Raw genomic sequence first — 72,089 nt, forward strand, 5'->3', positions numbered from 1 at the left:
ATAAGCCTACCGGAGGGTCCTTACCCGCCAAACGGTAACATTCAGAAATTGTCAAGATAATCCATCTAGACAAAGTCTGTTTAGTAACAGCTTGTCCCAAACGCCTTCCAGCGTATCCTACAAAGAGCTGATCGCCCACTCTGACCCGCGACATGCGTAGAAACTTAAAGCTCTCCTAGGATCCAACCTACGGAGCCTCTCCTCTTCCTTACCAGAATGCGCAGGAGTATAGAACGCCGGAAGAATGACCTTCTGGCTTAAATGAAATTCCGACAACTTTCGGAAGAAAAGAAGGACGAACCCTAAGGACAACCCTGTCCTTATGGAACACAGTGAAGGGTGGCTTAACGGAAAGTGCCTGCAACTCACTCACTCTGCAAGCGGAAGTGACGGCAACTAAAAATACAGTTTTCAAGGTCAACAGTCTCAAAGGGCAAGAATGTAAAGGCTCAAACGGAGCTCCCATTAGGAATTTTAGAACCAGGTTCAAATCCCAACCGGGCACCTGGAAAGGTGACGGTGGGAACACATTAGTGAGCCCTTTCAGAAACTGAGAAATCAAAGTAATTTTAAAATAAGAACACTCCTCAGACGAGCGCTTAAATATAGACAGTGCCGCCACGTAACCCTTAATGGTACCCACCTGCAGGCCCTTGTGGGCTAACGAAAGCAAAAAAGACAGAACCACAGGAATGGCAAAAGGATCCACATTCTTAACCCTGCACCAGTCGCAGAACTTTCTTCAACGGCAACGGTACAGGGACTTTGTTGCAGGCCACCTGGCCAAAAGCAACATCTCCATCACGTCTTCAGGGAGAACCCAATCCTTATACCTCAACCTTTCAGAAGCCAAGCATAAAGGTTGAGGGACTTGACCTCTGGATGGAGAACCTGACCCCCCCCCTCCCATGAGAGCAGATTGTCTCGGTAGGGAAGACGGCATGGAGGGCAGATGGGCATTTCGAGAAGGCCCGGGTACCACGTTCCCCTGGCCAATTCCGCAGCAATTAGGATCATTCGGGAACCGAACCTCCGTAACCTCCGCAGCACTTGCAGAATGACGGGGACTGGAGGAAACGCGTACAGCAGTGGGAAGTTCCCGCAAGCAGAATCTTTCGCACTTCAGGTTGACACTGGTGGCGAAGCGATCCACTTGTGGGGTCCCCCAAAGGGCGAAGATCTCCAGGAGAATCTCCTGAGCCAGCTCCCACTCGTGAGAGAACATGCTCTGCTTGCTCAGAGCGTCCGCCGCCACGTTTTCATCTCTGGCCAGATGAAATGCCGAGATTGAAATTTCCTGCTGGATGGCCCAGAACCAGAGCTGTATCGCCTCTCTGCACATAGGGAGAGACCCTGCCCCCTCCCTTTTTGTTGAGGTAGTGCATGGCCACTGTATTGTCCGTCAGAATCAGTACATTCTTCCGCCCACACAGACGGCAGAAAAGCCTTCAGGGCTAGCCTGATGGCCCTCAGCTCCAACAGATTGATACGCAGTCTGTACTCCGACGGAGACCAACGACCGTTGACTGTCAACTCGTTGGCATGAGCTCCCCATTCCATGAGGGATGCGTCCGTCCTGATCGTTACCTCCGGCCAGGGTAGCCAAAATGGAGCCCCCTTCATCAGATTGCCTTTGACGGCCTACCACAGAAGATCCTGGGCGACCGAGGGCGGCACCTGAACGGGATCTGACATCCTGTTGGAGGACTATGACCACTGCATCTTGAGATCCCACTGCAGAGATCTCATCCACAGCCTGGCCTCTGGCACCAGGAGAATGTAGGATGCCATGAGGCCGAACAACCTCAAGAACTCAAACGCCGAAAGACTCTGGGCATGTTGAAATTTGTTCACTATCTGCAGAATGTGATGAGCCCTCACCTGGGGAGGAAAACACAGCCCCAGGGCTGTGTCGAGCACTGCTCCGATGTACTGGAGCCGCTGGGTAGGTGTCAAGTGGGACTTCTTTAAGTTGAGGGAGAAGCCCAGCCTGTGAAGGGAGTGGCAGGTGACTGACAGATGATCCAGGACTTGCTCGGGAGAGCGCGTCCTGATCAACCAATCGTCCAGGTAGGGGTAGACGTGTATCCCCCTTTTCCTGAGATATGCTGCCACCACTACCATGAGCTTGGTGAAGAACCTCGGGCGGAGGTCAATCCGAACGGCAGGACCCGAAACTGAAAGTGCGAGTCGTCAACCGCAAACCTCAGGTACTTCTTGTGCTTAGGATGAATCGGCACATGAATGTAAGCGTCCTTGAGGTCGAGACACCAACCAGTCCTGAAGTTGAAGGGCCTGGAGGTCTTGAGAGCGAGTAACCATCTTGAACTTGTCCTTCCTGAGGAGCTTGTTCAAACCACGTAAGTCCATGATGGGTCTCGGGATCAAAAAATATGGGGAATACCATCCCTTGTTCCTCTCCGCTACAGGCACCAGTTCTATGGTGCCTTTCTCCAGCAGGGATTTGATTTCCTGCGCAAGAAGCGGATCCGGACTCTTCAAAGAGATTCCCTGGTGGATTGTCATGAGGCCTCTGCCGGAAAGGAAGTCACCCACACATCTGAAGTAATGGCACACCATTATACAAGATGCTGCGCCAGCCTTCCCCCCCAACCGGCGAACCATGGGACATGGCCTCATGACTGAGCTGAAGCGACTGTGGCAGTGCCGGAGGGCAAAGAGACAACTGTTTGAGCGGCCGTGGCACCTCGAGTACCCCGTTTTCCACCTCTGGTACTCCTACGTTGACCCCTTTGAATGGCCGCTCCCCTCGATCTACCAAAAGACGAGTAGTATCGAAAGGAACCTCCCCTCCATTGCTGTCCCCTAGGATGAAAAGGCAGAGGTTGGCGGACTGCAGCGCTCAACGACTTCGCTGCAACCTTTGAGGTCTGCAACCTCTCAAGGCTCTCATCAGCCTTGCTGCTAGAAAGATGGACACCATCAAAGGACATGTTGAGAAGCCGGGCTTGTACGTCAGGAGCAAACCCTGACTTCCGCAACCACGCAAATCTGCGCATCACTGTGCTCGCCGCCATGGACCGGCTGACACAGTCTGCCATGTCCAGACCCGACTGAACGGATTCACACATGGCATCCTTGCCATCCTGAATGAGGGCAAGGAAACCATCCCGTTCCTGCCCTTCAGGACTATGTTCAGCCGCCAAGGACACACAATTCCATAGAGTGTGAGTGAAACGTGCTAAGGCACACACGGAGTTGGATGCCTGTAAAGACATACCCCCTGAAGAAAACACTTTCTTCGCCCAGCCATAAAAACGTTTGTCGTCCCTATCAGGAGGGATGGTAGGGTACGACGCCTGCTTTGCCGGGGCCGTAGCCGCCTGCACCACCAAACTCTCTGGAGGGGGGTGCATCGTCAAGTAGCAGGGGTCGCTACTGGCTGGACGGTATCTTTTCGGCAACGACTTGCTCACTGCCGAGAGACTCTCCGGAGCAGTCCAAGCCGCTGCCACCCTTCTCTGTAAAGCCATATGAAATGGCAGCACCGGGTCAGTGGGTGGACCTTGGTCAAGGATATCGGTCAGGTCATCCTGCAGAAAATCCACTGGTGGCGCAGACCACACCAAGTACTCCGTCACCCTCGACATGAGGCGCCTGTATGAAGATTCAGCATGCGTACCAGGCTCAGGCGTGCCAAACTCGACCTCCGGGGAGGTATCAAGACCACTGGCGTCATGCAAAAACTGACCCAGATCTTCTAACTGGCTATGACCAGATAACAGGTCGTCAGGAACATCATCAGGTACCAAACCTTTCCTCAGACCCTTCATCCACCTCAGAGATATAATCCAGAGGCTGGAATAAATCCCTGGATGAGGGCACAGAAAAAGTTTCAAATACAGGCCTCACTGACTTTTTCAGGGCCTTCCTCAGAGTTTCCACCGATGTATGGGGTACCTCCCGTAAAGCCTCCACAAAAGGCGTTGAGGGCTTCAACGGAATCTGCGTCGAGCGTAGCGCCGATGGCTTCGACACAGGCCTCAAGGGCGTTGCCCCGAGCGTGTCCTTCGACGGCCTCTGGCCCGATGGCGTCGAGGACTTCCTCGGAGGCGGAGCCTCGAGAGAGTCCTTCGACGGACATGGCGCTGATGGCGATATCTTCTTAGAAGACCTCATAGGTTCCGCCGGTCTCGAGGGCGTCGAGGACCGGGACCTGGAGCGGGCATGGCTAGAGCGATCCACCTTGTCCGATGGGGACCTCGAAGGCTCCCGATGATCGTGCCGACCGCCTGAGCCCAAAGGCGTATGAGCGGTGGCCCCAACACGTTCCCTGCCGGCTTCTTTCGAAGGCGCGGATGGAACAGAACCCTGCAATTGGAAAATCGCCATCATCTCTGTACAAAATGCATCCCATTCCGCAGGAGAGGAATGCTTGTTGGGACAAGCAACCTGCCATCTGGCGGAGTCCTCGGACGAGGAAGGCGACCGGTGACTGCGCTTCCGCAAGAGCCTCGAGGAGGCAGAGGAATGACGGGAACCACTCTGGGACCGAGACCCCCTGGACGTGCGCCGATGACGCGGAGAGGCCCCTCGAATCATTGGTCGAAAGCCTAGCAGATTTCTACTTTCGGGGTTTGGAAATCCTACCTACAGTAAGCTTCTTCTTCCGCAAGGCTTTCGACTTTAACGACTGGCAATCGTCACAGTCATCGGTGGCGTGGTCCTCAACGAGACACCAGAGGCAGACGTTTTGCGGGTCCATAAGTGACAACCGCAGTCCCGACACTTCTTGAATCCCGACCGCGGGGTAAAAGACGATGAAGACATGATATCTTCACAAACACCAAGTTCGAAGAACCGATAGAAGAAACAGAAGAACCGAGGCATGCCAAGATCTCCGAAGCGAACACGTTCGCGGAAAAAACAGAACTGAGGCTACGGGCGTCGTGCGTCCTACTTATAAAATCCGGTGACGTTGGCTCGACGGAGGGCCTCTAGGACAGGGTATCGACCTCATCGATGCAGAACATTTTCCAAAGCAGCACAGCTGTAGTGATTACCTGTCATAGATGTGGAATACGTCGGAGAAACTAATCCCTTCAAATGTTGGCTACCGACTTGGACAATCTTAGAATGTCTTTGAAAGTGCCAAACTACTAGGTCGATTGACCCTGCAGGAGCCATTGCAGGGACTGCAATTGCAGTCTGGCCTCTGGCACTAGAAAAATGCAGGAGCCCTTGAGACCTAAGAGTTGGAGGAAGGAAGCCGCTGGTAAGTGGCACTGTAATAGGCGAACCATCTGTCTGACACTGGAGACTCTCGCCACAGGGGGAATGGCCTTACCCACCAAGTGTTCAGGACTGTTCCGATTAACTGGAGCCTTTGCATTGATGTTGTGTGGTACTTAAGTGCAGGGAGAAGCCAGCTTGTGGAATACAGAGCAGGCGTCCTTTAGAAGGGACAAAACCTGCTCCGTCGGCTTCCCTTTGATCAGCCCTTCGTCCAGGTATGGGAGCACATGGACACCAGATCTCCTAAGGTGAGCTGCGACTCCCACCATGAGCTGATGTAGACCCTTGGGTTGGCGCTCAACCCAAGCGGGAGCACCTTGAACCGGTAGTGCTTGTCCAAGACAAATCTCAGGAATTTCCACCTTTTTGGTGGATACACCAGCCAGTCCTGAAGCCTGAGAGCATGGAGAATTTCTCTCGATGTCACCATCTTGTACTGGTCCTTTATCAGAAACTTGTTCATGGCCCCAAGGTCCAAGATATGATGGAGTCCTCCCCCCTTTCTTGGGTACCTGGAAATACAGAGAATACCAGCAGGATCCTTGCTGCTCGGGAGGTAACTCTCCCACGGCACCTTCAAAAGCAGGGCTTGCAGCTCTTCCTAGAGCACCCGTTCTGGAGGAGGGGGTGGTCTGTCCAGCTGCCTTCATAAGAAAGGCAGACAGCAACCGCACTGGATGAGCTGGAGCGCGAGGCGTCTGAGGTAATCTCCCGCCACTGGGGCCAATGCTCTCCTATCCGTCCTCCAACCATGGAATAATAGGGGGAGAAATCAATGCAACTTAAGGGCAGAGCCCCAGCTGCTGCGGTCTGGAGGCCCCTGGAGGGCCTCCTGACCCTTTCGGAGTGCAGGAAACACCTCTGTCCCCGCCTGGGTTGGGTGAGCTGAGCCTGCCTGCCAAAGGGGACGTAACGCCAGTAATCTCTTCCCCTGGAGGTGAAGCCAAAAGGCACGTTTTGCCGGCTGCTGGACAGCTAGGCCTAGCGGCCGGGTGGCCAGCTAGGAGTCTGTATATTTCTCTCGGGACTTGGCAGCTTTTGGGCCGAAGAGGCTCTTGCTGTCAAAGGCAATGTCCAGTAACTTGTTCTGGACATTTGACGAGCACCCAGATGTATGAAGGTAAGCCTGCCTCCTCAAGACAGTCGCTGGCCCTGTGGAACTCCTGACGCAGTCCGCAACGTCCAGGCCTGTCTGCAATGACTGCCGGGCCTCCTCTTTACTATCATCCACCAATATCTAGAAGCCCTCGCGCATCTCCCCTTTGGGAATGTACTGGGCGGCTTCCCCTATAGCAGACCACAATCCAAAACTAATACTTGGCGAACACGTAAGACCCGTTAAATGCTTTGAGAGCCATACTACCCGAAGAGAACACCACCTTGGCTAAGGCGTCAAACTTTTTTCCTTCCCTATCCATTGGGAGGTAAGGGTGGATGTGACTGATCTCGTATTAACAGTGGGCCTGCAACCCCAATCTCTCTGGTATTGGGTGAGTGGAGAGGTAAGCTGCGCCTACCTTTGCCTGTACTTCTTTGCGGAGTCAGAGTTCACCAGGAGAAAGGTGCATGGTCTTTGCCACAAGGTGGTGACGGGGTCAGCAATAGCCACATTAAATGGCAAGGCCCTCTCAGTAGACTGTCCTTCATCCAGGATGTCAGTGAGCTCATAGCCCAACATGGGCTTGGCAAGAGCACTCCATCCCAGGGTACCTACCACCCTATTCACCAAGGCACGATACTTAGCATTAATATACTCATAAGGGTGAGCCTGTTGCATCTCCAAGTCAGGAGCGGTGTCTAGGCCCACTGGCTTTGTGAAAACCCTCAGCCAAGGCAACTAAATCTGCCTGGCCAGCGACGTAATCTTTAACTCTAGTATCTGCATAAGCAGGGTCAAGGCCACATGACATCAGGTCGCCTTTGGAAATCGTGGTCATCGTGTCGAAGAACTCGGTCCTCGACTTAGGGACATAGGACCACTCGGCAACAGGCGCCAACAGAGATGGTCCCATGCTAATCAGAGTCGAAAGGTGTCTATGCTTGAGGTGCACTGGCCTTGATTGGCGCTGGGGGTGCAGCATTGAGTATCAACGCTGAGGCCGAACCAGCCTTACTCGGTGCCAAGCCTAAAGGCTTTGATGTCGATGATGTCATTGTAGTGGTCTGCTTGGGGCTGGAGTCACTGGATTCCACTGAGGCCTGCTGCACAATGGGATCACCCTTAACTGCAGCTGCCTTTTCTAAACATGTCGAGCATCTGCTCCTTAAAAGCCTGCCCACTTTCGGCCGGGGACATAGGCCCCTGCAGACTTACCAGGGTCATCTGATGAGTCGGAGTCATTCCTGCACCGATGGTGCCACTTCTTATGGAAACAAGAGGAGCGACCCTGACAGTGTGACCTCTTTTTGGTTTTCTTTCTATGCCTTTCCTCCATTTTAAGAGTAGGCCCTTCCGTCTCTGGTTCCGATGACCAGGTGGTTGACCATGCCAGAGACTTAGATGGGGGACTGCCTACCACAGGTTTTGCGACCCTCTCCCGCAGTTATTTGGGATTCATGTTCCTACAAGAAACAGTCCTCTGTGATGTGTCCCGGCCGCATTTGAAGCTGGATAGCTTGGAGCAGACATGACTTCAAAATCATGTCAAACAATGACAAATTTGTCAATTGGAAAGTTCTCTTGAGAGTTGTTCCTCGAGAAGGGTGCGGAGCGTGTGGAAAAAAGGAAATGAGGTACAGGGGAATGGTAGTGACACAGTATATTTACAACAACCGACGTCACATCCAGAGCCGATGGCCGATGCATCGAGGCAAGGTGGAACAAGGGGCAGTCGAGGTACACTACACAGTCCCTGTTTAAAGGACTTCAGCAGCTGACGCTGGGATGGATATCTATCTGATGAGGAATCTGTGGGAGAAAGGCAAACCATTGAATAACCTTGGCTGCTCTCCATTGCTACCTTGATTGGGTTTTGGCTTGCCTTTCAGAGTTCCCCTGTTCACTTTAACTAGGATGGCCTAGTCCACCAAGCCAGATTCTAGAAATCCATCTAAACACCACTACTTTTCACAGGGTAAATCGGAGGCTTTGTCCACAAAAGCATTTACTATGTATGTATGAATATATATGCAATTCAACAACAGGGCGAAATCTTGAAGCATGGCCATTTTAGATGTCATTATGCTGTAAAATGCAAGTGTGCACGTGAGAACAAAGTACGATAGGAAAATATTTGCTGCCTTCAGCCAGTCTGGGACACATCATGCAAGTAACCATAAAAGGTACAAAAGAAAGTTAAAGGGACACAAACAATATTACAACCACAACTTCATTGTAAGGTGATGTGTGCAGTGTAAAATGAAGAAGAAGTTCCACAATGGAGGACAGAGGCCCACCCCTACACTGTTCGACATAGGGACTGATCAATGTCCACAAAACAGATGAGCCAAGGCAAAAAGTCTTTACTTGTCTCCAAAAGACAGAAGATGTCCAAAACAGCAAAAGGTTGGTGCAGTTCCATACACGTCTATTGAGGCAAAGCATCAACTATAAAACGTTCCTAACAGACCAAAGTAGACCCCTTCAGCAAGACAGGGAAGACTGGTAGGAATTGGGGAGCCGCCTCCAGCTCTCGCCCGCTGTCCATGCGTGACAGCCAACATATCGTTAGTTGCAGTCTCCAGGTAATCTGCCACAACGGGTTTCATTAGTACCACGTCTCCATCTTAGTCCATTGGGAGACTGAGTAACTTTGGGGTTCTCTTTTTTCACCCCCCATTTGTCTAAACCACCTACAATAGAGGCCAGCCTGGTGAATGGAATCAGATACTCTTACTTCCGGGTAGTCACCCACCCACAGTCTCCACATTCTTCTGAGGGGGCTCGGAGTAGAGCCAGCACATAGTTACATGTACTGACAGCCATTCCAAGCTTCCTGTTCCCATATAGAGGTACTAACTACATGGCGCTGTTTCATTATTTTCGATACTTGGTTTCCCAACCTTCATATATGATAGCAGCGCTTTTGTTCCAGCCACGTGTGCTTCTTGATCGCCAATTCCTAGAGGACACCACAGTCGCCCACGCGGTGAGTTGACAGACGTCATTTCACTCAAGAAACTAATTCCATATTGACGACACCTCCGTGTATTCACACCACGGTACAAGACAACCTAACCATTCGGTAAGTGGTTTTCTTTAATATTGCGAGTGCTACACTCCGGTATCGAACCAAGCGAGCCATTACGCCGCCAATCACTACAGTTTTTATAAATTTCTCTTCAGTATTATCTTGAGAAAGAGTCTCTCTGCTATGCTAGACAAGTGGGGTTCCCCCATTCCTAGGTTTTAGCATATCTATAACATGTGTATATGAGTTTTAGCCACTCCGTTCTTCACGCTCTGTGAATCCTGCTACTGCCCGTTTTTGTGCCTTGTAATGGAATAAGTTTATCTATTCAAGTGGCTCCCAGTCTGATTTACACAATTGGAAGTCTGTTTTATCACTATGAGATAGTTACATATAGTCATTTACACCAATGTCTGTTTATCTTTGCAGGGAATGCCTGTTGCCTGTAGACCCCAAGGAGAACCAATGACAGGCTCTCCACTACTGTACTGACGCTAGACTTTGGCAGCGTCTATATGTATCTATATCATTTGATGATTTGATCTATGTATAACTTTCTCATGTATACTTCTTGAGTTTTGTCTCTTACTCATTGTGCAGAATATATTTCTGGTGTATGTTTTATTTCTCTTTAGCGCTCACCTTGGCCTTGGACTACATTTTGACCCGGACGATGAGGTTACTAGCAAGAATGAGTACAAATGTTTGTAGTGTGTGTTTGTGGTACATTGTATACCACACCTAAAGTGTCAGGTGCTGTGCAAAATCAAGCATACATGAAACCATTCCTTTTCATGGTACCCACCTTTTTATACCCCTACTTGTTTTCCCTGACGTACTGATTGACATACCATTTAGTAGAACAAGTTACTTTCTTACCTGGTAACGTTCTTTCGATGGGATGGTCCGACGACGTATTCCATATCTATGACAGTAATCAGCACAGCTGTGGTGATTACTGTCATAGATATGGAATACGTCGGAGGACCCAATCCCCTCGAAATGGCATTTTATTATGTGTGTATATTGTGAGCCACCAGACCAATTTGTATGGCTATTTTCTATGTGTTTCATCGATATTAATTCTCAATAAAATGTTTGGTCTTCTTGAGTCTCCGGCATCTGCTTCTTGAGGTCATTATTCAGGCACATAGCAACTGCTCTAGGTATTGTCTGCCCCCTGACACATTGTGCTTACTAAGGTGTTCCAACCTTCTCTGAGGGATTGTCAGGTTTGGGCATTTCTTGTCCCCTTTATCTCCTTTTGTTTTTTTTAGGAATTGGGGAGACCCATATGGCAAGAGGCACAGTTTGCCCCAACAAGAGTGTCTCACGGCTACAGAATCTCAGAGGATAGTTCACTTTCTGATATCCTGTCAAAGTAAGGAATACGTTATTTGCATCGTTAACTCCTGTTCGCCAGCAGTGGTATCTTTCATAGATTCACATGCTGTTTGAATATTCCCTCAAAGAGTTCACACAATACAATACACAATAATTTAGACAGGAAGTATAAGAAAGCATTGCTTACCATAATAGCATTTCTGATGATTGTATCTGCTTAGATTCACATTCTGTGCATATAGTCGAACATCTAGTGGTAACCACAGAGTATTGTATCTTGTCTTTTGAGGATCGAAAGGGGACGTCGGCATGGGCGTGTTTGTAACACTATCCCTAACGTGACGTGTAGTGTACCCAGAAATCCTCACACGTCGAGGTCCCTCTGATTGTATTTTTTCTGCTGTGAGGGAGCCTTATGACTAGCGTGCGCGAGTACTGAAAGAGAGCATTAGTAAGAAGTCTATGTTCCTGCCATCCAAGCGGGGAGGAAGGGTGGACGCATGTGAATCAAAGCAGATACAATCATCAGAAATGCTATTACGGTAAGTAGTGCATGTCTTCTGATGCTTGTGAATCTGCATAGAATCACATGCTGTGCATAGACTAGAGGGCAGGACCCAGAGTTGGAGGTGGGATGTGAGAAGTAACAGTAGTGAAAGGATGTCTTACTACTGCTTGTCACACCTGGGAATCAGATTTAGAATGAGTATTTTAGGCAATAGTGTTTTGTAAAGGTGTGTACAGAACTCCAGGTTGCCACTTTGCATATGGAATCCAAGGGAAAATTTGAAATGAATGGTATGGAAGCCCCGAGTAGAATGTGCTCTAAGCTTGAAGGGCAGTTCTCTCTTGGCAAGAGTGTAGCAGTGTGATATGCAGTTGTCAATCCACTTGGAGATGGCCAATTTAGAGACATGGTCCCCTTCTCTACCAGCTGCCACTGAAACAAAAAACTGGTTTGTTTTCCTCAGTAGTTTAGTTATTTCCAGATAGTACATGACTGACGTGCGCACATCCAGTGTGTGTAGGCTTCTTTCTGCCATGTTGGTGGGGCTATGGAAGAATGTAGGCAGTGCTATAGATTGGTTGACATAGAACTTTGAAATTAATTTAGGCGCAAACCTAGGGTGGGTGCGCAGAACTACTTTATCTCTGAATTCTGACAAAAGGGTCTAGAATAGAAAGGGCTTGTAGTTCACAAACTCTTCGTATAGAAGTGACTGCAGTCTTGTAAGTGAGTGCTTTAAGGCTTGCTTTGTGCATGGGTTAAAAGGGAGTCCCAATAAGTCTGGTTAATACCACATTAAGGTCCCATCCGGGAGCCGGGATGGAAATGGGAGGTTACATGCTCTTAACCCCTTCCATAAAAGCTTTAATTACTGGGATCTTCCACCATGACACTTTCTGCTGGGACATAGTGTAGGCTGAAAGTGCAGCTAAGTGGACTTTTAGGGAATTGAATACCAGACCTGAGTCCAGCAGGTGAGTCGGGTATAACACATTTTGTGTAAGAGAACATTCAATGGGAATGATGTCCCTGGGATTACACCATATGATAAAGTGTTTCCATTTATTGGAGTAGCAATGTCTGGGGTTAGGTTTTCTTGCTTCTCCAAGTATATCCATGCATCTCTGAGTAAGCTGGCCATGTCCAAACTCTATGATTTCAGGAGCCAGGCCGCTAAATTGAGAGTCTGCGGGCATGGAGAGAGTCCCCCCCCCCGGCATGAGACAAGATGTTGTAAGGGCAAGGCAGCAGCAACGGAGGAAAGAGACATTTCCATCAGATGGGAGAACTAGGGCTGGCGTGCCCATAATGGGGCCATCCATATCATGGTAACTGGTTCCTGGTGCATCTTGTGCACAATCTTGTCGAGTAGGGCAGTTTGGGAGGGGATGGGGGAGAGCGTAAACAAATCTCCCTGACCATGTTATCCAGAGACCGTTTCCCCTTGGATTGGTTCAGAGGGTACCTGGAGGTGTAATCTGGGCATTGTGAGTTCTCCAGGGTTGCGAACAAGTCGATCTCTGGGCATCCCCATTCTGCGAAAATGTTGAAGACGATGTCTTCGTGAAGTTGGCATTCATATTCTAAGGGCAGTGAGAAGTCTCGGCTCAGCACATCTGCCAGAAGATTGAGTTCCCCTGGAACGTGTTGAGACAATAGAAACATCTTGTGTTTGAAATCCCACTTCTGAGATAGTTTGGACAGCCCTGGAGAACGAGTGCCCCCTTGGTTGTTCAGGTAATACATGGCTGTGGTGCTCTCTATGAGCTCCAGTACTGTCTTTCCCTGCAGCTGCATCTGAAAGACCTTCAGTGCTTTGAACACAGTTAGCAGCTACAACAGGTTTATGTGGTTGGAAGCTACTGCTGGGGACCAAACCCCATGCGCAGTCCGTTGAAGAAGGTGAGCCCCCCCACCCTCTGAGGGATGCGTCCGTCATGAGAGTGGCTTCTACTGCAGGGGTGGGGAAGGTTTTCCCCTTCAAGAGGTTTTCCCTCGACCACCACTGCAGAGAGCTGCGGAGTACAAAACCCAGATCCGAAACTGCCCACAGTTATTACAACGCAAGAATGGATCAACCTATTTGCCAGGAAAGCTACACCAAACATACCGTGCCCTACCATAATCAGGAACTCAATATTAGGTCATAGACTCAACAAAAGACACCCCAAGGCACTTGCCAGCCACTCCCTTAAGCAACACCATAAAATAGACCAAGTCCAGTCTAACCTCCCAAATAACCCTCAGCCTTCAACGAACACCCCAAATAAAAACGCCAGCCACCAAATGCCCGCAAATAGCATCAATGAGACCGTAAAAGGAAGCCTCATTAACGCCAGGTCAGTAACAGCCCATGCATTGGATATCAATGACCTTCTACTATCCAATGACCTAGACCTCCTAGCTATCACGGAGACATGGCTCCACCCAGCATCAGGCCCGCTCCTCCTCCCGCTAGCCATACCAGACCAATACACTATCCTTAGACAAGACAGATCATCCTCCAAAGGTGGAGGGGTCGCCATCATCGCCAAGTCCTCATTAGGCCTCAGACAAATCCCTAGCCCAACACTCTCTTCCACAGAGAACCTATCATTCAAACTGCCTTTATCACATTCACAAACTATCACAGCCCATCTGATCTACAGATCCCCCGGCCCTCTCACCTCCTTCGAAGAAGACATCACACTATTGCTTACCAATAACTCCAAACCAAGCTCACAAACCATCTTTCTCTGAGATTTTAACTTGGGCCTCCATGACACCAATGACAAAAATGCACAAGTAATCAATAACAGCCTCTCAGAACTAAGCTTCACCCAAAGACTCACGCAACCCACGCACTCCAAAGGGAGACAGTTAAACTGGCTAGCTGACTGCAACTGTAATACCACTATTACCGCCAACCAGTCGCTCGCATGGACCGACCATCACGCCATCCTATTCTCCATCCCAAGAAACACCCTTACGCAAGACGAATCAATAGCCCCTCCTAGATCAGTCAGAAATACAAGAGACATTACAGCCTCCAAGCTACTCCCACTATTGAAACCTATCCTACAGGGGTCACAGACACCAATCTAACCGAAGACCCCATGCAGCTGCTTAACCTCTACAATACCACCATTCTAAATGCCATTGACAAAATAGCACCTATAAAACTTTGTAAAACTAAACCCCTTGACCATCTAAATACTTGGTACACACCACACTTGAGATCACTATGAAAAATCAAAAGAGCGGCAGAAACAACCTGGAAAAACCTCCCATCACCCCTTAAAGAAAACTTCCTTTCGGCGGCAGCAATTTACAAATCTGCTATCTTCCTAGCCAAGTCAGATTCCTATAATGATCGTATTCAGAACGCAAAATCCAACACTAGGGAACTGTTCACCATACTTGGAGAGCTTGAATCACCTACACCACCGCCTATCTGTACTAAGGATGCCACCTGGTGTCAGAATATCCAGGAAGCATTATCAGATAAAATTGAACTACTACAACGAAAAAAAGAGTCCAAAAGGCGAACCTAACCAACAATCTTCCTTCACCTATCGCACCTACACCACCGACTGACCATTGCGAACTATTCAAATTCACCCTACTTAGCGTCAAAGAAGTTGAAGAAATTATTCTTAGTCTAAAACCCTCCAGATTTATGGGCGACATCTGCCCGGCACCTATCATAAAAGAGACAGCTAAGGAGATCGCCCCCTTCATTACTTCAATAATCAACGCCACCTTCAAGTCCAACACCATTCCCGCCAACCTTAAGGATGCATGGGTCATGCCTCTCCTTAAGAAACCCACCTTGGACCCAAACAACCTGACAAACTACAGGCCAATCACCACGGTACTCTTCCTCCTGAAGATCATTGACAGAGCAGCCTACCTGCAAATCCAGCGACACCTAGAAAACAACCTGCTAGGACTAGGACAATCTGGATTCCGCCCAAGACATGGCACTGAGACGGCCCAGATAGATCTAGTAACCTAAATTGAACAGATTAAAGCAAGGATGTCCAACAAACGGCCCGCGGGCCACAATGCGGCCTACCAAGCCATTTCATGTGGCCCGCGAGGCTGTACAGACAACATTGAACAAATAAAGAAATAAACCGGGCCGTGGTGGAGGACTGTTACTGCCTTTGGTGCCCCCTAAAATGGGGGTGGAGGCACCAGAGGCAGTAACAGGCCACAGCCCGGTTTATTTATTTATTTCTGCAATGTTGGGCGGACCCAACATTGCATAAATAAATAAATACATAAATAGGGTCCACGGACCCGGCAAACATTGAACAAATAAATAAATAAACCAGGCCGTGGCGGAGGACTGTTACTGCGTCTGCCACGGCCCGGTTTATTTATTTATTTGTTCAATGCGGAAATAAATAAATCGGGTCCACGGACCCGACAAACATTGAACAAATAAATAAATAAACCGGGCCGTGGTCTGCAACTGCCTCTGGTGCCCCCAGCACCAGAGGCATTTAGAGGCCACGGCCCGGTTTCAGGGACGTAGAGTATGCGGGTGCTCTGCCCCCCCCTCCCTTGGTAATGATGAGATAGCTTCATTGATTTCTTGAGCTGTGAATGGCCTCCCAGGATTTCTGTGTCCTTGTCCGAGATTTGGGGTAGGTGGGTTGCCAGTAGATAGGATTTTTGGTCTGCCACTTTTAGATTTGCTCCCTTTAATAGTTCCTCATGGAATCGGACCATTATTTCCAGCTTCTCTTCCTCTTTTGTGATCACATCCCCTTTTTCGTTTCTTAGGGCAGCTATATAGTTACGGGATTTCTGGTTCTTTAATTTGGCCGCTAGGAATTTATTTGCCTTGCCTCCATGGACGTGGTATGATTGCTTAGTGTTAAGTAACGTCTGTGCTACCGTATCTGCAGTGTGAGGTTCCAGTTGGGCATGAATCTTCTTTAACTCTCGCCAGGATTTCTGCGTTTGCCGGGTTTTGTGGTTCTTCTCTGCGTCTTTTAAGGCTAGTTCGATCCCCCGGGTTAGTATTGCTCGTTCCCTACAGTATACTGCTGCCTGGGTCATAAATTCTCCTCGGATTACAGCCTTCCCCGCGTCCCAGACTGTTTTCCAGTTCACCTCGCCGTTGTCGTTCTCTTTAAAATAGTTGTTTATAGTTTCTTCTATGTGTGCTCTAAGCGCTAGGTCAAGTAGGATCAGATTGTTGAGTCTCCACTGCGGGCGCTGTTTGTTTTCCAGGCTAACTAGTACTGGGGCGTGGTCTGTAATGTATTGTGTTCCAATTTCCACCTTAGTTACTTGGGGGATTAGAGGTGCCGATACTAGGATCATGTCTATTCTGGAGTATCCTCTGTGTACTGCAGAATAGTGAGTGTATTCTCTCGCGTCTCCTTGGAAGAAGCGCCAGGTCTCGATTATTTCTAGCTCTCTGAAGAACTTTCCCAACGCCTGTCTGTTTCTCTGGTCGGCTGTCATAGGGAGTAGGTTTTTGTCGAGGCTAGGGTCCATTATACAGTTGAAGTCCCCTCCTATAATTCTTTGGTCTTCACACCAGCTCCCTATTTTCAGTAGGAGATCCGTGATATATCGGTCTTGTTTGTCGTTAGGAGCGTATATCGCCAGGATCGTGTAGGTCTTCCCTTTGATAGTTCCTTTGATTCCCAGGTATCTCCCTTCAGTGTCACTAATCATCTGTTGTTTTCGGAAGTTCATTCCCTTAGCTAACAGTATTGCGACCCCTTTTGTTTTTGAGCCGCTGGAGGTTGAAGTATTGTTGTGGGAATGCCTTGTTACGCATTCTTTTTTCATCCGTTTTCAGGAGGTGGGTTTCTTGTAGGATCGCTACCTTTGCAGGCATCTTCTCCAGCCTGTTGAGAATCGCTCGTCGCTTCCCGGGGAAGTTCAGGCCTTGTACATTTAGCGAGATGATCAGTGTCTCTGCCATTCTTGTATGGAATATATTTGTTGCTTCTGTCTTGTAGCGTGTCTTGTTTTGGGTTAGTTTGAGGTGGCCCAGCTGCTGTGGTCAGGTGTCTCCTCTGTTTCTTTCCCAGACGCTTCTTTATTTAGTGTCTTCTTCAGGGCATTTCTTTCGTGATATTTGAAGGGACCTGCCAGTTTCTTCTCTCTGTTAGATCTTCTTTTCCTTTCGGATGACCATTCCCATTGGTTGTTTTGGCTGCTGGGGGCATTGTTCTGTGGGCTAGTTTCGGTTTGGCTTTGTTCTACCTCAATTTGTAGTAATGAGAGGCCTTCCTCGCATGTACTGATCCTTCTTTGTTTCCCTTTCCAGGGGAAGGCTAGTCCAAAGGGGAATGTCCATCTGTATGCGATTTGTTTGGCTTGCAGTTCTTTTGTGACTAGTTGCATAAGCTTCCTTTTATGTAAAGTGATCGATGCCGAGTCCTGGTATAGTTGGATTCGCCCTCCATTGATTGTTAGTTCTTTGTGGGTACGTGCAGCTCTCAAGATGTCTTCTTTCAGACTTTAGGAGGTCATAGCGACGAGGACATCTCTAGGTTTCACTCCTGGTTCAATACTTTTGGGGCCCACTCGGGGGATTCTGTCAAATTCGAATCTCTCAGGGGGGGGGATGTCGTTCAGGATGCTACTGAAGCAGTGTTGCATGGTGTCCTGTAGGTCTTTATCTTGGATCGTTTCTGGGAGGCCCTTGACCCGGATATTGGATCTTCATGAACGGTTTTCCAAATCTTCCGTTTGGCTCTCTAGGTTATTTGTAGCTCTGGCAACTTGGTCCAGTAGGCCATTGTACTGCTTTGCTTCCTCTGCCATATGTGAGTCCATTTTCGAGTGTGTCTACTCTGCCTCCGAGTTAGTCTATTTCTTGTCGTACCTCTTTCAGGGATGTCTTCAGCTCTTCTTTCATTGTTTCTGGTTGGGTCTGGAGCGTGTTTGTTATCCTGGATTCCATACCTCTAAGGCAGTCAAGTAGCTCTTCCTTATTCATAGCTATGTCAGAGTTGTTAGGCGTAGTTGGTTCTTCCTGATTCGGAGGTTCTTGGGGTGCACTTTGCTAGAAAGCTGCTGGAACACAACACAACAAACGATTTTGGTTTTTCAACGGTGTTTTGGTTCTTGTGTGAGGGGTTTTTCCTTTAATCCCGGGCATCAGGTTCCTTCCCCCATTGAGACTCCGTGTGGGCCTCCTGACACGTGTTCTCGTGGGTCTCTGCTGAGGGTGGTTCCGCCCGATTTGGCTTTCCAGCGGTGTTCTGTGCGGTTGGGTACTATGGGATTTTTATTGCCTATTGTTGTTGGTCTGTTCGGGTGTCTAGGTGGGGGGCTCGGACACCTCGCCCAGGTCAGGGTCACAGCGAGGCAGAGTAGGGACCCAGGTTACCGCCTCTACGTAGTTCGTGTGACTGCGTTCCCTCTTGAGGAGTTGGGTTGCCTTGGCCCAATGTTATGCGAATGGCAGTAGAATTGGCTGCTTTTAGTAAGAATACACCGGACCTGCAGTGGTCGCGTGTATTGTGGCCTCCCACATATCAGGGAAAGGCTGGAGAGCTCGCACTTCCAGAATATTGGTCAGGCGTCCGGCTCTGGGGACGTGCCGTATCCGATGTTCGTTGCAGCTGTGCGGTGAATAATCCAGCTTGGCCGTGGGAATAGGAGGAGGAGGCGGCACGTTTGTAGCGCTGGGGGATCCGGAGGAGGCAGCTGCAGGGGAGCCCCCGCTGGCTCCAGCGATAGTTCGCATGTAGTGGGCGAACCGGCGTCACTATCCGGGGCAGCAGCGCCGAGCCAGATCCCACTGCCCGTTCAGTGAGCCGACGTTCTCGGCGCCCAGTCCTCGTTGCTCAGGGCTTGTTCCTTCGTGTGCCTCGGCACCTTTTGTGTCAGTATTGTTTTACTGTTATCTTCTTCGTGTGGCCGACATGTAGTTCCCTTTACGTATCATACTGCCCCTGCCCTCCTGTTGATCAGCCCTTCTTGATCTGGGGTTTTGTGTGTTTGCTGGATGTTAGCGATCACTGAGCTCTTGTTCGTGCTCCTTGCTCAGTGGGGGTGGGCCCCAGCAGTCTTGGGTAGACCTTCGTAGATGGTCCCAGCACCGTGACCGCCTATGCTCGTCTTCCCCAACTTTATGGGCCGTCACCTGATGGGCTCTGCCTATTAGCCTCGTAGTTATTCGGGGTGTTACTTTGGTTACTTTAACTGTGCGGCCTTCGGCATTACAGGTCAAGCCCTAATGGTTTTGTCCTTAAGAGGTGTGTTCGCAGGGGCTTTCACAGCAGGCCGTGTTGTATTCACTGCGTTCTTTCTGGTTTCCTCGTATGCCGTGTCAGTTTGCTTCTGGGTTAGCAATGCTTGGCAGCAACGCTCTTTGGCTCAGATGTTGGAAGACCTGGTCGCCTGCCCCGGCGGAGGGTCCCTGATGTTCCCGGTGCCCTCCGTCTCTGGCGGACCGTCCCGGGGTGCTGGGCACTGTGACCCCACTGGGCAGAGGTGCTGATGAGGGGTGACCCAGTAGGTAGTCCTCGGGGTGCCCACCCGGACGAAGCAGCGAGCGTGGGCAGTCAGAATGGGCCTTGGTGACACCTGTGTAATGTTCTCTTCGTTGCTGAGAGGGAGTCTTCTAGTGAGTGGCGCACAACTTCTCCCCCACTTTGTGGACTTACGGCTTGTGTATGCTGACGAATTTTCTCACCTCAGGGGTGTCTGCTAGACTGGTCTGTTGCCGGCTTTGGTGGGTTTGCTCCTATCCGTGGCGCCTACTGCAGCCCTTCTGTATTGCTTTCTTAGTCTCTCCCACTCCTGTGGTGGGGGGGTGGTAGAAGTTTTGGCCCACTGGTTTCTGACCAGCGTCTGTGGCGTTATATTGCGACGTTGTGGGAGGGGGAGGGCAGTGGGGGCCTTCCCCTTAGTAGAGGCGTCCCGTGATCCTGTGGGCTTCAGCCCTTCTCCGGTCCTGGCGGGCTGCTTTTGATTCTCGTCCCCACTCACCCCAGATTCACGTACCTGTTATGCTTGCCAGCCGGGTCCATTCTGAAATGTATGCTGCGTTGTTGCCGCCCCTATGTGTAGTGGCTCCGGCGTCTTCCTTCCGTGCCTCGGCTCTGATCCACGTTGCCTTGCTGGTTAAGCAGCCTCCTCTCCTCCGCCCACTCTCTTCTCGGAGCGCGGCCTGCTCTCCGCGCCTCCTCCTTTGTGAGCGGTGCTCTTCTTTTCTGCGCAACCTCTGCCGCAGGGGTTCGCTCCGTGGGACTGCTCCTCTACTCCCGTGGATCACAACGCTGACTCAGGCGGCGCATGGTCCCCTCACTCATTCGCGGTCAGGCCGCAGCGCCATCCGCCATCTTGCCTGCCCAGGGGTGGAATTTTCGGGGCTTTGTTCAGTGGATTCCGGGGTCCGATTCTTGTCAGGTTTTCTGCGGTTTGAAGCAGGATCGCTGTGTTTACGCTAGCACTCGCTTCTTGGTCTTTCTTGGAACCATTTCCATATATTTAAAGGATCTTTCCCAAGGATCAGGATGAGAGCTCTGTCATTAATGCTATTTGTCGCAACTGGAGCTTTCTTAAGCGTCAGAGTGCTCTTGGAAGGCGTGTCAACAGCTTTGAGGGATTTGGTGCTGGTGCCCTTACAGAGTTACCGGATGTATGCCGCTGGCACGGTTGCAGGGAGGACTGCCGATCCTCCCGTTGGTGCCTTGGACCTCTTCAACTGAGAGGCCGAGGCGGTACCACGGGTTGTGTATTTAGTGCCATGTGAAGTGGGTACATCTTCGTCGCCGGGGTGTATCTTCCTCATAGTAGGACTTGCGTTGTGCCTATTGGGGCCGGGGACGGACGTCTTGGAGCGAGTTTGCTCCGTCGTCAGGTCAATGGCGTTCGTGTGGGAGCCATGGCCGTTTGTATGGGCCTCATAACTTTCGGCAGCTGTGGTGGCGGGGTAGCTACCCTCGGCCTGCACCATCGCACATGCCGCTCACCGTTTCACACCGCGCTCCTTTATGGTCTTAGGGCGTAGGAGCTTACAGTGCCGACAGGACGCCTCGACGTGACTGAGGGGGAGACACTTATTGCACCGAGGGTGCTTGTCTTTCCAGGGAAATGTTCCATTACAGGAAGGGCAACATTTTAAGGGAGTCCTGTCCATAGAGCAGGTAAACTAAAGCAACAACAATACCAAAGGGGCAAAGAGGAGAGAAGGAAACACATTCTTAAAAAGAAAGGAAACCCCCAGACCTTACTCTCTCTCACGTGTAGGCCAGCCAGAAGGCCCAGCCACGTGGTCGACAGCATCGACCGGAACGCCAGCCGTCGAAGTCTGCTGTTCTGTCTTTTGCGGTGGTTCAGTAATTGTTGGGGAGGTGACAAATATTATAAATGACCAAAGGTCAGGATTTTAACAAATTTGCAATTTAGACGAGAGCTCTGCATAAGGCGACCAGCTAGTTGGGTTGAAAAAAATAATGACCTCAACGCGCAAGGATTTCTGGCTACACTACACGTCACGTTAGGGATAGTGTTACAAACACTCCTATGCCGACATCCCCTTTTGATCGTCGAAAGACAAGATGCAATACTCTGCGGTTACCACTAGATGTCACACTATATGCACAGCATGTGATTCTAAGAAGATTCACAACCATCAGAAACAGTTATTTATTTTAGGTCTTTAACACAGTAAAATGGACTAGCAGGTGGGATTGTCGTACAATAGTCAATAGTAAACATATATACATTCACCATAGGTTCATAAATGTATTAAAAGTTACTTACTCAACACGTATACAAAATGCAGAAATGATTGAACCAAGTCATAAGCATTTTCGCTAGTTTAAGCAGTCCAATTCCTAAGAAGAATGGGGGTCTTGTGCCCAAAAATCACAGGAATTACTCTTTTGCAGGCAAGTTAGAATTTACTTGTGTTGGTGGTAGTTCAACAAGGATATTCCAAAATGTTACTTTAGTAAGTAATTGTGTTCTTATTTTTTCAGAAGAAACTACCCAGGGTCGACAACCAAAAGGCAGTTGAATGGAATGCTAGGAAACAAAGGGACTGCCTCTCCTTGTTATCTTATGATGGACAGGTTGGGAACAAACGCTTTGTGTTTACTTATTCTACCCCCCTCCTGATGCCGATTGATGCCAGATGACTTAAGAGGTCGACTGGAGGTCGCTGCTGGTTCTGGTGAGAGATGCCCAGGAGCAGGGGGTGCAAGGATTCTTCCAGTCGGGACGAGGTGCAGAATGCAACCCTTGGTGAGGAAGAAATGCAAGCATCACTGAACTAGGCAGCTTCAGAACACTGACAGGATGGGGGAAGGCTCTGGACAGCTGTATCCATGAGAACACATCAAGACTACTCGGTCCCACTAATCCAAGGGCTGAAGCACCACTCAGGATCTTGGAGATCAAGGTAGTGCAACAGAGATTCACTGGGCCAGAAGCAGAAAAGGAGTCGTCTTTGGAACTTCAGTCCAATGTTCATCTACAAGGGATTCCTGGTTCCAATGCTGATCTGAAGAAATGGCTGCAGGAGTCTTCTCATCCAAGATCCAGCCTGAAAGCAAGTCCAACCACACCAATGGTAAGCATCTGCACCAAACAGCCAGTAGTTGCCAATCAGAGACAACTAACTACTGGTTTCACTCATACCGAACACCTAGACTCTGGATCCATGGATGTGGAATGGGACACACAAACGTACAGGCAGCACTAGTCTGTGAAAAGTGCAGCCTTCCCGGGCAAGTGCATGACCATATACAGACTTTCCTGACCTGTGAGGGCTGTAAGGAGGTCAAACTACAATATGGCCAAAGAACAAACAACAGTCTTGTTGCATTGCCATTTAAAGGGCACTAGCCACATTTAGTAGCCGAACACGGTAAATGCAAATGTAACAGCTGCCACCAGCGTGTCTTTAAACACACATACAAGTAACCACAAATACAATGTGTTTAAAGCTAGGGTGATGCAAAGGTTTCCCGATTGAACTGTGTTGTAAGGTGCTTTGTACAATGTTAAAAAAGAACAAGTTACTTACCTGTAACTGTTGTTCTCCAGCATGGGTCTGGCATGGGTTCACATGCTCATGAATATTCCCCGTCAGGCTGGGAATCCTCGGTAAAGAAAAAATCAGTATCAGTTTCGTTTCTGATCTGTCTTTCTTAGTAGTAACCAATCATTGGTCTCTGGGTCATACTGCCCCCAGCCAATGACTGCCCTCTCCCTAAGCCCCTACCCTGGCAGCCATCCTCAGATTCGGTAGCTTGCAAAGTGGCAGTAGGACCAAGTGAAGGGGAAGGAGGGAGGGTTTGCATGTGAATCCATGCCAGAGAACAACAGTTAAGTAACTTGCTCCTTCTCCAGCATGGGGTCTGGCATGGATTCACATGCTCATGAATATAAGAATACATAGCAGTACACCGTGGGAGGTGGCAATGCTCAATATTAAGCATTACATCAACTCAACATTAAGCATCTCTTACCTCCTCACCAGGCCCACCATCAGGCGAACAGGTTGGCAGCACTGCTTGGCCGACCCTGGACTCCTCCCTGGAATCCCGGTCGACGCAGTAGAATCTCGTGAAGGTGTGCGTCGACCTCCACGTAGCAGCCCTGAAGATGTCCAGCAGGGGCACACCAGATAGGAACCCTGTGGTAGCAGCGATCGCTCTGTCGAATGGGCTCTCGGACAGCCGGACAACGGTCGGTTTGCCAACCGGTGACAGTGCATGATGCAGCCGGAGAGCCATCTGGAAATGGAAGCCTTCGAGAGAGCCTTCCCTTGGTTCACAGGTCCAAAGTTCACAAACAGCTGTGATGTCTTCCGAAAACTATTTGTGTGGTCCACGTAGAACTTCAGTGCTCTAGCTGCATCCAGCGAGTGCAAAGTCCTCTCGGCCGGCGACGAAGGTGACAGGAAGAAAACTGCTAACACCAAGGGCTCGTTGAGGTGGAAGTCCGACGGCACCTTGGGCATGAAGGAGGGGTTCATCCTCAGCACTACCCTCGTCTCGTGGCAAGTCAAGTACGGAGACTTGCAGGAGAGGGCCTGGACCTCTCCCACTCGTCGTGCGGAGGTGATGGCCACAAGAAACGCTGTCTTCCATGAGAAGTACTTCAACTGGGCCGAATGCAGAGGCTCGAATGACGGCCCCATGAGCCTGCTCAGCGCCACGTTGAGCTCCCACGCCGGGGCCGGAGCCTTCACCGGCGGGAATGAACGGAACAGTCCTTTCATAAACTCCTTCACCAGGCGATGGGACCACAGAGACGATCGCCCAGGAGTTCTGGTGTAGCGGAAAATCGCAGCTAGATGTATCATGATGGAGGCATGAGCTAGCCCCGCCTTGGCCAGCGATAGCAGGAACGGCAGCACTCTCGGGACCGTAATCCGTAGGGGGTTAATCTTCTGTGCGCGGCACCAGACAGAGAACATCTTCCATTTGTGTCCGTAGCACTTGAGAGTTGAGGACTCCCTGGCCTTAGTGCGCAATCATAATGTCGACTGCAAAAAGTCAAAAACAATATCGAAAAAGAAATAATGTCGGAAAAAGAAAGCAAATGTGTTTTTTTAAATTTATATGTTTTTTTGGGTTGAGCTATAAAAAAGAAACGGGTTGAGGGGGGAACCCCCCCCATTAAAAAAAAAAAATAATAAATGCGACTTTTTTTTCAACATTATTGTTTTCGACTTTTTTGTTTTCGACATTTGGACTATAAACCCCTGGCCTTTGCAAGTACCTCTTTGCAGTCCGCCGGTTTATCATACCCTCCAAACTCTAGTGCTGCAGGAGCCAGGCCTGCAAGTTCAGCGAGGTCCAGGAACCAGATCTGCCACGGCCATTATAGTGCGACGAGGATCATCCTGCACCGGGACCTCTTGAGTTGGTTGACGAGTCGCAGCAGCAACGGCAATGGGGGGGGGGAACGCATACAGGAACAGGCCGTCCCAGGGGAATGAGAAAGCATTGCCCATGCTCCTCGGCTGGCGAACCTCTGACACTTGTGTTCATCGCCGCCGCGAACAGATCGATCTCGGGTTTGCCCCATCGTTGGAAGAGTCGATCCGCTTGATCCTGACGCAGCTCCCACTCGTGGCACCAGCGCAGCTCCCTGCTGAGTGAGTCGGCGATGGTGTTCTTTATTCCTGCCAGATGGAAGGGCACCAGAAACATCCACTGGCCTTCTTGGATAGGGCTGGGGATCTGGTGCCTCCCTGCTCCCGGATGTAGAACATCGTGGTGGTATTGTCGGTGAAGACCCTCACCACCATGCCCTTGAAGGACGGAAGGAACGACCTGAGGGCCCAGAACACGGCTCGGAGCTCCAGGATGTTGATGTGGAGTGACCTCTCCTCCAGGAGCCAAAGGGCCTCTTGCATCGAGATCTCCGGTGTGCGCTCCCCATCCCTCCAGGGAGGCGTCCGTCATCACCGTCTCCTGATGTGCCAGGGTCTGAAAGTCTGTGCCCGCCGCAAGATGCGCGTGGGTGACCCACCACCGAATCGCTTGGCGGAAGGCCTTGTTGAGCGGGATCCTGTCTTCGAAGCTTTCTGCCGCTTGTATCCAACGGGCGTCGAGGAACTCTTGTAGACGACGCATCCGCAGCCTGCACTGGTGCACCAGGTAGATGCACGAGGACATCATGCCGAGCAGGGACTTGATGGATCTCACCCTGGCCACGTACGTGGCCAGCAGGTGCTGCACCTTGCCCAAGATGGCCTTCGTCCTCTCCTCCGACGGAGAAGCCAATCGTGCCACTGTTTCTAGCTTGGCTCCCAGAAACTGTGCGACCTGCCACGGAAACAGGCGGGATTTTGAATAGTTTATGGAGAATCCCAGATCCGTGAGCAGTTGGACGGTCTTCGCTGTGTGTTCGACAGCAAGTTCTCTTGTCCTTGCACGGATGAGACAATCGTCCAGGTGGGGTAAACGTGGATCCCTCGCAGGTGCAGCCGTGCCGCCACTGGTGCTAGGCACTTGGTGAATACCCTGGGCGCCGACTTCAAACCGAATGGAAGGGCCTTGCACTGGTAGTGCCGTTCCTGGACCACGAATCTGAGAAACTTTCGGTGTCCTTTTAGAATGGGGATGTTAAAGTAAGCATCCTCCAAATCCAACGACGACAGGAAGTCCCCCTCCTCCAGCTGTCCCAGCACGTGCTGGAGGGTGACCATCCAGAACTTTTGGGCCTTGATGCACTTGTTTAACCGACGCAGGTCCAGGATGGGTCGCCAACTGCCTGTCTTCTTTCTGATGAGGAAGTATTGTGAGTACACTCGAGCCCCGGAACCTCTTTGGGACGAGCTCAATGGCTCCTTTCTTCAGCATCACCCTTACTTCCAACAGCAGTTGAGGGACGTGGTTCTCCTTCCTGGCCACGGGAAGGATGCAGGGGCACTAGAGTGTGCGCTTGGGCCAGGGCATCCAGCACCAAACGGTCGGTGGAGATGGACTCCCACATGCTGACGAACTTCGCCTGCCGGCCTCCCACCGGGGTGCTCAGGTGGGGGCCCGACGCTACGGCCGGTTCAGTCCTGCTTGGCAGCGGACTTGCCGCCTTGACCTCCTTGGCGACGACAAAGAGATCCTCCTGACTTGCCTCATCCTCAATAGGCTTCTTGCTACGAGAAGCGAGCCGCCTGGCGGTACGTCGAGGAGCCACCGCCAAATCCTTTGGAGGCACCTTGCTTGCCTCCGGAGTTCCGAAAGGGCGGCCGTCATTGCTGCAATACTCCCAAGGCCCGAGCCGTCTTCGTGTCGGTCTTGATGGCCTGCAGAGATTTGTTTACTGTCTTTCCAAACAGGTTGTTCCCGTCAAAGGGCATGTCCAAAACTGTGGTTTGTACGTCTTGATGGAAATCAGTCGCTTTGAGCCACCCCCGTCGCCAAAGGCAAACACCGTTGCCCAACTGGCGGAAACCGGTGTCAACAATGTCCATGGCCACCGTTATGGTGTGGTCCGACGCCACCTCACCTTCCTGCAAGATCTCCAGGGCCTCAGCCCTCTTGTCGTCCGGGAGGAAGTCCAGCAGGGGAGCGATCTTAAACCGCAACTCCCTGTCGTAGCGGGCCACAATCGCTAGGGCGTTGGCCACCTTAATTGTCATCGCTGCCGCCGACAAGATGACTCGTCCCATGGCGTCCAGTTTCTTCCCCTCACCGTCCGGTGGGGAGGTCGAAGTTAAAGCTGTCGCCCCCGCCGCTTTCTTCTTGGACGCTGCCGAGACGACCGAGTCCGGGGTAGGCTGCGCCCTAAGGCACAAAGGGGCAGAATCCAGGACCCGGTACTTCTTCTCGTACCGGTCCCTCTTGGCAGGCACCATGGACGGGTTCTTCAGGAGAGACAGCCCTTCGTCCCAGATGTCATCAAGTAACGGGACCGAGAGGACAGTCTTCCTCTTGGCCTCACACCATTGATAGAGAAAGCCTTCCTTCTGTTCTTCGGGGTAGAACTGGAAAAGCTTGGATGCCCTGGCAATCATGGCGTGGAAAGAGCTGATTTTGTCAGGCGGGGAGGCCCGAGAGGGGTGGTGATTGCAGGCCCATCACGTTGTCACCACTGTCGTCATCCGTCCCCATCGTGGCCGTATCCGTTCCCGTTTTCTCCCTTGGATCAGGGGAAGGCGATGAAAGCTTAGAGGGCCACGGCTGGAAGGGTGGGGGTGGATGAACTCTCCTCCGTTTGCCTGGAGGGCTTCCCAAGGATCCCGGTTCTGCTGCGTCGTCCGTCGGGGGTAAGGGTAACCTCGTCCTTATCTCTGTACATAAGGCTTGGATTGCCATCAAGATGGCCCCCGAGTTGTCTTGAGGCTCGGGCACCAGCTGCAACAGTTTGGGGGTGGAGTCCTCCTCCTCCACGGGCTCATTGGTGCAACCATTGCTCTCTACGTCCGCCTCGTCGGGATTCCTCCCGTGGGAACGGACCTCCTCGAACCTCTTGCTGAGGACCTTCACGACTCCAACCAGCTCCTCTTCAGAGGCTGAGTCCGTGTCCGTGATGGTCACCCCCCCTCTTTTTCCACCAGGGTTCTCACGGGGGTCTGATTGATGGGCTGAAACGAGGATTCCCTCCACGGTGGCAGGGAAACTCTGGGCCCCAAGGACGCCTCCACTGGGGTAGCCCCACAGGCTACGCCAGGGCCGTCACGACTCCCTCGATAGAGGCCTTAGCCGGGTGAATCAAGGCCTTCACCACCTTGGGTGCGCTTGAGGCCTTCCCCTTGGGGGGTGGGGTGGGAGAGGTCACTGCCTCGGTCCCCCTCGGCTGACTCCTTCGAGATCGACCGGGGCCTCTCCAGAAGCTTACCCGGGTTCTTGAATTGTATCTTCCCCGAGACAGAGCGTTGGCTCGTGGTTGAGGGCGTCAGTGAAAGTGCGACCTGCCTGGCAGCCGACGACCCCGACCCTTCGGTGCTCCCAGTGCCCGCGGACTCGCAGTGCTTTGCCTTCTGTTAGGCCCCCGTCGCCCAGGCGCCCTCACAGGACTTAGAAGACCGCTCAGAATTATTCTCACCTGCTGGGCCCTTCTCCAGCCAGCTGGCGAGGTGGATCCGACGATCCCTCATAGTCCGTTCCGACAAGTTCTTGCAAAACGCACAGTCCTTCTCCACATGCGTTTTGTCTTTGTGAAGGCAGTGGAGGCAACTCGAATGCTTGTCCTCCTTGAAAACATTCTGTAATCTGCATCCAGGGCAGTTCCTGAACAGCTTGGAGCCGGGCGTCGAGCTTCCCTTGTCCTGGGCCATGTCCACGATTTAGGCCTCAGACCTTCTAGAATCCTCCAAGAAGCCTAGCTCGACGAAACTTTGCCCTTGAGGGGCGTAGAAAATTACGAAACGGGTCCCCGTTGATCGGAAGTAGAAGGAACAAGTTACTTACCTGTAACTGTTCTACAGCGTGGGTCTGGCATGGATTCACATGCTCATGAATATTCCGTCGTCAGGCTGGGAATCCTCGGTAAAGAAAAAAATCAGTATCAGTTTTGTTTCTGATCTGTCTTTCTTAGTAGTAACCAATCACTGATCTCTGGGTCATACTGCCCCCAGCAAATGACTGCCCTCTCCCTAAGCCCCACCTCTGGCAGCCATCCTCAGATTTTTACCGCACGCTCAAGTGTTGGGAGTCCTCGTGCTTTAGCTCTGGAGTTTTTTGCTGCGTTTCCGTGCTTTTTCAGGAGATTTTCTCATTTTTTCGGTTTAATCGAGCCTCAAGCTCCACCGTTTCTACTTCTGACAACGTGGACCCGTTTCAGAATTCTTCTACGCCCCTCAAGGGTGAAGTTTTCGTCGAGATTACACTTCTTGGAGGATTCCGGAAGATCTGCGGCCTACCTCAACGGACCTGGCCCAGGATAAGGGAAGCTCGACGCCCGGATCCAAGCTGTTCAGGTGCTGCCCTGGATGCGGATTACAAAACATTTTCAAGGAGGACGAGCATTGGTGATCTCTCTACTGCCTTCATGAGGACAAGACGCACATGGAGAAGGACTGCGTTCTTCAAGAACCTTTCGGAACGGACCAAACAAGATAGTCGTTCCCGCCTCGCAGCCTGGCTGGAGAAGGGCACAGCAGGTGAGAAGGCGAAGAAAAAGTCTGAGCGGGCTTCTAAGTCCTGTGAGGGCACCCCGGCGACGGAGGCCCGACAGAAGGCCAAGCACCACGAGTCCGCGGGCACCGGGAGCGCCGAAAGGTCGGGCTCTTCGGCTGCCAGACAGGGCGCTACTTCCCCGGCACGTTCGACCACAAGCCAGCACTCTGGTTCGGGGAAGAGGAAATCCGAGAACACGGGTAAGCCACTGGAGCGGACCCGCTCGATCTCGAAGGCGGAGCGAGGCGCTGACCCTCCCCCCAAGGCGAAGGCCCAGGACGCACCTAAGGTGGTGAGGGCTTTGATCTAGCCGGCAAAGGCCTCCATCGAAGTGGTCGGAAGTAGAAATGGTGGAGCTTGAGGCTCGATTGACTGAGAAAAAGAGATTAAACTCTCTGAAAAACGCACAACGCAGTAAAAGCTCGAGAGCTATAGCACGAGGACTACCAACACTTGAATGTGCGGTAAAAATCTGAGGATGGTTGCCAGGGGAGGGGCTTAGGGAGAGGGCAGTCATTGGCTCGGGGCAGTATGACCCAGAGACCAGTGATTGGTTACTAAACTGATACTGATTTTTTCTTTACCAAGGATTCCCAGCCTGACAACGGGGAATATTCATGAGCATGTAAATCCATGCCAGACCCCATGCTGGAAAAGTACAAGAATTAAAAAAAGGAACAGTTTCCTAGTACGGATAGTCTGAAGGGCAGCTCAGTTTCTGCATAACAATCAGCAAAAGGCAAAAGAAGAAGTGATGCTGAAGGACAGGATATAAACAGAATAGGGTGCCACAACAAACTTATGGAGGAAAAGTTGCAAAAAGAGAAATATTTCCAAAAAAGAACATGGGGTTGGAGAGTGAAGAGTGTGGTACAGGAGGCACTAGTCATGGACGTCCTAATATCAATTGAGTGGTCAGCACCAGAGGCTTAGTGATTTGCGTCGACGTGAACTTAGTCAAAATCGATGGGACGAGATTTCCCTTTTCAGTTTTTTAGATTTAGCCATAAGATCAGCGGGAGGGTTGTTGCCTTACCCTGGATTCCAGGCTCTCTCAAAGCCTGGGAAGTAGTTCTGGTATCTGAGATATGGACAATGGGAGGGTACTGGGTGTTAACTCTTTCTACAGTGCATCCAGTACTGCCAGATAGGCTAGCCTGTCCCATTTTGTGTCAGCACTTCCCATCCTGTTAAGTAGGCAATCCTGTTAACTGTATAACCCTTTTCATATCCATCTTAACAAATGCACAAATAAAACTACAAGTCTTAAATTGGCAGGTGTGAGAATGCTATGTTCCTTTGTCGTCATGACACCCTAACAATATGTTGAATCGATTTTGTAACAATAGTTCAGCACACATAAATTACTGTTCACTATACAAATCTCAGGGTCTTAGCATAATTATAAATGTACCATTACGATAGCAGTAAACTCAGGGAAACAATTCCATTTCTTAAAATCAATATTGTAGACATACGGCGCATACATTTGGTCAAGAATGAACATGACTCATTGGCCTAAGTTACGCAGCCTTTTTTTGGAAATTGGTCCTGCATCTCCCTCTGGGGACTCACGATATGAATTAGGTCTGATGTTGATAAATGGAAAATCCAATCCATTTTTGGGAAAGGGATGATGGCAGCTGAGCACTATATGGTCCATGTTAAACCAACCATCAACAACGAGTTAATTTTGAATAATTGGATTATTTACTGTGAGACGGGGTTGGAGGCTCTTGAAGTCTCCCCAGCACTGTTAATGGTCAAAGCCATGAGTGTTGAAACTAAACTGCGGAGAGCCGACTGTATCTTGACTATTGCCGATTGCAAAAAGTACACATTATTTTCGCAAATAACATTTCTGGAAAAACAGTCAAATGTTTTAAAGGATTATTTTTGAACATTTCTGCATGCTCGTTTGGAAAGCACAATTTCTTAGGCTTCATTTTAACCCTTACCATACAAATGAACTATTGGGAGCCCATAATAACATTGATAGAAATATGAGATTCTGTAGAGTATGCAAATCTGTCAACATAATGGAAAAACTGTTGCTTTTGTTGGTAGAGTGCCTGCATTTAAAAATTTTAAGACAAACTTTGGACATATCCTTCAGCAATTTAGATTCCTCTGATGATCATTAGGTTAAGATTATAGTTGGCTCCCTAATCTCTTGGAAACTTGCTGCCATTAGGTTTTTAAATTAGTTGTTTTTGACATTAAAGCCCTTTTGCGCACCTGTTTTTCGGATATTATTCCATTGTTCTTCTATTTGAGGTTGTGTATTTGAGATATGTTTTCTTTCTTTCGGTCTCTACTTATTTTTTTGGGTCTGCATTCTATTTTAATTGAACAGTATTTTTATATATTAAATTGTGGAAGGTTCTTTTTAGCCAATTTCAGAAATAAAATCTGCATTACATGTAAGATGGGTCACTACTGACCCTTCTATGCACTGAACAGATGAGAAGGTGGTCATCTGAGGGAGAAATTACTTACATGTTCTTTCTATGGATTCTTCTCCCGCAGACTCTTCACCTGATAGATATTCCCTCCAGCTCTGCTGCTTCGGAACATTTTCGACAGGGGGCGAAGTAGACCTCGCCACAGCCATCGACCTGTCTTGCTCAGCATCTGATCGTCGACTCTGGATGTGACCTCAGGCATTGTATAAATACCTTGTCACTACGCTCTACACCTAAGTTTCCCTCTTTTTCACCAAGCAAACCACACTGCATAAGAAAACAGAGAACCAACAAGCTATAAAGCCCTTAAAATGAACTATAGACCTCTGGAGGAAAAATAATTGCAACAAAAACTACAAGTAGAGTTCGAAAAATCTTTCTTAAAAACATTTTTTTTTTTTTAAAGAAACCCTTGGCAGGAAAGACAAAACACTGAGAAAGAGGACCACCACAAAGCCAATGTGAAAGAGAGGATGCGCACCAACCACCAAATTTCTGAGTAGGGATGGATGGGAGGGGAGATGAGGAATCTGCAGAAGAAGCATCCATAGAAAGAATATTAAATTAAGTAATTTCTCCTTCAATGGATTGCTTTTCTTCCGCAGTTTCCTCATCTGATAGACTCCAAAAGCAGTAGATTAAGGAGGCGGCAGAACGCTATACTAAGATTTTGCAGCACTGTCCTGCCAAAACGTGCATCAGCTGTACAAGCCACATCTAGGCTATAGTGCTTAGCAAAAGTATGGAGGGATGACCATGTTGCAGCATGACAAATCTTCCGAATATGGACTCCCCTCCGTAAAGCTGGTGATGCTGAGACTCTCCTTGTAGAATGGGCCCTGATCCTTGCTGGTAATTCTTTCCCAGCCGACCAGTAGCATTGAGCTATGCAGAAAATTATCTATCGGGATAAAGTATGCTTGGTTATGAGGAGGCCGTGACGGGCTAAGGAAAAGGCCACAAAGAGCTGGTCAGCACTCAGCTGTCCAGGCAATATAATTTCTCAATGCCCTTTTTGAGTCTAGGCGATGTAACCGTTCCTCATGCTTAGAAGGGTGTGGAGGAGGGTAGAAGAGCAGAAGGTCGATGGATTGTGACAGCTGATATTCTGAGACAACCTTGGGAAGGAAGCCAGGCCTTAACCTGAGTGAGACTTTCTCCCAGAAAAAGTGGAGAAAGGGTGGTTTACAGTCGAAGGCCTGCAGTTCACTCGCAAGCCTAGCAGATGCAATAGCCACCAAAAAGGCTGTTTTCTAAGAAAGAAGTCTTAATTGACAAGTATGCATAGGCTCAAAGGGATCCCCCCCAATCAGAAATGTTAGTACCAGTTTAAAGTCCCAATCCGGGACTTTAAAGGGAGTGGGCGGAAACTTATTTACAAGGCCTTTCAGGAATTGTGCCATTACCAGGTTCGTAAAAAATTAACCTTGATCCGGCGATCTCTTAAAAACAGAAAAGGCCGCCAAATAAACTTTGGCCGTCATGACCTGAAGGGCTGCCAAGGCCAGTGACAGAAGGAACTCCATCACTGTAGTGATGGGGCAGGAAATGGGGTCAATCTCGCATTCCCTGCACAACGCCTCAAATCTTCTCCACCTGCACGCATACAATGATCTTGTAGACCGTCGCTGTGCAGCAATCAACCCCTCAAGTGCTTCCTCAGCGAGGTCCCCGTCATCAAATCTCATCCTCTCAACAGCCACGCATGTAGGTGGAAGGATTCTGGAGTCGGGTGGCGTATCAGACATTCCGAATGGGTTAAGAGACCTGGAATTCCAGAGATCCAGTGAAGATAATTCTGAGACAACCTTTGGAAGGAAGCCAGGCCATACCCTGAGTGAGACGCTGAGGCAACCAGTGAGTTGGACAGATGGACAGATCCAAGAGGTCTGAGTACCCCGTTCTCCTCACCCAATCCGGAGCGATCAAGGTCGTTCAAACCCTCTTCAACCTCTGGAGAACCCATGGAATGATGGGAATCTGAGGGAACCGATAGTGCATATCCACTATGGTGAATCTTAGTAACTTCCTGTGCTTTAGATGGGATTGGCACATGATAATGATTGTCCTGTAGGTATATTGACACCAGCTAGTCCTGTCATTAGAGCATGGAGAATATCTCTCAACGTCACCGTCCTGAATTTGTCCTTCCTCAAGAAATTGTTCAAGGCCATGAGATCCAGAATGGGACGGACACCTCCTCCCTTTTTGGGTACCAGGAAATATTGGGAATACCAACCTGATCCTCTTTGCTCGGGAGGTACCTCTTCCAGGGAACCCTTTAAAAACAGGGTTCTCAGTTCTTCCTAGAGCTCCTTCTCCGGTTGCCCTGGGGATAGGGGGGTGTTCAGGGTGGAATGGGGGTCTGTCTGGTGGTTCTCTCATAAATGGCAGATAACCCCAGTGAATGAGCTGAAGAGCCCAGCCATCGTAAGTAATTCTCTGCCACTGGAGAAAATGTTCTGTCAACTGTCCTCCAACCGGTGCGCTATGAGAGGGGAAAATCAAAGCAACTTCACAGACTGGGTCGCCCCCACTTCTGCCTTTTAACCTCTAGAAGCCCCTCTGCCCCTTCAGGAGTGTGAGAAATGCTTCTGCCCTTGCCTGGCCGGTAGGAGCTGCACTCTCCTGCCATAAGGAGCATACCACCTGTAGCCCGTGCCCTAGAGACAAAGCTGAAGGCAGGTTTGAATAGCTCAGCAGTTAGGCCTAAGGATTTAGCAGCAATTTTATATTCCTTACATTTTTCTAAGAATTCGTCTTTCTGGCCTAAAATAAGATCACCCTCGAATGTCATGTCCAGAAGTTTAACTTGGACATTAGAGGAGAATCCAGATGTTTTTAGAAAGGCCTGCCTTCTTATGGGTTACTGCTGATGCCATATATCGGCCCACACAGTCGGCGATGTCCAGGCACGTTCGCAGCGACTGTCTGGCAACCTCTTTACCATCCTCCACTAGCTGCAGGAGGCCCTTGCGCATCTCGCCTTCTGGGACATACTGTGGAGCATTTTCAACTGCTGTCCACAGACCAAAGGAGTATTTAGCAAAACTGCTTGCCACATTTGTAGCCTTAAGGGCAATACTGCCAGAGGTAAATGCTTATTTTGCTAAGGCATCAACCTTTCTAGCTTTCATATTGTGAGGCAGGGTGGAAGTGGAAGATGCAGTTCTAGAAGAGACAGTGGCAGCCTGCAAAGCCAGCCGCTCCGGGAAGGGTGGGAGGAGAAGAATGAAGGGTCTCCTCTGGCCGTCCTATATTTTCCAGAAATGGTAGAGCTGACGGAAGGAATAGAACAAGGGTGCTGCCACATAATTGTTAATGGATCAGCAATGGCAGGGTTTAAAGGCATATTGCACTCTGTAGTGAGGCCTTCATCTAAGATATCTGCACGGTCATAACCTTTTATCAGCGCCACAGATGAATGCAATCCTTGGGTATCAATAACCCTTTCTACCAAAGTCCTGAATTTAGACACATTATGCACATAGGGCTGGGATTGCTGGAATTCGAGATCTGGACTCCTCCCTCATATCAGGATGCATCATTTCTCAACAACAGACGTGAATCGCTGTATAAAAAGAATGCACTACCAGGGGCATGGCTTGGCGCGCCATCGGTAAGATGGCCACCTGAGAGCCTCTGGCGTCGAGAGGACGAAGGAGGAGGAAAATAGCCGGTTGTGGGAAGCGTTCCCAGAAACGAAGGGCGGAATGAGCCTTCGGACACCTGATGTTGCACCCCACTGAGATCCCTAGCTCTGGGGGTGCCGGTGTTCACCAGATGTGGGCCGGAATGGAGGGCCACATGCCAGACCAAAAATGGCGGCTTAATGCAGAGAGAGGGAGTGAACAGAATGCTGGTGCTGCCCTGCGACTGAGACTGACATGCCTGGTCGGCGCGGCGCCCGTGGAACTCACGGGCCGGGAAAGGCATCAGCTGTTTGGGGCCAAGTGGGGAAGAGGAGGAGCCCTGCGTCCTTCACCAGGGTGGACCCAGTTGGGGTAATTGCGGCACAACCCGCATCCCGTGAGGGCTGCTGGGGGGATGCGGCACCAGACGAGGGCCGCTTAACTGAAGAACCTGCAAGGGGGACAGTAGTAATCGCAGATAGGGGAGACCCCGACAGAGAGGCAGAGCCAGTATCTCTGCAGAAATGGCATAAGGTGGGCAGAGGAAGGCGACTGAGGGGTCCAACTAGGAAGACTTCAGGTTGCCGGGCTCGAGGGAGTTGGGCCACTGGGCCCTTGTAGGGGCATTGGGAGCGGGGACTGCTGTGGTCTTGAGGGTGCAGGAGGCCCTAACACTGGGAGTGCAAAAGCAAGCTAGGGAATGGGGGCGCTACTGAGAGATGAGCTTTCTTCTCAGCCCTCCAAGTCAGGCCCTTGATGAACATTTCTCTAATGTTTAGTGAATGCTCAAGTTGGAGTTTATTTAGATGAAGGGGGTGAGATGGGAGGGTTGGGGGGGGGGTAGTTGTCGAGTTCCAAAATGTTGATTGTGAGACAGACATTATCACTACTGTGGTGTGCAAGATATGACACACAGAAGGGCAGCAACCTATAATCTGGGGCCATGGCGGCTGATGCGGCAAGGCCTGATGGGGGTGAGGACACCATAGCTATGGGCACGTGGAATTTACAGGGCCTGAACTCCCCAGTCAAAAGAAAGTCGATCCTGGGCAAACTGAAGGATATGTCATTGTCCATTGTATTTCTGCAGGAGCCTCACCTGCTGGCTCAAGACGAGGGGCGTGTGAGAAATGGGGAATTCCCACATATCCGTACTTCGCCTCGGGAGGGGAGAAAAAGTGGGGAGTGGCCATCCTGGTAAGCAGACAAATCCCAATTCCAAAAAAGAATTACGTTTCTCCATGACCCGCATGGAGGTATCTTTGAGTCAAGGGTCTATTGTGGGAAAAAGCATTTCCCTTGGTTTCCCTGTACGCTCCAAACGTAGGCCAATACAGCTTCCTGGAAAGCCTCAAACTCAATATTGCAATTCGCTGAGGAACTTATTTAAACCTGGTTCCGAATCCCATAGTGGATAAAACGCTTCCCCCTACCAAGCTGGGCTTTAAACACTCTACGGCATTTTGCCTATTCCTCAGGGAACTGGGTCTGGTGGACACATGGAGGCTGACTCATGGGGAAGATCGGGATTTCTCTTTCTACTCGCATGGTCACAGGGGTTTCTCAAAATTGGACCAAGTACTGATCCTTAGCACACTGTATCCATGCATCTGGGAGGCAGACATAGGTACACGCATGCTATCCGACCATCCACCTGCAACAGTGACAATAGCAATCGCAGATAGGCCCGCAAGGGCCAGACGGACATGGAAACTATATGATCCGGTGCTCAGGGATCCCACTCTGGCCGGGAGATTGGGGGTAGTACTTTGCAACTATTTCAAGGAAAACAAAATCTGGCCCTCTGCAAGACACAGTGTGGGATGCTATGAAGGCAGTGGCAAGAGGGGAACTTACAAGTAGGACTGCAGCATACACCAGAGAGGATATTAAACTGCGATGTTCTAGAGAAGGTTACCCAAGCTGACCAGGAGAACAAGAAGTCAGGGTCTCGTAGAGCCCTGCGAGTGCTGAGGGTGGCATGCAAACAGCTGAAATCACACCTGGCAGACAGAACAGCCCAAGCATTGATGAAAACCAGGCAATTTCACTATGCAAAGGGGAATCGGGCTAATCGTTTGTGAATGGCCAAACTGTGTAAACTCCAGACGCGGACATGGGTTGAGGCCCTAGGGGATGAACAAGGAGCACTGCAACGGGACGAGCCCGCTAAAATGGGTATTCTGGAGGCACATTTCTCTGCAGTGTTTAAGGGTGAGCACCTGCTGGAGGAAGCCCAGGCCTGCTACCTGGGGGAGGCACACCTGCCCAGTTTAATGCGGGAAGATCGGGAGATCCTTGAGGCACCAATAGCACCTGGGGAAGTGGAATGGGATATAAAATCATTAAACAAGGCCCCGGGACCCGATGGCTTCACTGCACCCTTTTATAAGAGGTTTAGCAGTATTCTGGTCTCTCCCCATTGGTAGGGTTATTTAATTCCTTCATGACATCCGGCAGGGTCACCCCATCTATGGGCACCTCGGCAACAGTCCTACTCCCTAAACCGGGGAAGGACCCGACCATATGCGATTTGTATCAGCCTATTACACTTACTAAGGTGGACTCAAATCTTTTTTTTCCAAAATATTGGCCCGAAGAATGATGGGGGTCTTGCCCGGGCTCAAGGATGGGGATCAGACATGATTAATCTCAGCTCGGGGAGCACAAGATAACGTGAGGTGGACACTAGGGCTGCTGGAGCTGGGAGTGAGGTTGGGTATGGAATTGGGGATAATCTCTCTGGACGCCAACAAAGGTTTTGATAGGGTACATTGGGGTTACCTGAGGAGGGTCTTGGAAAACATTAGGTTTGGGCCCGGTTTCATTAGTTGGGTCATAGCGATCTATCAAAATCCATCCACACACCTCTGTGTGTACATTACTAGGAGGTACAAGGCAGGGTTGTCCACTTTCCCCGCTAATCTTAGCTTGATGCATGGAGATAATCAAGGGAGTGAGGGTGGGGGTTACAGATTATAAGGTATGCGGACAACGTCCTGCTTACTGTGAGCAATACCGCCTCCTCTCTGGCAGCAGTGCTGGGTGAGCTGGACGAGTTTGGCTAGGTCTCAGGGTGAACTATGGCAAGTCACATTGCCTCGATGTGTCACTTAGGCCCAGGGACAGAGTCTATAAGAGCGCTTGCCCCCATACAGTTGTCCCGGGACACTATCTCGTACCTGGGGGTTCGGATCACGGGAAAGGTGGCAGAGGTATCGAACCAATTTTCCCCCGCTGTTGGGGAATTGAACAGGGATTTAAGGATGTGGGGACATCAGGAGATCTCCTGGTATGGCTGCATAGCAGCAATCAAAATGAATTTGATCCCATGTCTGCTTTATTTGTGTTCTGCAGTGGCGGTGAGGATCCCGGACTCGGACCTCCGCACACTACAGGGGAAGATTCTCAGTTTAGTCTAGGGGAATAAACGAGCTAGGATATCCAAGAGGGTCTTACTAAAACCAACAAGGGTCGGAGGACTGGGGGTTCCAGATGTGTTCCGTAACAATCTCGTAGTTCAGCTCTCACGCTTTCACGGGGGGTGGACACACCTCAAAACCAGAGTGGAAGCTCATCAAACGGGTCCAATCACAGGTCGATTTGGCTTGGGTGCCTTATATGGAGGGGAGATACCTGGGGCAGGAATGGGGCTGCTCCTTGCAGGCAACCACTAAATGCACACCGTACTACATGGGGTATGGGGGGTGCTTTGCAGATGGGGAAGGGTTAGGGCCCCTCTCAATAGTGTGGAATAACCCGAGCTTCGGTTCAGGATGTGGGGGGCTTTTGTAAATGGACAGAGGGAGTCCTGGAAGGCCTATGGTAGTGTTATAAAGACAAAAGACCATTGATGTTTGAAGAATGTAAGCCTACCTTACAAGAATCAGTAAGTTTCAGATACATGCAACTGGGGCATTGGGCCTCATGAGATCCCTTTCTGCCCTGGAGTGGACACTAAAGGATGACATTATGGGGTGGGGGGAGTTAGTCTCCAGACTGTACAAGCTTCTGGACACGGGTGGTCCGATCACGCGCCTGCCACATAAGTCTGAATGGGAAGAAGATCTGGGGGGACCCATAGAAGATGAGGGATGGTTAAGAATATAGGGTCAGATGCTCAAGTCTTCCCGCTGCATCACAGATGGGCAATGCTCAAATTCTGGTATAGGTGGTACCTCACCCCAGAGAGATTGCATCACATGGATAGTAGCTACCCTGCTGCCTGTTGGCGGGGCTGTGAGACAGCGGGCCCATTGTTCCAAATGCTGTGGGTATGTCCAAAGATGGGCTTTTACTGGAAGGAAGTGTTGGCTAAAATAAAGGTAATCACGAGGTTTGACCTTCCTGTGGACCCACGTGTGGTGGTTTTGGGGATACGGGGGTGGGGTGTTCCCCACTTAATCCCCCAGCCCCGGCACAGCCTGCATAAGGTAACATGCAGTAATGGGGAAAGGCAGTAGAAACAAACAACCTCATCAGCAAACAACAAATGCTTGCTTACCTTTTTCTTCCATATATCGACCTTTGAAACGAAGCCAGAAGCAGCCGGACAGCCTGGCAACCATGTGCTGCAGCCCCAATTTAGCAATCTGCTCCCCATTTAATTGCACAGAGAAACGTAAACGCAGAATGTGATTGAGCTCATGGATATCCACGCAGGGTAGGCTGGGAGGACAATGCGAAACCATATGAAGAGCATTATTGGTAAGTAATTTCTCCTTCACTGGATTGCATTCTCCCACAGATTCCTCATCTTGATAAGACTCCCAAAGCAATACTCGTGTTGGTGTAGGGATGGAAGTTACACCAAGAAACGCTGGTTGGCCATCCTACCAAAGCGTGCGTCGGCCCCTCGGGCCAAGTCCAAGCTGCAATACTTGGCAAGCGTGTGCAAAGAGAACCACGTTGCAGCACAACATGTGTCTCTAGCTGGCACTCCCTTTCGATGAGCCGAGGAGGCCACAACCCCTCTAGTAGAGTGCCCCCTAAGCCCTGTTGGAACCTCCTTACGCTCATTCTGCTAACATTCAGAAATGCTTAATACTATCCAGTGAGAGCTAGCTTGTTTAGTACCTGCTCACCCCAACCTGGATTGCGAAAGTGCTATTAACAACTGGTCATCCTACCTGAAAGAGCCTGTTCTAGTCAGGTAAAAACTCAGCGCCCTCTTGGGATTTAATATGCCTCTCCCAGTCCTTTGAAGGATGGGGTGGAGGGTAAAACGTTGGAAGATCGATGCTCTGGCCAAGATGGAATTCTGACAAAACCTTTAGTAAAAATGTCAGGTGCACTTTCAGGCATACTTCCTCTTTGAAAGATGTCAGGAAAGGGGCCTTACAAGACAGTTCTTGCAATTCACTGACCCTCATGGAAGTGATTGCAGCCAAAAAAGCAGTCTTCAATGTGACAAGTCTGATGAGAGCTGAATGAAAAACGCGAACGTAGCCGCCATCATGAAGGTGAGAACCAAGTTCAAATCCCAATTAGGGACCACAAAAGGTAAAGGAGGGAATAATTTAACAAGGCCCTTCAAAAACTGGCCTAGGTAAAGAAGGAACCTTGTTCCAGCGTCCTTTTAAATAGGAAAAGAGCCGCCAGATGCCCCTTCGCTGAGCCCACTTGAAGGCCTGATTTGGCCAAGGCCAACAAAACTCCATCACAGAGGTGGGACAAGCCATGGGAGCCACTCCCTTCGCTTTGCACCAAGTCACAAACCTTCTCCATCTGCAAACTTAAAGAGATCTAGTGTATGGTCTACGTGCGGCCAACAACACCTCTAACACCTCTTCATCTATATCCCAGTCCCCATACCTCAGCCTCTCAACACCCAAGTAAAGCACATTGCCTCCAGACTCTGACGAGAGGTTCAGCCTCCGCGAAGCTGGAGAGGTGGGCATACTGCCAGTTCAAGGAGATCCAGTTACCACGTCCCCCTCGCCTATTCTATGGCGATCAGGTGAGCCCTGAATCTCTGAAACCTCCTGAGGACCCAAGGGATGACTGGTAGTGGTGGGAAAGCATAATGTAGGTCAAAGACCCACTCCACCAAGAAAATGTGCCCCCCCCACATATGCCACCCTGGGGGAAATTCCATCGAACAGAACTGCTTGTACTTCGTGTTGTCCTTTGTCGCAAACAGGTCCACCGTTGGGGTGCCCCACTGGGTGAGGATCTCTAATGACCTATGGGCATAGCTCAGAGAGTCAGCCAACCCCTTCTCCACCCCTGCAGATGAGCAGCAGAGGTTGATCCGATGTACTCCATGTTAGGAAAGATCTCTTTTAGGCAACTTTCACTCCATATTCTATGGAGCCCCAAACTTTTGCTTTTGTTTTACACCTTATCCTGACTTTTTACATAGAAGTGCCGCCTTCAGAGTCACTTCAGTTGCCTTTTTTCTCACTCGTTATGAGGAAACTGACTAGTCCTTCAGACTGTCAGTACTGGGAAACTAGTTACCCATCTGTTTTTCCTATTGCACACAGCATCTTCAAATGCAGTACAATGGGGATACATTTGTATCACCCTAGACTTGCACCCAAAGGATTTTTGAATAATTTTAATGTGCATAAAGACAAGTTGGTGGCAGCAGTTACATTTGTACAATTTTTGCTATATTTTAAGTTGGCTCATTCGCGTTTACCGCGTATGGCTACTAACTGTGGCTACTGTCCTAAAATGGCCATGCCATGAGATGAGATTGTTAACTTATTCTTTGCCCATGTTGTTGTTTGGCCGTCTTCCTGCCTTCTCAGGTCAGAAATTCCCTTTTATGTTTGTGCATTTGCCTGGGAAAGCAGTGATTTTTGTGGGCTAGTGCATGCCATGTGTGTATGGGCTCAGGAAGTGTGCTGGGATAGTCTGGTCCCAATCTACATTCGCGTGCCAGTAGGTCTAGTGTGCATGCATTAGTCAGCCCCACAGTGGTCCCCGATTGGAGCACTGCAGATGTGCATTAGAGGTGCAGATCCTTTCATTGGATGTTTGAGTTTGATCCCTAAGACATTTCAGTAGATTAGAAGAGGAACTTAATATCCTGTATAGCTGTGCAGATGACGGAAGACCCAAGGACTGTTCCTGATGAGGCCTGGTGAACATTCTTGATGCTGTCCCATTGAAGCCCTGCAGAACTACCTGATCTCAGAAGACCGTTGCTGATGTTTCGACCCTTTGGACTTGTGGGACCAGCCAGCCTCGACGCCTTCTCACGATCCTGCCGCATGGAGCCTTCAGAAGTGTCCCTGGACCACCCAGTAAACCGATTAGCTCAGTTTTGGGCTACTGTGCTAGAAGCGTTGCCTTTCTGTGTTTTGGCCCTGAACCTCAGTAGTCGTACAAGTCACCTTCCTGCCAAGTTTCGGCGTCCCAGCATCGATGGGTCCTATTTTGGAAGCCTTCCTTTGTTTGCGACTACTGAGACACCTGCAGTAACCCCTGTGCGGTGACCGTCACTGGAACTGTTCATCCCCTGCTGGTATAGTGTCCTGAAGAGTCCTGCATCAGTACCTGCTACAGTTCTCCACTAGAAAGGGTTTCACTCCGCCCCTCGACCTGACCAGGACTCTGCTTACAGCCACAGCTTGTGGGCATCTTCTACTGAAACCAACAGCAGGAATACCTACCTCCAGCGACCCCCATTAGACCTGCCAAGTCCTTTGGGAAAATCAGAGTAAGCGCAGTGAGTAGTCACAATACTTACCGGTGCCCTCATCTCCTCCATTATAAAGTTTGTTAAGAGCTTTAATTTATACTCGATTCCATTGCGATTTAAATGTTTGTATAAAAAGCTAGCAGCTCGGAAAAGAAATTGACTTATCTGTAAATCCCTTTGGAAGACTTCTGGAACACTCATCACACCCAGAGGAACCCAGAGGTACTTTATGAACTTGTGTGTACAAGGCCACAGTCGACTTACGGTTGGACTGAAAGTGAGTCCACCTATTCCTGTAGACTGTTGATCTAACGATTTAGTACTTACCTTTTCCTTGCAGGTATTGGGGTGAATGGTATGCATTGTACTGACCAACTGTGACTGTATATATTTTTTATATTTAACGTTTTTTTTGTGATAATATTAACTGCTTGATTTTTTTCATGACCCATATTTATGGGGCTATAATAAATGACATGCATTACTTACCATAATAGCATTTCTGATGATTGTATCTGCTTAGATTCACATGCTGTGCATATGGTCTGACATCCAGTGGTAACTGCAGAGTATTGCATCATTATCTTTCGGGGAACGAAAAGGGACATCGGCATAGGCGTGTCTGTAACACTATCCCCATCGTGACGTGTAGTGTACCCAAAATCCCTCACGCGCCGAGGTCCCTCTGATTGTATTTGTTCTGCCATGAGGGAGTCCAAGGCTATTGTGAGTGAGTACATGAAGAGATAAATAGTAAGACGTCTATGTCCCGTCCACCCCGAGCGGTGAGGTAGGGAGGGCGCATGTGAATCTAAGCAGATACAATAATCAGAAATGCTATTACGGTAATTAATGCAGGTCTTCTGATGCTGGTTAATCTGCTTAGAATCACATGCTGTGCATAGACTAGCGAGCAGTACCCGGAGTTGGAGGTGGGTTGTGAGAAGGAACAGTATAGAAAAGATGTCTTAGTACTGCTTGTCCTACCTGAGAATCAGACCTAGAATGAGTGTCTAGGCAATAGTGTTTTGTAAAGGTGTGTACAGAACTCCAGGTTGCCACTTTGCAAATGGACTCAAGGGGAACATTTGCAATGAATGCTATGGATGCCCCAGTGCCTCGAGTAGAATGTGCTCTAGGCTTGAAGAGCAGTTCTCTTTTAGCAAGAGTGTAACATAGTGTGATGCATTTGACAATCCAGCTTGAGAGCTGATTTAGAGACGGGATCCCCTTCTTTATCAGCTGCCATTGAAAGGAAAATTGGTTTGTTTTCCTCAGTGGTTTAGTTCTTTCCAGATAGAACATGACTGCTCTGCGCACATCTAGTGTGTGTAGGCTTCTTTAAGCCATGCTAGTGGGATTCTGGAAAAACGTAGGTAGTTCAATCGATTGGTTCACATGGAACTTCGAGATGAATTTAGGTGCAAATCTGGGGTGAGTGCGCATAACTACCTTATCCCTGTGGACTGTAACAAAGGGGTCTAGTACAGAAAGAGCATTTAGTTCGCTAACCTTTCTAATAGAAGTGATATCCACTAGGAAGGCCGTTTTATAGGTCAGGTCTTTTAGACTTGCTTTATGCATTGGCTCAAAGGGAGCTCCCATAAGCCTGGTCAAAACCACATTTAGGTCCCACCCAGGCGCTGGGTGAGAAATGGGAGGATAAATCCTCTTAACCCCTTCTTATAAAGGCTTTGATCACTGGTATCTTCCACCACGACACCTTTTGTTGTGGTGTAGGCTGAGAGCGCAGCCAGATGAACCTTTAGGGAATTGAAGACCAACCCAGTGTCTAACAGATGGGTAAGGTACAGCACAAGGTGTGTGAGGGACCAATCGATGGGATTGACGCCCTTGGAATTACACCAGATGACAAAACGTTTCCATTTGCTGGAATGCAGCCGGTCAAGTGGCACAGCGAGTAGAGCACTCGCTTTGACATCTGTGCAGAGCTTGCCAATGCAGGTTCGAATCCCGGCAGGGAGAAACTCAGCCTTTCATCCTTCCGAGGTCGATAAATGAGCACCACACACCGTGGGTAATAATAAGCAGCGCTCAGATACCGGAGGGTTCGTAGCGCTATATAAATGCCAAATTATTATTATTATAGCAATAACGTGTGTTAGGTTTTCTAGCTTCCCTGAATATGTCCATGCACCTACCTCTGAGGGAGCTGTAGGTGTCCAAACTCTATGACATCAGGGGCCAGGCTGCTAAGTTCAGAGTTTGTGGGCATGGGTGTGGGGTCTCCCCCCTGTCCTGAAACAACAAGTTGTACGGGCAGGGTAGTTTTATTGGTGGGGAGAGGGACATTTCCATCAATGAGCGAACCAGGTTTGGCGGGCCAACATGGGGGCCACCAGTATCATGGCAACTGGTTCCTGGTGCATCTTGTGCACTATCTTGTTGAGAAGGGGAGTAGGGGGGGAAAAAGCATAGACACATTTCGAACATTTTGGGACAACAGAAACATCTTGTGTCTGAGAGCCCATATCCAAATGTTTTGTGACAGCATGGATAGGCCTGGAGAGCGAGTGCCCCCCTGTTCGTTCAGGTAATACATGCCTGTAGTGCTCTCTGTTAGCATCAGCACTGTCTTCCCTTCTAATTGCACCTGAAAGTGCTTTAATGCCTTGAACACCGCTAATAGCTCCAGTAAATTTATATGCTTGGACACTACTTGAGGAGACCACACCTCATGTACTGTCTGCTGAAGCAGGTCAGCCCCCCACCCCGTGAGGGATGAGTCTGTCGTGAGAGTGGCTTCCACTGCAGGGGTGGTGACGGTCTTCCCTTCAAGAGGTTTTCTCTTGACCACCACTGTAGAGAGAGAACGAGGGCTGGCGAGACAACTACCAGATCTTCCCATTGTCCGCTGGCCTGACACCACTGGCTGTTGAGCCACTCTTGCATGTGACGCATGTGCAGCCGGGGAACCAAGTATATGCACGATGCCATCATTCCTAGCAAGTGCATGGCTTTGCGCATTGTCACCTCCCGACTGGCTACATATTGAGGGATCTGGAAAAGCAGTTCTGAACCCTCTCGTTGAAGGGGAAGACGAGGCCGTCTTTCGTCCGGATTAGAGCTCCCAAAAATTGGTTTGTTTGACTGGGGACTGGACCGGATTTCTTCTCCTTGATAGAGAACCCCAGACTGAAGAGAAGGTCTACGGTTTATTTTTTGTGTGTTCCAAAAACATGTGTTGTACAAGTCCCCTGTTATGAGCCAGTCGTCGAGGTAAGGGTAAACCGGGACGGATAGCCTGCGCACGTGTGCTGCAGCTACTGCCAGGACCTTCGTAAACACCCTTGGCGCTGAGACGATGCAGAAGGGGAGTACCTTGAATTGGTAATGCCTGTCTTCTATCATGAACCTTAGAAATTGTCTGTGCGCTGGCAACATTGAAATACAAAAGTATGCATCTTTTATGTCCAATGTTGCCATGTAGTTCCCCCGTTTTAACAGTGGGATCACCTCCTGTAGCGCTACCATGCTAAACTTCTGAGGTTTTATGAACTTGTTCGCTGGACGCAGGTCTAGAACAGGACGCATGGTGAAGTCCTTTTTGGGTACAAGGAAGTACACTGAATAAATACCCTCATTTACCTGAAGAATAGGGACGTCTTCTATGGCGTCCTTTCCCAGCAGCGCTTCCACCTCTTGATTCAGGATCTACAGATGGTCTGGAGAAAGGGGCTGTGAGCGTGGTGGTCTGAATTGTGGAGTTTGGGCGAATTTCACGCAGTACCCGTGGGCGAATGTCTTTATGACCCACTGGTCTGAAGTTATCCCCTCCCATGCCGTGAGGAAAGATATTAAGCGCCCCCCGACCTGGGTGACATGGGAGGGGACCTGGATCTGATGGTCATTTCTGACTGGAGGCTGTGGCTCCTCTGGGATTGGGGCCGCTACCTCTGGCTTTGCCGCATCGCTGATGTTTGTCCGGCATTGAAATTCCCCATGCCATAGTTCTGACTTGCACGGGACTGCCCTCAAAAGGACCGCCAAGAGTTACTTCCTTCCTGGGGGGGGTGGGAGGGAGGTCTTTGCGTGATTTGTTTAAGAGACTTAAGAGTCTCATGAGCTTTTTTGGCTGTTTTTAAGGCCTCATCGACCACCTTTCCGAAGAGGCTAGCTTCTTCAATCGGTTTATTGATGAGCAAGGCCTGCGTTTCGGGCTTAAACCCTGAGGTGCGCAGCCAAGCGTGCCTTTTGCGTAGGGTCCCTTGGGCCAGAGACCCGCCTGCTGTTTCAGCTTTGTCCAGAGTGTTCTTTATCAGATATTCTGGTTCACCTGCCTTCCTTCGGCCACAATAGAGAGAAGCTTGGACGTGATGGGTTGTGGGACCTCCTGGAGGCCTTCATGAAGTAGGTTCCACTGAGCATCAGCATTACTCGTCAGCAGCGTAGTATTATTTGCTATACGCGTGGTATATGCAGCAGCCGAGTTGACTCGTTTGCCTAAGGCATACAGCCTCTTTGATTCCCTATCCAAAGGTGCCTCCCCTGTGGCAAGGGGTACTCCTGCCCTTTTCCGGGTGGTAGTCACTACCAGAGAATCGGGGGTGGCGTGTCCTTTAATGTATTGTAGGTTCGAAGGAGCTGGCTGAAATAACTTTTCAACTCTTGGGTTCACTGCCCAGGTTTGAGCTGGTGATACCAGGGAGGGAGCCAATCTTCTCTTAATGGAATTAAGGAGGGGAATGGCCTGGCGAGATGGAGGTTTCTCCTTAAGAATATCCTCTACAAAGTCCTGCTGAGGCACTGCCTCTTGAGTAGAGATTTGAAAATGGTCTGCTGCCTTCTTTAACATGGAAATGAAGGCCATCTGGTTGTCTACCGGCGAGGCCTGGCGAGCCAGGGTGGCCGGAGTGGAATCCAGGCACAATACATCAGTGTCCTGATATTGATGGGGAAGCGTCCATGGGTCAGTTCCCCCTTGCTGGGTTTCTCCCAATTGTCTGTGGCATCTGCCTGTTCCTCTTCGTAATTCTGTAGGAAGGAAGGCTCTTCATTTTCATCATAAATGTCTCTATAAGTGTCCATCTGGACGATGTCTTCCTCCTGGACGAGGACAGGAGGCTGATCTTCTTGGAAATGTGAAGTAGATTGAAGATTAGGCTCTCCACTAAACCTTTTCAGGGAAGGATGTTCAGAAAAACTGATAATTCTTTCCAGACGGTCCATACACCCTTCAAATTTCTCCCTTGTCCATTTAGAGGACCCAGAAGGGCCTACGGGTGGAAAAACGTCATCTTTCGTCCTACAGCGCAGAAAATTGTCTCAAGGGGTGTTGGAAAGAGGCTCTCGACTGTCCTCATAGGTATCATGAGAATCGGGGCACCATGGCGTATCCAAGGATTTGTACGCGGCCTGCCCCATGCTTTTCGGCGGAACAGGAATAAGCCCAACCGTTGAAGTAATTTTGTCGATGCGGTCTTCGATTATCGCAGAATCGGCGTGAGATAGTGGTTTCGATGGTCTATCGGTAGGTTTATTGCCTTCCGCGGCGTTAGAGGGCCCAGCGGCCGATTTTTTTACTTGAGGCCTAGTCGTGATTTTTGGGCCTACCGCAGCCTTCGGGACTGCCGTAGCGTCGGATTTCCGCACTTCGACGTGTAAACCTGATTTAGGGGTAGCGCCCCGATTTGTTTTTCGAAATGCCCAGTCGCAAGACGCTGCTGCGGATGAGGGGGAAGGCTTTGGATCTGTACGATCCGAGGAATCCGCTGAAATGTTCGATGGCCCTGCTCGCGCTTTCACCTTTTTCGACATACCCGTCGAAATAGGTGTAGGGGTTGTGTGCTTAGTGAAATGCGTTTGTACACCCCTGTCGCCGGGTGTTGTCCCTGAAGTGAGACCAGAGTCAGGCCTTAAAGGGTCGGGTACGGGCATGGCGGACCTAGAAGTGTCCGCTTCAAGTTCTATCACATCCGCAACAGATCTTTGGTCATCGGAGGTGCCCCGTCACTTTCAGCGGGTGTGGCGGTGGGGGGAAGAGGATTCCACCCGTGACATACCGTACGCGGCCTATAGCTTGACACAGTGCTCCTTAAGGGTCTTAGGCCAAAGGAGACTACAAGCCGCACACCGCTATTCGTCGTGATCTAAGGGGGAGACAGGCGTTGCACGTCCTGTGTTCGTCCTTCCAAGGATATCTGACCCTACACTTAGGGCAGAACCTAAAAGGAGTCCTTTCCATAGCAAAAGGAGAAGATGACCAGACCTAAAGGGTAAAGAGGGGGAAAGAGGAAAGACATAACGCCGAAAATATGGCCACCCCGACCCCACTCTCCCTACTGTAAAAGTCAGCCAGAGGGCCTGACCACGTGGAAGCTTCAGCCGCCGGATCCTACGTGCCGAAATGCACCGGCGTAGACAAATCCCCCTGCAGTCTTCCAAGTTGTTCTTGTGACCGAAGTGACTTAACAGGGAATAACCGACAAGTCGGTATATGATAAACAATGTCTCTTATGCAAGTGCTCCGCTATAGGGCGACCAGTTATCTGGGCGGACAAAACAATCTGAGGGACCTCGGTGCGTGAGGGATTTTGGGTACACTACATGTCATGATAGGGATGGTGTTACAGACACTCTTATACCGACGTCACCTTTTGGTCCCTGAAAAGCGAGATGCAATACTCCACGGTTACCACTGGATGTCGGGCCATATGCGCAGCATGTGATTCTAAGCAGATTAAAAAGCATCAGAAATAGTATTTATTTACTTACTGTCCAAGTGTAATCATTCTGTATTTCATTGTGTGGACTCATTGTGAACCCCTGGCCCCTCTTGGCTCTCCTGAGACTTAGACATGACCACTTCTCCACACTTACCTTGATTGGTTTGGCTAAACTCCCAGAGTTCCCCTGTTCACTATAACTAGGGTGGTGTGAGAAACCAGACGGTATTCTCCCACCTACTGCCCCAGGCTCTTCCTTTCAGGTGGCCAGGGAAGGCCATCGCTTTTAGATCCCGACCCTGGGGGTGGACAAGCGAGGGAGACTGACCTGAGTGGAGGGTCACGGAGATTCAGATGAGAATACACAAAGGAGAGACATGGTATTCCCCCTCTCCGAATTATACACACACCCACACTCCCTCAGCCTTAATTGGGTATTTCCAAGCACACCACATTTCCCCATCCCCATTTCCAATAAATACTGGGATGAAAAAAAGGCATCCAAGAGTAGTGAGGATTACCTATGGAAAAACAATTGAGAAGCAAGACAAATACCATTGAATTGTCCCACTAATAGAGTTAGGCAAGGTCAGGCACTTTACTCCAACTGTGCAGACCTGACTCAAATAGACTCACCTGCATCATAAAAAAGGGTGTTTCTGCCAGAAGGATGGAACAAGCTGGAGTTGCGGGTGGGACCAGGATTGCCAAGGAGCAGGGAGCCACAGTAAGAGAAGCCTGGAGAGTCCAGAGGGGATTGGTGTGCCGAAGCACTAGTTTGGTGTGTTTGATGGGCTGGGAAGCTGTGGCTCGAGAGCTGGAGGGAGGCAGACTGTGACCTGCTGGCCGAGTCCAGAGCCCTGCTCATTCCCTTGGGATGCGTGAAGGTCCAAAGGATGTCTGAGAGAACGGTGGTGAGAGCCTGACCTCGACCAGTGCACCCAGAGGAGACCGCTCGCCAGCGATGTGCTACCCGGTAAGTTTTGTGAAAGCAAGCGAGAAACTCGGGAGCGTGTGGGTGGCTGGAGCGGGAGTGGAAACTGTAAGGAAGGCATGGTATCAAAGTAAGAAAGACATAAGTGACTACAGTTCAAGGGTGTTTATTGAACTTTATCAATGGGTTCACAAACGCATATTTAAACCTACTTCTAACATGGGAGCAAGATGCGACCATCAAAACAATAATGCAGTCCTAGTGGAGTCCTGTCAAAAGAAAAGGGCCTATACTAAAAAACCTATTACCAATCCTTACCGCTAAGTTACAAATGGTGTGGGTTAATATTCATGAAAAAGAAAGAAGAGTTCACAAAATGATAAATCAGGATGTTCAGGCCGTTGGCCTCCTTTCCCCAAATTTTCGGCACGGGACAAGGTGGTTCACTCTAGCATAGCACACTCTTGGGCTTCTTCGGCATGAGGACAGTTTCATTACAGACATCAGGGCCTTCTACACCCAAGTCTGTTAAGTTATCAAAAGCATCTTGCTTCAGAGGGCCTGATGTATCAAACAAACAAAAAGTACCTTTCCAAGTAATCAAGTAGCGCGACTCGCTCTTCAGCCTGGATCCCCCACAGCCGGGTGCGGATCCCCCCTTTTCACAATTAGTCTCCCTCACTGGGCTCCGTCCAATTACAGTTTGTATTTAGCAATCAAAGACTTTTGAATGTGCATGGAGTTTGGCTTGACCCGTTACAGGACCACTTCGATTTTACAGTTCATAATTTAACAATCTCAGTGGGATGCCTAACAGAGTCCTTCGAATGAGCACACACGTGGCGCCGGACCACTCTGTATATGGCATCAAGCTTGGTTTCAAAAGATCATTAACTCCTTGGATATTCAATTATATTTGCATCACATACGCCTACACTCTGTTCTTTGCAGATTTCTTCATACAATGTTGCTGCTTGCGATCTTGGTTCTAACACAGACCGGTCTGCTATCAGTATCCCCGACTCACCGGCTGTGCTGACTTTACTGGAGCGGCTTTAATGTAGGTGCAAAGGACAGTACCACAGTGGCAATCACTCCAGCCTGCCTCGGCTTTAATTCCCGGTCTTATGTTTCTTAGTCTTGAGGGGTCATAATAGTAGCTGTTTTCTTCCTCTGAAAAGGCCATGGGCAACTCCCTCCTTGCAACCCTTTCTGGTCTTGCCGCCTATCTCATTGTGTTAAACCGCCATCTCCGAACTGCTGCTTCCTTGCGTGTTTTGCCTTGCTCAGAGTGTGCCGTTGTGCTCCGCCTTGTATCTGTGGGGGGAAGTGTGATAGAAGTCAGCTGTGTGCAATTATCAGTAATTGGGGCACGTCAGGTATACGGATCGGGTGTTAGTCCATTTTCTCTCAGAGTGAGCTGTCCGTGAAACAGTGTTCAAGTCGGGAAAGGAAGCTGGGGGTCGAGTTCCCAGGTATCCTACCAAGTAGGATGGGGAAAGGTGTTACAAGGAAGGGGATACTGCGCCTCACCCTCCGGTGTCTCACTTCCACTCCCAAGTACCCCTCATGCAGGTGATCCTCCTGCACTGGTCCACCCCCAGCAACTGTATCCAAAATCAATGGCGGTGTCCTGCGCACCTGGATGACAGATCCCCGGGGACTGGCGGGTGATACACCTTCAGGTTTCTCACAAAATGAAGATTTACAAGTGGCACAAAGGTAAAGAAAGCAAGAGCGGAAAGCAAGAGAATGCATAAAAGAAAGATATGCTAATGGCACAGAAGTGAAGAGAAAAGAGGAAAGTGAACTTTAAAGAATAGAAGGAAAGGGTGCAAGCAACTAGAAAGCAAGAGAGGGGTGCAAGCCACCCAAAAGCAAACAGAGAAAGGTGCAATGTCGCGCTGTGGAGCAGCCGTTGAAGATGGCTGCAAGGCACGGAAGATCATTCATGCAAAGGCAGTGATTCTGACATTCACCAGTGGCTGTTAACGAAAAACAAACCCTGAAAGGGGTCTGCACTGATCATCCGCTGTAGAGACCCGTTTGCCCCTGGATGCAGTGAACCGGATGGCCGTGGCCTTTCGGCGGGAGGGAGGTACAAGGGGGTGGGGGGAACAGAGACTGCTGCTCTGTTGGGGGCTAACCCGGCAGGGAGAGTTACATGCCACGGGCATAGAAACACTGCTCTGAAAACCAGTGAGCGGAAGCGAGTGAGGCAAACTGCGGAGCTGGGTGAGCATTGTTCTGACGCGCTGCCAGGGTGCCCTGCAGCCACCTTGTGGAACAAGCAGCATTCCACTGGGAATTGCTGAAGCGAGCTGGGCCTGCCACGGAGAGCTGGGCCTGCCACGGAGAGCTGGGCCTGCCTTGGAGGAAGAGCGCATGGTTAAAGCTATGGCCATACTCCACGGTGACAGTAAAGCCACACCCCCTTGGTGACGCCCAACACGGCTGTGCCCCTGGACCCCCCAGGAGGCCCCATAATAACTCACAGCTTGGAATCAACGGAACAGGGCTGGGATTGGCAGTGGCCTGCGGTGGCGACACCTGTACTACATAAGTTGAGGAGGAACAATATAGAGTCCCACAGCGGGAGAACAACCTACCTGGCAATTAGTTTTACAAAGGTAGCGGGCGCCCCTCTCTCGCAAGAACAGACATGATAACCTGTTCAGTGGTTATTAACCACTTGAGAGTTCGCAGCCACTGCTTTTACTCACTGTGCCTTTCACAGATGGGAAATATCCATTTGCATATCAGTCTTTGTCCTGCCCAGGGGCAGTCCAGCACCGAAATACAATGGCAATTCCAATCTGAACGAGAGTACCACCAGCAACCCCATACACGTGTTTCACCCTTGTTGGGGATCATCAGTGAGGTGAAGCTGATGCCTCTCTAAGCACAGTGAGAGGGAGACCACGTCTGGTTGCCCCCAGGAGACCTAGGGTTACCAATCCCAGGTTCCTTAACAAATAGTTGAAAGGCACAGTGAGTAAAAGCAGTGGCTGCGAACTCTCAAGTGGTTAATAACCACTGAACAGGTTATCATGTCTGTTCTTGCGAGAGAGGGGCGCCCGCTACCTTTGTATAACTATTTGTTAAGGAACCTGGGATTGGTAACCCTAGGTCTCCTGGGGGCAACCAGACGTGGTCTCCCTCTCACTGTGCTTAGAGAGGCATCAGCTTCACCTCACTGATGATCCCCAACAAGGGTGAAACACGTGTATGGGGTTGCTGGTGGTACTCTCGTTCAGATTGGAATTGCCATTGTATTTCGGTGCTGGACTGCCCCTGGGCAGGACAAAGACTGATATGCAAATGGATATTTCCCATCTGTGAAAGGCACAGTGAGTAAAAGCAGTGGCTGCAAACTCTCAGGTGGTTAATAACCACTGAACAGGTTATCATGTCTGTTCTTGCGAGAGAGGGGCGCCCGCTACCTTTGTATAACTATTTGTTAAGGAACCTGGGATTGGTAACCCTAGGTCTCCTGGGGGCAACCAGACGTGGTCTCCCTCTCACTGTGCTTAGAGAGGCATCAGCTTCACCTCACTGATGATCCCCAACAAGGGTGAAACACGTGTATGGGGTTGCTGGTGGTACTCTCGTTCAGATTGGAATTGCCATTGTATTTCGGTGCTGGACTGCCCCTGGGCAGGACAAAGACTGATATGCAAATGGATATTTCCCATCTGTGAAAGGCACAGTGAGTAAAAGCAGTGGCTGCGAACTCTCAAGTGGTTAATAACCACTGAACAGGTTATCATGTCTGTTCTTGCGAGAGAGGGGCGCCCGCTACCTTTGTATAACTATTTGTTAAGGAACCTGGGATTGGTAACCCTAGGTCTCCTGGGGGCAACCAGACGTGGTCTCCCTCTCACTGTGCTTAGAGAGGCATCAGCTTCACCTCACTGATGATCCCCAACAAGGGTGAAACACGTGTATGGGGTTGCTGGTGGTACTCTCGTTCAGATTGGAATTGCCATTGTATTTCGGTGCTGGACTGCCCCTGGGCAGGACAAAGACTGATATGCAAATGGATATTTCCCATCTGTGAAAGGCACAGTGAGTAAAAGCAGTGGCTGCGAACTCTCAAGTGGTTAATAACCACTGAACAGGTTATCATGTCTGTTCTTGCGAGAGAGGGGCGCCCGCTACCTTTGTATAACTATTTGTTAAGGAACCTGGGATTGGTAACCCTAGGTCTCCTGGGGGCAACCAGGCGTGGTCTCCCTCTCACTGTGCTTAGAGAGGCATCAGCTTCACCTCACTGATGATCCCCAACAAGGGTGAAACACGTGTATGGGGTTGCTGGTGGTACTCTCGTTCAGATTGGAATTGCCATTGTATTTCGGTGCTGGACTGCCCCTGGGCAGGACAAAGACTGATATGCAAATGGATATTTCCCATCTGTGAAAGGCACAGTGAGTAAAAGCAGTGGCTGCGAACTCTCAAGTGGTTAATAACCACTGAACAGGTTATCATGTCTGTTCTTGCGAGAGAGGGGCGCCCGCTACCTTTGTATACCTGGCAATTAGTTTACCTCAGCTACGATTGTGAGACCAGCAGAAAGCCTGTGCAGGAAACAGTACATTGTACTGACTAACTGGAGGTACACCATTATGGATACTTTGCATGTGTGATACCGTGTGCACAGTGCCCAGTCTGTAAAATCTGCAGCGACTGATTTCAGTGCCTCGGGGTAAAGGAGATAACTGCGATATTAAGAAGTCGTGCAGTGCCCAGAGGAAGTATTAGAAGGTATGTGCCTCGTGAATGAGTAAGAGACCACTGCTGTGGTGGCGATACCGGGGTTGTACTAATCTGACAAGAGATGACCAGAGGTGCCGGTGGAAGTAAGAAGGCCGGGGCAATGGATACAATCACCAAAGCAACTTTCGGTAAGGAGGGAGAGGCGACTGCTTGCTCTGAGGTTGCTTCTGAGCAAGCTGGGAGGGACCCCCTACAAAACAGCAACACATGCTAGATACTATGACACAAGGGTTTGCAGCCTTAATGAGAAGCTGGATACATTACACTAAATGTCACCACCATCCGTGCGCAGCTGGCTAAGGAGGTCCAGTGGATCAATGAAGTCGAAAAGCAGATTTGGGTGACTGAGGCCACGGTCCAGGGGGCTACAGGCAACAATGCATACCCTAACAAAGGTCATGAAGTATGGCAAAGCTAAATGTGAAGATCTCGAATCCTGCTCTCGGAGAAAAAAAGTCAGAATTATTGGGGTTCCGGAGGACACGCTTACGGGAAACACGAAACTGGCAGTTGACCGGCTACTCGATCTCTTGGGGGAAGCACAACTATCCCCGGTCTTTGCAGTTGAGGGCTTGTTGTAACGCTCACCTGATTCCCACGGAGGCGCTGATCTCGGCAGGAAGGTGTCTGTGACTCGAAAGGTGATGTGCAGAACCCGATGGGCTTCTGGGGTCGAACCTCTTCGCACTGTGTGTCGAGCTCGTAGGGTGAGATTTCTGCAGGTGAAAGAATATGGGGGTTAATGGTCTGGGTTGTTCAATGTCCCTCTTCCTCTCTCTCCCTCTCCGTAGAGCCCCCCAGGTCAACGTGCTAACCTTAGATAGGTGAATGCTGGGCTCTCCATCTGTGTCTGGTGCAGGGCGCTGTTGCCAGTTCCTTCACTGGTGAAACATAGGCCTCTTGGACTCAGAAGACCGTTACCGTCGTTAACTGCACGAGCGGTGAGTTTCCAGACGCCTTTTTAGTCTTTATAGTCTTTAGGTGCAAGGCACGTTAACATTGAACAGGACTTCGTATAATGCTTTTCTCCCTTTTGTCTTGCAGGACTCTTGAGGAAGATGGAGTGAAGCGCCTGGAAATGCGTGAGTAAATGCAAGCGCTCTAACTGTCTTTTCCCTTGCAGCGTAGTTCGTGCTGAAGAGACGCCAGAGTATTGCAGGCGTTCAATTGCGAAGAGCGCGATGGGCGTAAGTAAATACCTGTCTAATGTCTCTTCTTTTGTCTTTCAGAAGTTGGTTTGCAGCGCCGGAGTCCGCGGAATGTCCGTAAGTAGATACAATGCTTTTATCTCCGCAGGCGGCGATGCAGTGTGAAGAAATCCAGAATTCGGAGTGCTGCTAAGTAGTGACAATGCTTTTGTCTTCGCAGGCGGAGGTGCAGCGTGCCGAAAATGACCGCAGCCGATGGATCAGGTGAGTAGCACTGCGAGTTAAGGCTGCCTTGCTAACCTGCTGTTTCTTTTCTCTGCAGGTGCTGCTGTCGACTGGATGCAGGAATGGTGAGTATGCTTCTTGCAGATTCAGGATGCAGGAATGGTGAGTATGATTCTTGCAGATTCATGATCGTAAGAACAAAGGCTGGAACAGACTCGGTGAGCGTTCTGCTGCAGATGCAGAATAACGCGAAGCACGTTTCGTCTATCGGGTGTGGTTTAAATAGCCTTGGAGTGATGAGGCGTCTTGCTCCACGGCCCCGCCTAGGTAAGAAAAGAGTTCCAGTTCCAGAAGCTTTCCAGTGATGAATCCAGGGAGTGGAGCTTGCCCCACTCAGGTAAGAAGGTAGTTCCTGTTCACAGAGGACTTCTAAGTGGTTGGTAAGTAAGCAGCATGGTCTGCTGCAGGTAAGTCCACCCAAGCATCTGCACACATTATGAGCCCGGCGCTTCCAGTGCCGGGACCGATGATTCTGATGAGCCTGGTGCCACCGGCGCCAGGACAAGGTCCAAAAGGTCCCCGTGGGGACCGGCTGGTGCCTAGGATTAGGGTTAGGGGCCTGCTTCCAAGGACGTTGGGCTGGTCCTGGCTCCTTGGAAGCAGTGATCATGACACTTGTAGAGCACAGACACAAAAACCGAAACCTAGGGATTTCCCCAAGACTTATAGCGAGAATACTCAATTAACGTGACAGACCATCTTCTAAAACTGACGAGGGAAAAAAAAAAAAGATACGCATGTGCTCCCAAATTACCTGGATTTTCCCTGACTTTTCAATGGCGGTACTGCAATATCACTGGCACTTCATGGGATTGAAAAAGTTGTCTGGCAGAGTCTGAGGAGTTACCAGTGACTGCCAGTAACTCTACTATTTCCATTGTGGGAGTGCCTTTAAAAACTGTTTATCCCCGCGGAGCGGGCGCGGAGTCTGGCAGAGTCTGAGGAGTCCGAGGAAGTCCGTGGAATCCCGGACTCCTCTGCCTCCCAATTCAGCTTACCGCGCTTTGCCGCAACGATGCGAGTAAACGTTGTTGCCGCTGTTGCCAAAGGAAAGACAGCGAGTACGTCTATGAAGACACGTGCCAAAAAGAAGCGAGCGCGGGACTCACCGTGCCCTGACTCGGAACGCTCTTGGCTCTCTGCGGAATCTCCTGAAGCTCCCCGGTGGGCGGCCCCCCGAGGAATCACGTGAGCCTGTTCCGGCTCCGTTCCCAGCAGAGTGTGGTCCCGTCTCGAAAGTGGAACGACTGACGCAGCTGGCATCGAAATGGACACCCGCGAACAACACCAAAGTAAGTGTTTGTGCGCCTACACCATCTACACTAGCTTCAGTAATGCTTGACTGTACTGTGCCGATGGGGGGCTCGTCTGCGGGCTCGAGCCGTGAGTTTGCGGTAGATCCATCTGCTTTTGTCCTGCGAACTACAACAAACGCCGCTCTTGTTCTACCTGTTCAAACATGCTCTCCTAAAAGCTGTGCTACACAAGAGGTTCCATCTGCCTCTCTGCTAAATGGAAATGCTACCCAAAATGAAGCCCGCAAAAGTACTATAAACACGGCTACAGGTCACGGCCCCATTAAGTCTCCTGTCCGTATTTCATCAAGCGACCAGTGTGAACCGTGACCTGGGAATGACCTGACGCCAGTGTCCACTTGTTTAACCATTGGCGACCAAGTCCCCAACACAAGCACATGTGTGCTGGACACAACACGCACTATACTTTATGAAGAAACATGCATGGGGTCGCCCCGACCAAGATTCTATAGCGCGTATGACAAACTTTTACGTTTGCCTGTGATATCCCCTAATACGTCTCAGGCTGCAGACTCTTATAGTGCTGCTTTCACTTGCAGGGATGTTGTGGAGCCTGGCCTTGATCCTTGCTTAGAGACCTTTAACTGTCCCTTATCTGCAAGAGTAGTATGGGAAACATCGAAGAAACTGAAAGACAAATGTGTCACTAATCACAGAAACTCTCTGGATGTTGTTAATAAGCTAATAGATCTCAAGGAGATAAACAAAGGCAGACTTACTAATTCAACTACAAAGGACACATTGATGGGAGCCTCGGAACCAATGGAGGATGTACTTGAACCCCTGGCCAGCACAAACCCACATGCACTGGCAAGTCAAGGTCAACCACAGGGCCCCCTGAAAGATAACTTGGTGAGAAGAAGAGTTCATTCGAGTATATCACAGAGCGTTCAATGCTCACAGAGGAAGCTATCTAAAACAGGTTTGGTGGTTTCAACTCAACCGAAAAACTGCCTATTGAATGCCTTACATCAGGATAAGGTTGGGCTCTCAGTTGATGACGTGTGTTCTGAATCCACGACTGACTCTTCATCCTCGGACTCATCCTTAATGGAGCGACCTTTTCCAAAAATCAGACGCCTCCCTTTGGGCAGAAAGCGCCAAGTGGGACTGATAACAGAGTCTAACTCCAATGCACGCCAAATCCCAAATATGAAAGACCTCCAGACTATCATCATGTCCTCAAGGACGATGTCGTTGGCACCCTTTCTTAAAATGTACGAACACTTGAATGAAAGCCTAAAAGATCTGACAGCCGTAGTTTCCGGCTTGAATGCAAAGATTGTGGCTCTTGATAACACGCATATGACCCACATGGACACAATACTGAATACCAATAACAAGGCTGAGCTGGCAATGGGGTCTCTAATGGACTAACAAAGACGCCAACATGGACAGGAAATTATTGGCAGAGGTGGCGAAACAAGCGCTTAACCTTTTTCAACAAAAGCCAGTAAATTGCCCTTGCAATGGTGCCCTGGATGTTAGAGGAAACAGGGTCTCTTGTGACCTACATCAGTCGATATCTGGTCCCCAAAGTTGCTTGCCTGAGGCCTCTTGCGCTCTGCCTTTGGCGGCCACTGCAACTGCACACAGTAACAATGATGTTTTGTCGGTCACAGCTGAAAAAGCTTCCTCTTCACGCCTTCAAGATCTGCCCTCCTCGGCGTCCGACAATGCTGTCAGTCAATCTGGAGCCCAAATAACCGATGATCCTCCAATGTCGGCCGGATTAAACAAAAGCAATCCCACACATTTCCATATTATTCTCTCGGCAAGTCAAGCTGCAGGAAACCTGGCTCCCTTAGATCCTCAAACGGCTTCCTCCTCGGCCCAGATTCAAAATCCAGATTTGGTTGGTGAGGAGCTTGAACCTGCACACAAAGAGGTGATCAGTGCTGCCTCAGCAGTCTTCAAAATTTTTAATCTTCCAAGAACGTTCCAACAGCTGAACCCAGAGCAAAAAATTGTAGAGGCAACGGGCCCAAAAAAATCAAAAAATATGCCCTTGAAAAAAACGAAACAAGGCAATGATTCAAGGAAATTCCTGAGAAACCTAAAAACAGTTAATGTAACTGTCAACAAAACTTTTATGAAAGAAATAAGTGGTGAGTCGGAACTCCAGACTAAAGAAGTTGTCATCGAGCTGGACCAATCGACCGGATCGAAAACCAACTCATGCGACATACCTGAAGACCTGCTGAACATGTCAGTATATGAGGACGTAGTGGCTGAAGACCTGGGCGGGGTCGGAGAAACAAACCCCCTGCACGGCAGCCCCGCTAAAGGGGCCGAGCTTGTTGACAACATCTCTGTTCCCCTGGCACCAGCTTGTCCAAACGCGGACGGCAACGTTGTTCCTGCTGCAAAACCCCCATGCCCAAACATGCCTCACTCTTACGCACCATCTCAGCTATCAAACAGAGTGGTAACATTGTGCGAAGTCAAGCAGCCCACAACAGCCTCATCAGACGGCTCGGATTGCCAAAAGATGATGTTCATGACGTTGGATGAAAAACGTTGCAAGATGTCAACACTATCCAACAACTTGACTTGCCAACTTGATGAGCCCGGGGCTCAGACAGTGTTGGACTGTCGTGGAAAGCTGCCACTGTTTGGGTCTGCCATGTTGGACTCCTCAAACAAACACTCAAGGGACCCTCTAGTGCCCACGTCCTTGCAACCCAAGTCAAATAGGAGTCTACCAACAAGACCGACAATTAGAAAGAATCCACCAAACGACTCGAACAACGTCAGTCACTTAAAAAAAAATGAATCGTTGCTCCACCAAGTGCTTTTGGAACGTATTGACTCTGCAGACGATTTAATCATGAACCGCCACAACGTCTTGTGGCTATGCCATCTTGTACCAAGCCTCAGAGCAATTGAATCTGGAGACTTAAAAATCGTGGAATTCTTCAACGACACCAAAAACGATGCAGTCAATTTACATGTTCAGTCCAAACTCGTAGTTGATACACTTTTTCAAGCTGGTCCGGTGCTATTGTCGTTGGGTTTTGACATCTCCCTAGCACCGACTCGTGCTTCAACTAGTGTAATGAAAGAAGTGCACAATATGGCAGACGATTGTAAAAACAACCAAGCTTATACGTTAAGGACGAGCGAATTTGCTAAACCAACTTCCCTCGCAAACTCACAATGTCTTGCATTTAACAACTGGAAGACACCGTTTGAGCCAACTAGTAATAATTGTATAAGGATAACATTACAAGGAGCAAATCCAGCACCCTCCAAAGCAGAGTCGATCGACCATTGCTTGCCGCAAACAGCGAATTAAAATGACTGGTCCTGGGTTGCTGAAACTTTAAACAACAGCCAATCATGCTAACGCCAGGCCCCTACCTCATGCAAAAATTACACTCTAGGATCCTGGAACACCAGCGGTTTCAGTCACCTGTTTAATACTGCCTGGACTGCTGAATTGGATCTTGTTTGCCTACAGGAGATGTGGCTGTGTGAAAGACCAATTCTGGAGGGCTTTGAAATTGCCCATAACCCTGCAATTAAACAGACCAAGGGCAGACCTGTGGCTGGTCTCCTGGTGGCAGTCAAGATCGACTCAGGCCTCCGGATTTTGAGTTCTGCCAACATCTCCCCCTTTATCCAAGTGGTAAAGGTTGGTGTTGGAGGGGCAGTCCATGGCTGGGCTTTAAATCTTTGCATCTTTAACCTTTACTGGAACCATGGGGCCACCGAAGCTAAATACTTCATAGATGAAGTTACAACGGCGCTTGACGACCTCATGGAATCCGGCCTGCAACACGACCTGATCATCTGTGGCGACCTCAATATCGACTGTATTAGCCATTTAAACTTACCTGGCAATAAGAAAAGAGTCAACAACCTGGAACATCAACTGACAACTCAGTGGTGCCTGGAAATGGAGTTACGTGAGCTGACGATGTTAAATTGCCAAACTCCGGGAGATATTCCGGCGGCTCCGACCTGGAGAAGAGGGGAACAAAGTTCCATACTTGACTACATTCTTGTATCTGGAAAGATCCACATGAGAACCAACAGTTTCGCTGTTACAAAAATTAACCACAGCGATCACGACATGGTGGTTCTAAAATTTGCTTCAAACGTTCGACCTTCCCAGGATCGATGGGCCTATTCCGTTAGAACAGGAACTGGCCGGATTCGTCTAAATCTTGACTCAAGTGAGGTGAGTCACATCTTGACGGGCTTTCAGTCCTCCGAATCTCTGGAGTATGTTCATCTTCTGACGCAATACCAAGAACAGAAGAAAAATTTAAGAAATAACCAATTTATACCTAAACACAAAATCGATCTAGAGGTGCAACAACGAAAAGGCCTTCTACGCTGGCAGCTGGGAATGGCACGAAAACAATCCCCCATAGATGACAGCATTCAAGCACGAAAGTTCAAACAGGGCTATAAGAACTGGCTCAAGTCTCAAAAGGCAATTATGATGCAGAACGATGGAGCTTATGCTGTCAAAAATGGAGTCCTCTAATTCAGCTGATTATTGGTGACTCAAATGACAATCTTGCTCCACAACACGCCCTTCAGGCCAATCTGGTGCTCGAGTCCGAGTGGATAGCCTTTTATGCTGATCTCTTTCGTAAGGGTAACCACACTTGCGACTGGGAACCTCCAAACCTAACACACTGGGATCTCGCATTTGAATATGAGGACATCCTGAGAGTCATTAAGAACGTGCATGACTCTAGAGCTCCAGGCCCAGACGGGCTAACAAACTTTAAGATTAAGGACCAGCCAGAAGAATGGGCCACCGTCTGTGAACTGCTGTTTAACAGGATTATTGAGTGCTGTAAGACCCCTAACTCATGGAAATCCGCAGTGATTATTCCAATATTTAAAAAAGGAGATCGCAGAAACCCTAAGAACTACAGACCAATCGCACTCCTTGATGTGCTGGGAAAGGTGTAGGCCACCCTTCTCCAACAAAAACTGCTGGAGTGGTCTACAAATAGCCATTGGGTAGATCCCAGACAGACAGGTTTTGTTAAGGGTGTGGGCTGCTGCGTTAATCTCCTTTTGTTAAACCTAATGAAGGTGGAAGCCCTTCGATCAAACTCTAAGATCGATCTTGCGCTGGTAGACTTATCCCAGGCGTTTGATAGTATAAACAGAGAGCTACTATGGGGAAAAATGTCCAAATGGAACTGTCCATCTAGCCTGTTGGCTGCCATCCACGAACTTCACACAAACACCTCAATCAGAGCTCGACTGGACCAAAAGGGCAATTTATCAGCTCCTATCGACACCTCTAGAGCGTAAAACAAGGCTGCCCTCTAGCAGCAAGTATTTTCAATCTGTTTATATCAGATATCAAAGTTCGTCTTTGATGGCTTACGCACGTTTCCTCCCAAAATTCATGGTTCTCATGTTGACTATATAGTTTACGCGGATGACATCATTCTGTTACTCAACACATATAGGTCTGCAACGTAAACTAATTGCCGTTGAAAAATATCTAACAGAGAACGGCCTGAATATCAACAGGGGGAAATGCGAAATCATTGTCTTTGAAAAACTGCAAGGCCCGAAAACAAATGGGCAGAAATTCAAATGGTACCTGGATAAAGAACCCATTGGGCGTGTGCTAAACACCTGCTACTTAGGGATGCGAATAAGTGCGAGCCGAAATGACGCACCATGGGTTGAAGCAGTAAAAAGAAAATGCCGACAACTGGCATGTCAAGCGTCTCTAATTAACAAAAAATTTGGAAAATTTTCCCTAAAACCGACGCTAAATTTTTTCCAACAGAAGGTGGTTCCCTCACTGATCTACGCCGGTGAAAATGCTTTTGGTTGCGGGAATGAAGTGTGGAACTCGCTCGAAAACATCTAAAGTCCTACACCTTCCCAAAGGTACTTCAACGGCCTGTGTTAGATATGAGCTTGGGTACATTTCTATGCAAGCGAGGGTTGCCTGGAATCTTCTAAATCTCTTTAGGAAACTAAAACTAATGAATCCGACGCACCAAATTGCAATTCTCCATAATCCAGAGACCGAGAAAGCGCCTACAATCCTGTATCAATGGAATGAGCTATGTCATGAGGTTCTCACCTCATACGACATCACGACACAAATGTTGCTCGAAAATCCTGATGCTGCTAAATTGAAGCTCTGGAGAAACTATTGGATTAACACCTGTAACCAAAGAGCAACATCAAGAACTACCCAAGAAGCCCCTGGAGAGGCGAGAGCCTATGGCTGCGTTCCGGCATACTTGTCTTGCTTCCCAGACCAGTGGATGCGATCATTATACTTGCAGTTTAGGCTAAATGTTCTGCCGACTAAGGAACGGCTCTGCTATTGGTCCCAATCATCTGAGTCGGACCTTATGTGTCGCTTTTGTAACACCTCAAACGAAACGCTCAAACATCTGACGAGGTCATGCTCCGGTCTAGAGCAAGAAAGAAATAGCATTTTCGGCACAGTCACAAAGAACTTTCAATTCTTAACCCGAGACGATTGGTGGACAGCCCTGTTTGACGGGTCAAATAGACCTGTGTTGTATGCTTTGGTCTCCTTTCTTCGGGCAGTTAAAGATCGTCTACATGCCACGTTGGCTGCTCAGACGGGCAAGACGGCTTGAGGTTTGGTCCTGTTGACGTGTTTGGGGACCAAACACATGTACTAAGATTCTAAGAGATGTGGGTTGCGATTTTCTTTTCCCTTTTTTTTTTGTATTGAAAGTCCTGTAAATCTGTCTTCTTTTTAAAGGTTTGTAAAAAACCAAATACATTTTTTTTTTAAAAAAAGTTGTTACGCGAGTGCAACATCCAGCATGCTACGTTATTCCCAGCACACGTTTGGGTCCAGTTCCAGGGAAACTCTACTTCTTCATGGCCCCAGAGGAAGAAGTGAAATTCACTAAGGCCAAGATCCCGGTCCTGGGTCCTTCCTGTTGTGGCAGAGGAGAGCCCATTGGCAACATGAACAGCTTCAGTTCCACTGCAATTAAATGCTCCAATTAGTGTTACGTGTATATGGCATTAAATTGAAGTTTCACTCGGACTGTGCATTAGTACCCAGCGAGGGTCAACCAGAATGCAACAAGCATTCTGATTGGGCCTCGCCGGGTAATTACCAGGCTGGGAATCCCTTACACGCACATATGTGCCTTTTGTTACCGGCGGGGGGCATGGTGGCCCCTTAGCCAATGAGGAGGCTTGAAGCGGAGCAATCCCCGGCTGAGAGCCTCTCCATGGCTGGAGGCTGCCTTCGTCCGCTGCCGAGGACTCAGGTAAGTAATTGTTTTCCTCCACCCCCCCTCCGTTCCGAACTATCTCCTCCCCAACCTCCCAACCACACTTACCTGCTTTTTTCTTTTCTCGGGAGCGAATGCGCTGGGAACATTTCTTTTCCCAGCGCATCCGCTCCCGATGGCCACCATGAGAAAGGGAAAATGGACTACGTTTTCCCTTTCCCGGTGGCCATTTAATTAAGACTTTTTTTCTTCTATTTCCAAAACGCAGCAGCGCTTCGGAACAGAAACAAATGCTATTAGTACCCCATTCTAACGGGCACGGGTACTAATGGCTATAAGCCCCTACGCTCGGGCCTGTAACTACGGCCCCAGGGGCATTACCTGGGGCGGTAATGGCCCGCCGTCTTGTGGCTTATTACCACAATAAATATTCTATTGACAATAATACAGTAGTGCTGAGTGGTGGAAGAGCGTACCAATTGATATCGCTCTGCGTTAACTTCAGTTGGGAATTTTCCCTGATGTTGGGGTGGAGCAATTGTGGGCTAGGGAGGGTTGGGTGGGTTTGGCTTACACTGTGAGTTGGGGGGAATGAGGGGAGGGTGGGATGGAATGTTTTGTGGGCAACATAGGTTACAGGGGGAGACAAAAAACCTAAAAAATGTCTTGGCAAGGGGAGGCACATAATAGAAAAGGGATCAAGGAAACAAAGCAATATGACTTATGGAAACATAGCTGATGGGGATAGAACTGCAGGGCAATGCGACGGCGCTTAAAGTGATGAGCTGGAATGTCCGGGAGTAGGGAATCACCCAAAACTCTATGAAGACGCTGGCGTATGCTACCAGAGACAAGGTCAATATTGTGTTCCTCCAGGAAACACCTGCAATGTCTGGGGTCTACGGGAGTACAGCAACATAGTGGGGAAGGAACAGATATTTTACCTTGTACTCGACCCAACCCCAGAGTATTTTAACCATCATTCATAAATCGTTGAAGTTTAGAGGGATAGGCTTGCATATCTACCCTGAAGGTCGATTTGTAGTAGTACAAGGGCCTATTGAAGACACAGTATTTCTGTTAGTAAATACATATGGACCAAATATAGATTCCCCTGAATTTTATACCAAGGTTGTTGGGATAGTGTCATCATATGCTGGGGTGCCTTTTCTGTGGGGGATACAAACCTGATTTTGGAGTAAGCCATGGATAGGACTGGTACGGCCCCTAAACCCCAAGTCCAGAGCAGCACAGTGTCTATATGGAAGTGTTGGCCATATGGGATGTGTGGCTTCTCCTACACCCACAGGCCTGGGAATATACTTTTTATTTCTCTGTGCACGACATGGCGTCACGCATAGATATTTTCTTATTGTCACAAACCTTGGTGGGGAAAGTTGCAGTGGTAGATATTCTCCCACATACTTTATCAGATCCTTCCCCTATAGTGATCTGTTTGACATTGGATGGGATGACTGGACCGAAAAGGACTGGTGGTTTAAGTCACATGTATTACAAGACAGTGTTCAGGGCAGATATTAGAGCAGATAAAGACATTTTTATCTAACATCTGGGGGCCACATCTCTAGGTACAAGATGGGAGGCATTCAAGGTATACATCAGAAGGATGGCAAATTCATGAGCATCTGGGGTCCTTAAAGCCATTAGACAGGATTTGCAGACATGTGAAAACCATCTTAAGACTTTAAAGACAGAATATGCGGCAGCGCCAGCCCCAGAACTGCTAGCACATATTCACACTAAACTGGAGCAGTTCCATGCCCATGCGCCCATAGAGAAATTAAATACTTATCACAGCCAAGGGCAGCTAGGAAATATGGTGAACGAGACCGGTCGAGGAGAACATTGGCCAAACTAGTGAGCAGCTAAAAAGGTCCCACATATGTGCACTCTATCTTAGATACTTAGGGAGAGTTTAGATGGGCAGAGCGAGAGGTAGGTGAGGTGCTAAGCGACTTATGAGGCATTGTACAGACCTGGCCAGCAACACGGGGAACACTCTGTACATTCCCTGCTTGAAGATGTCCCTTTGTCAAGGTTGTCGAAACAAGCTAGAATCCAAATAAATTCTCATTGACGGTCAAGGAGCTATTAACCGTTATTAGAGACCCCCCGAAGTGTAAAGCGCCCGGGTCCAGATGGGTCGACAGCCGAATTCTAGCAAGAATAAGGGACATTATTGGCCACTGCATTTCAGCTAAAATAATGATTCTACTTAAGCCAAACAAACCTAGCAATGAATGCGGGTCATAAAGGCCCTTATCGCTCATGAATGTGGATATCCATCAAAATCAGGTCGGCTTTATCCCGGGTAGATCAAACACCCTCAATATGCGCCGATTGTTCAATGTTATGGCAAGACTGTTACCTGAGGCTTATGCAGTGGCTGTGACACTAGATGTGCAGAAGGTATTTGATATGGTGTCGTGGGAATACATTTTTGTTGTGCTGAGTGAAATGGGGCTGGGGTCTAACGTGCTTTGCGATATCAAGCTACTATATACTAGACCAGTAGCTAGAGTATTGGTGAATTTCCAAGTCTCAGAGCAGATCACCCTGGGTAGTGGCACATGGCAGGGCTGCCCTCTGTCCCCATTGTTATTCACCCTGGCCATCAAACCAATGGCTGATTTAATTATGGGTTGCCATGGGGAGCATGGGATATGGCTGAAGGGGTCACCAGAAATAATTTCATTGTACGCTGACGACGTCCTACTCTATGATAAGATACATGATATGGCATTTGTAACGCGCCTATACTCAAGTGTTTCAAGGCGCAAAGAGGCAAGGGAGGGGAAACAGAGGGAAGACAGACAACGATCCTACTAGGCCAGGTGACATTGAGATCACGCAAGTGCAGGGGAGGGGCGGATGTCTGCCACCCATAAAATAAACTAGACCCAATTATGCGAGACGTTACGCGTGTGGGAAAATACTCAGGGTTTGTGGTAAGCTATACCAAATCAGAAATGTTCCCCTTGACAGCCATCACTAGGGAACCACAGAGACTTTCCTTTGCGGTGGGCACCCAATAGCATTAAATACTTAGGTATTGTTATATCCAGGGAAAAAGCTGTACTCTTGCGGGACAATTATACCGCGCAGGAGCAATACGTCAAGGAGAGGATAGCCAGTGGCAGACGGCCCCCCATCTCCTTGGTAGGTAAATTGGCCCTAGTTAAAATATTACTGGCCAAATTGGTAAATATATTTGTCAATGTCCCCCTGTTGCTGGGCTGTTACTTTTTCTTTAGACTTCAGATACCTTGCGTGGTTCCTGTGGCATGCGAGCGCTGTCCGGAAGTGGTTAGAGATAACATTACCGTATGAACAGGGAGGGTTTGCAGCACCGCACTTTGAAATGTACTGGTTGGCGGCTTAGGCCTAGTTTGCTACATACTGGTATGGTGAAGAACAGGTCCCACCGCATGTTAAATTGGAAAGCCTGGCAGCCCCAGGACGTCAGTAATGCTGACCACTTGCATATGTTCTGGAGCTGTGGTCGATTGTGTGAATTTTGGGATTGTGCTTAAAGTAATAAGTGGTGTGGTTTCTGATTGATCGCTCAACCCTGAGGGTGCTGTTTGGTGTGTGGGCAAACTTCCTGCGAAGTGACAGAGCATTTGTCAACATAGGCTGTATTATAGCTATGAGATGTATCCTTACGGAAGTGGAAGGACAAAATGCCACAACAGGCAAGAGAGTGGTTGATTTAACATGGGCACAGACCTGTGAAGAGACCTATATTGGGACATTACCGGCCATGACTATGCCCAAGGCTACATGGATGGAACACTGTAGATATTTTGCCAGTAAGGGCCGGAGTAGTACTGTAAGATTAATCCCATATAGCTACTCAAATTATGGATATACATGCCCAAATAGGAGGCTACAGGAGTGAGTGCGAATATATCCCTTGAGGCTACTAATCTCATTTGGCAGTTATATAGCGCTACGAACCCTCAGGTATCTGAGCGCTTATTATTACCCATGGTGTGTGGTGCTCATTTATCGACCTCGGAAGGATGAAAAGCTGAGCTTGGCCCCGCCGGGATTCGAACCTGCGTTAGGAGGCTCTGCACGGTTGTCAAAACGAGCGATTTACTCGCTGTGCCACTTGACCGGCTAATATGTTGAAATATTTGCCATGTTGTGTGATTTATACTGTAGGAATTGTGATACAATGAATTCTGTTATTTTATGATGCTGTACTCCAGACTGCCAAGCTTAATTTATTTTTTATAAAAAGGAAAAGGTGCAAGTGTGCACAACAAAGTGAGAAATGTGCAAGAAGCGCAACCAGAAGAAGGCAGAGCAAGAAGAAGGTGCAAGTGCGCACGATAACAGAAAGAATGTATAAAAAATACAGATGAAGTAAAAAGGGGTGCAGGAGGCACCTGTAAAGAGGAGCTCCGAGGAAGTCAAGTATAGAAAGAAGGAGAGGGGTGAAGAGATCAGAGTGGTCGCGCCTGGGAGGAGCAGAGAGTCGGGCTTTCTCGAAAGTCGGACACTACCCCCATGAAAGGACTGTACATTGAAAATTACCCCCCCGACACAAAGAACATTTTGTTTGTTTGTTGAACTTCATAAAGAGGGGCCTAGGCTTGGAGAAGGGAACCCGGAGAGGCTTGACAAGAACTGTATTTTTGGTTGGAAACCGAGGAGTCCAAACTTGGGTAAGGGAACCTCAAGAGACCCAGAAACATTGTGAACTTTATTAACTTACTGGAAGAGCCCTAAGTGGAAGGTTCCAAGGGCAACCCTTTTGAGTTGAACTACTTTTGAACTGGCAGAACTACACCTATTGGTAAGATTACCTGAAACCAGCTGTGGTTTCCTTTCTAAACACTATATTTACACAAATTTGTGGCAAAATGGCAGTGTTTTTGCCACCGCAATCCATGTAATGGATGTGGGGGGACACCCCCGCAACCTCCAGATCCATTACACCATTTAACCCCTACTCCCCTTAAATGGTATAATGGGTACACCGTTAAACCTCAATTAACCCCAAAAAAAACTGCTGTTACAGCTAAATGTTTATGAATGGTTTAAAGCATTATTGCTTCAGAACAATTACGTAGTTGAATTTAACATTGGCCCACAGATGCCTCCACAGGTATAGTAAATTACCTATCCACCACCTCTACCCTCTGTGGATAAACGAAGCCTATCACCGATATATGAATGTCAATCAGTGAATGTAGGAATGGCTACATTCCTATGCATATATTGCACCCAGGCTCGGAGCATGACATGTGGCAGCTGCACTTCTAAATTAAAGCATGCATGTCTTTTCCAGAAAGTTGTGTCATCTTTGCAATGGGAAAGGAACAAGTTACTTACCTGTAACTGTTGTTCTCCAGCATGGGTCTGGCATGGGTTCACATGCTCATGAATATTCCCCGTCGTCAGGCTGGGAATCCTCGGTAAAGAAAAAATCAGTATCAGTTTTGTTTCTGATCTGTCTTTCTTAGTAGTAACCAATCACTGGTCTCTGGGTCATACTGCCCCCAGCCAATGACTGCCCTCTCCCTAAGCCCCGCCTCTGGCAGCCATCCTCAGATTTGGTAGCACGTAAAGTGGCAGCATGACCAAGTGAAGAGCCACAGAGGGGAAGGAGGGAGGGTTTGCATGTGAATCCATGCCAGACCTATGCTGGAGAACAACAGTTACAGGTAAGTAACTTGTTCCTTCTCCAGCATGGTGTCTGGCATGGATTCACATGCTCATGAATATAAGAATACATAGCAGTACACACATCCACGGGAGGTGGCAAAGGCTGAACATTAAGCATTACATCAAAACTCAACATTAATCATTTCTTACCTCCTCACCAGGCTCACCTTAAGTGAACAGGTTGCGCAGCACTGCTTGGCCGACTCTGGACTCCTCCCTGGAATCCCGGTCGACGCAGTAGAATCTCGTGAAGGTGTGAGTCGACCTCCACGTAGCAGCCCTGCAGATGTCCAGCAGGGGCACACCGGACAAGAATGCTGTGGTAGCAGCGATCGCTCTGGTCGAATGGGATCTCGGACGGCCGGGCAACGGTCGGTTTGTCAACCGATGACAGTGCATGATGCAGCCGGAGAGCCATCTGGAAATGGAAGCCTTCGAGAGAGCCTTCCCTTGGTTCACAGGTCCGAAGTTCACAAAC

The sequence above is a fragment of the Ambystoma mexicanum genome, chromosome 5p (assembly GCF_040938575.1).
Source record: "Ambystoma mexicanum isolate Mex_15411 chromosome 5p, UKY_AmexF1_1, whole genome shotgun sequence".
Lineage (NCBI taxonomy): Eukaryota > Metazoa > Chordata > Amphibia > Caudata > Ambystomatidae > Ambystoma > Ambystoma mexicanum.